The sequence below is a fragment of the Trichosurus vulpecula genome, chromosome 4 (assembly GCF_011100635.1).
Source record: "Trichosurus vulpecula isolate mTriVul1 chromosome 4, mTriVul1.pri, whole genome shotgun sequence".
Lineage (NCBI taxonomy): Eukaryota > Metazoa > Chordata > Mammalia > Diprotodontia > Phalangeridae > Trichosurus > Trichosurus vulpecula.
This window is the reverse complement of record NC_050576.1, coordinates 283,900,447-283,970,053: the sequence shown is the minus strand read 5'-3', so window position 1 is coordinate 283,970,053 and position 69,607 is coordinate 283,900,447. Positions and strand designations below refer to the sequence as shown.

Sequence of the window (69,607 nt, the reverse complement as noted above, 5' to 3'; positions counted from 1 at the left end):
GACCATGTGTCACTTGTCTGCTCAAGAAGCTTCAGTGCCCCCCCCCCCATTGCCTTTAGTTTAAAATACAAACTCTCCCATTTGACATCTAAAGGCCTTCACAGCTTGTCTCCAGCTTGTCTTTCTAGGCTGATTATATAAAGTTCTTCCTCTCAGCAAAAGAGCGCATGTAGAGGGGTCTTGTTTGGAGCTCGGTGTGGTCCAGGAAGTACTTAGCCTGCAGAGTGTTTTCTCCACCCTGGAGTCAAGTATCAAGTATATTCCTTGCACTGGGGTGATGCTTGCCAGCTAGGAAAACTAATGGCTTCTGGCCTGGACCTACTTCCATGACACATGAGTATATGTTAGCCTTCACACCTACAGCATGACCAGATCACTTACTTTCACAATTGTTAATAGTGCCACATAAATATTAATAAAGCATATATTAATATGAATGTGTGATATGAATATGTAATCTTCAAAGTTCAGGAATTAAGTATGTCTTAATTTAGGTCAAGCAATAGGATTTGAGGAACATGACTGATAAACCATAGACTGATAGTGTTGCCCTGTGTAAACCATTGGTAGGGTCTCTTCAACTTCAGCCACTATCCCTTAATAATTTCTCCTTTTTTGAACATGTGCTAGGTACTGGGGATACAAGAAAGATGAAAGATGGTTCCTACTCCCACAGTCTAATGGGGGAGAAAACAGGCAAAAGTCTATATTTAAACAAGCAATGGACATGATAAATTGGGGGTAATCAAAAGAGCGAAGGCACTAGAATTAAGGGGTATCAGGAAAGGCTTCTTGTAAGTTGTTGGGTCTTGAAGGAAGTTGGGGGAGCCAGGAAATGGAGGTGAGGAGGGGAAACATTTTAGGTATGGGGACAGCCGGTGAAAATGTCGGAGTGGGATGTGGAGTTTCTTATTGAAAGAACAGGAAGGAGGTCAGTGTTATTGAATGGGAGAGTAAATGGGGTGGGGGTGGGGGTGTAAGGTGTAAGAAAAATGGAGAGGTGAGGAGGGCAAGTGATGAAGGGGTTTGAACATTAGAGCATTTTTAATAGTTTAATAAATAATATTTTAATAAGTAGGGGGGTAACACAATCAGACCTGAAATTTAGGAAGATCACTTCAATAGTTGAGTGGAGGATATTAGGAGAGACTCAAGCATTTATTGCAATACTCCAGGTATGAGGCAATAAGGGCCTGTATCAAGGTGGTGACCGTGTCAGAGGAGAGAAAGGGGTATATGCAAGAGATGTTATAGAAGTAAAATCAATAAGCCTTAGCAACAGAATGGATATGGGGATTGAGAGAGATTGACGAGTTGAAGATGACACTTGGCTTGTAAGCCTGAGTGACAGGGAAGATGATGGTACAGTGTTAAGAAAGTTAGGAAGAGGTGAAGGTTTAGGGACTTCAGTTCTGAAGATGTCTGTGGTGCTCCAGTTCAAAATATCCAGTAAATGGTTGGAGATGAGAATATAGAGGTCAGCAGAGCTGTTATGTACAAGTAGATTTGATGGCTCATTTTGAGCATGGAGGCAGTAAGAAATCAGCTAGTAGACAGGGAGAGATTGAAATGAAAGAGTGGGGATGATGGACAGAGGAATTTGGTAGAGAAGTTGGGTTGTGCATTGTAGATGGGTTTGCCTTGGCAAGGAGAAAAACTACCTCTTCGTGTGAGATGGGGTGATGGTAGAGACAGAGGCAAAAGGCATCTGTGTGATGTGAAGTGAGCAGAAGGGAAGAAGGGGGAGCTTATGGCAAATGGCCTCAACTTTTTGTGCAAACTAAGAGGCAAGGTTCTCAACTGAAAGAATAGGGGGAGGGAGAACCACGGGAGGTTTGGTAAGGATGAAAAGGTTTGGAAGAGTAACCATGGTGAGGGGGAGAGTGAATTGATTTGGGAGGTACAAAGTGAGAACCCAGTTGAGTTATGCAGCATAAATTTGTAATGGGCCAAGTCAGCATGGTTTTGTGTTGTTTGGCGAGTTTCCTGTGTATTCATATCAATCTCTTCAGGTAGTGCCTATTTTTCCTCCTCCTCAGAACTGTCTCTCTTTGTGTTCTCAGAATTTCATTCTTTTTAAAAAATTTTTATTTGTTTTGTTCTGAACTTAAGAAATAAAGCAAGCATTTCCATACCATAGAATAGGAAAAAAGATGAAGCTGCAAATCTATGATATGTAACTTGCTATTCCTTTTAAAAATATAACATATTACATGAATTTATATTTATTAAAATTAAAATATTCATCATATTTACATTTATGTTAAATATATTTATATGATAAAGTTATCATATAACATAATTTTCCCCCTTTTTTCCTCTCCTCCCCTTCTTCCCCCAAGACATAGCTACGATTGACACAAATATATATGTATATATGTATGTATGTATATATATGTATATGTGAAATCATTCTATACCTACTTCTATTTATCAGTTCTTTCTCTGGGTGCAGATAGCATCTTCCTTCATTAGTCCTTTGTAGTTAATTTGGGTATTTATAATAGTCAAAATGACTCTGTTGCTCCAAGTCTTTGAAAAAAAAATTAGTGTTTTATTTTCCCCCAGTTACATGTAAAAACAATTTTTAACATTTGGTTTTAAAATATTGAGTTACAAATTCTCTCCCTTCCTCCCTCCCCACCCCCTGCCGAAGTCATTCTTAAAATAATATTGCTGTTACTGTATACAATGTTCTCTTGGTTCTGCTCATTTCGTTCCTTATTATTTCATGCAGGTCTATCCATGTTTTTGTAAGATCATTGAGCTCATCATTTCTTATTATGCACAAAGAATTTTATTCTTGAATGGCACCCGGGCTGATTTCTCCTTTAGAATGTTAGTCCTTAGGGTCCTACCTATCATTTCTCAGAATCATTTGAAATCTGCTCTCCCCAAATCGTCAGTCATGCTCTCTTTGATTTTCCTCTCCTCTACAGAAAGGCTTCAGCAAGGATAGCCTAGGAGTACAAAGCATGGATGGCCTGGGAATTATACTGATGGAGAGAATGTCTGAAATGAACATACTGGGTCTTCTCTAAAAAAAAGTAACTAACATTTACATGGTACCTCCTGTGTGCTAGCGCTTTACAAATACTATCTCATTTGATCCTCACAACAACCCTGAGGCAAGCACGAGTTAAATGACTTGCTTAAGATCACAAAGCTATAAGTATCTCAGTCTGAATTTGAATTCTGTCCTCCTTGATCTTGGGGATCTAGGGCTGTTTCCCCTGTGACAAATACCTTCCTCCATCGACACAGACCACAATCCCTCTGTGCTTTACTAGATGGTTTTTGAAGAATTAAAATATTAAATTATTATTAGTATAAAAGTTAAAATATTAAAAAGAGTCCAAATATCAATCTCTTCATGATTAATTGTGAGCCTCTAAGAGCTTAGCTAGGCTGATCTGCAGACCAAAGACACACAGTCCATGATTGGGTTTGTATGAAAACCCTTTCCAGCTTTATGGGATCTGCCAGGGAATGTGTTCTGTTCTTACAACTTTGCTCATTCATCATGATGCTTCCAAGTAGGATTTTAATGCAGAATAATTCTATACAAGATACCCAAGAGAGGGTTAAGTACCAAAGACATGAAGATAATTTGAATCGTGTCATCACAGTGGGGATATATCTTTGGCAAACATACATCTTACTGGCTTGGGCCTCACCCAGTGTTGTGTTGGAGAAGATCCAGGGCAAAGTCCAAGATTCCCTGTGCATAGAGATGTCCTCCAGATACTCCTGTTTATGCCTGACATTGTACAGGTTGCATCAAGCCTCAAGACACTGAAGAGTCTCCTGGACAAGATCTGTAATCCTTCAAAGGAACTTATCCTGTCCACCCACACAGGAAAGGTGAAGTATATGAAGGATGTCTATTGCTTGGATCTCAATAAGCATCTGAATAAACATCCCGGAAAGCTTTCCAACAGTATGTATATCTGGGACAGACAGTACATGTAAACAACGAGCTGGGTCCAGGAAGAGTAGAGGACGCTGGAATACTTTCAGGAAACCGTAAAACTCTTGATCTGACCCATGCTTTCCATGAAAGCCAAGGCCCATCTTCTCAACTCTAATATTTTACCACCATTGCTATATGACAGCAAGAAATAAAACATTACTGCCTTCAATGAAATAAAGATGAATATCAGACAGAGGGTGTAGAGAGGCATATGGTGGGTGTGAGCAGGCTACAGCCTATAACCAATGAGGAGAACAGGAGTCGAGGAATCATTGAGGAATTGTATAGCAGGAAGATAAGATGGGTTGATCACATGTTGACATTGAAAGATGACGTGAACTGCTAGGGTGTTACCATTAGTACACCTGAGATACTGTAAGAAGGCATCAGGTACATTGGGTAAACGCCTTGTGGCAAACTTTTGGAAGAATATGGATAAGCGTTTCAGACATGAGTCAGTTGCAATTTGCATGAATGGAGGGAACTTCTAAAATGAGGAGATCACAGATCTCTGCTGACTGCTTCAGGATAGAGTACTATTATCATCGTTACTATGGCAGAAAAGATATAAATACAATAACAAAACAGAGGAGGACCTAAAGATATGTGCCCAAAAGCTGCCTGTTGTATGTAGAATACTACCTCAGGGACATACAAAATATACATAAAGAGGGTACCTACCTTCAGGCACCTAGTAAATAGCTAAGTCAGTCAGTTAATAAACATTTATTAAGCACCTACTGTGTGCCAGGCATTGTGCTAAACTCTGGGGATTTAAAAAGAGGTAAAAGATAATCCCTGTATCACTCAAGGAGTTCCTACTCTGATAGGGGAGACAACAAGCCAACAAGTATACACTGATAAGTTATATACAGGATAAATAGGAAGTAATTAAGAGGGGGAAGACACTAGAATTAGGAGGGTTTGAGAAAGGGTCCCTGTAGAAGATGGGAATTTAGTTGAGAATTAAGGAAAGGCGAGGAAGTTAAGCAGGCAGAGATGAGGAGGCAGAGCAGCCAGAGAAAATGCCCAGAGCTGAGATGGAGTGTTTTGTTAAGGGAACAGCCAGGAGACTGGTGTCACTGGATCGAAGATTATGTGATGAGGAGTAAGGTGTAAGAAGACTGGAAATATAGGAGCAAGCTATAAGTGCATTAGAGTTACAGATGAAAATACTGTGTGAAAGTTGAGGGCAAAGGTTATTAATGAACTTGGGGATTTGGGGAAAATGAACCTTCAGGGAACAGATAGCATTTGAGTTGAGACTTAAAGGAAGCTTCTCCATAAGCAAAGGTAGGGTGAAGAGCAATCCAAAAACAGAAAATAGCACAAACGGGTGCTAAGATGGGTCAGTATTTGGATTATATGTTTGTTGAATGAATGAGTTGGGATGGATGAGCTTCCTCAAGGAGAAATGTGGAAAGACAAATGATTTTAAAGGCTATTTCTTGAAAGCTATGTGCAGGACATTGTGTTGAACACTAGAGGGTGATGCAAAACAGGAAAAAGAAAGAAACATGACTTCATGAATCTGCTTTTCCACCACAGAGCTCGATCTTAGGAATAACCAGAAATGCTCAAGTTGGCTTGCCAGGGCCTGATGGTTAATGTTTTGATTTAATAGAGGCCAATTCATTTCTCTTATTTAATATACATCTAGACAAGGTTGTTGGACCCATAGTCCTGGACAGGGGGAGGAAGATAAATGTTTCTGGAAAGAGGTCTGTTTCATCAGAAGAAAGATCCTAAGAACGGGAGATGAGGAGAGAAGAGACCAACTGAAGCCGGGGAAGCCGTATGAGTTGGAAGGGGCGGCCAGTTAGAATATTGAACTCTCTAGAGTAATGCATGACTTCTGGTCACCTTAAGTCAATAGTGTCATAAACAGAACTGGAGGGACCAATCCACTTTGCTAACAGAGCACGGCCCCCGGGGACGTGGGTGAGAGGGCCAATCGATTTTGGCGGGGTGCTATCTCAACGGCGCGATGACAACATCGATACCACTAGAAAGAGCCAATGAGAGAGAGTTGTCATCTCAGGTGAGTAGGTGGGTAAACTTTGGTCTAGCCAGTTATCCATGTATAGGGGCCCCCCAAACCACAGAGAGTCTTGGGTAAGCCCCCAGAGATAGAGACAGAGGATCAAGGGTCACCCGTATTTCATCTAACATGACAGGGATCTTTTACTCAAATCCAGAGGCTCTGTTAGGTCATTATTGAATTAGCAAGGGGACTTAGAAAGAATATATAGAAATGTATAACATATATATGACATATGTACACATATACTTACATACATTTATATATATATTATATGTGTATATATGATATATGTAGAAAGAGAGAAAGAGAGAGAGAAGGTATAAAAGGAATACTGATATTAGACTCACTGTAATTATGCAGGTATCTTTCACTTTTTGCAAACCTTTCCAATGAAAAGAAATGTCTGTATATGACAGATTTGTTTTGTAATCTCTTCGCAAATCTCTCCCCAGAGAGCTATAACTAAGCTGGTCATCAAGGGATGATTGATTTAGAGTTGCAAAGTGCCTTGAATATCTTTTACTTCAACCTTATTATTTAAGGAAATTGAGACCCAGAAATGACTCGTCCAAGATCGTATAGGTAGTTAGTAGATGAGTCAAAGTTCCCATGCCCTTCCTGCTTCATTGGATTAATTTGGGGTCTGAGGCTTCACACCAGTCCTTGGTAGCTATAAAACTTTGGGAAAGTTTTTTGCCCTCTCTGAACCGCAATCTCTTTATCTTTAAAATGGAGGTGATAATATTTGTACTATCTACTGTACTGGATTGCACTTTATAAATCTCAAAGCTGAGATCAATGTGGGCTCATTATTATTATAGCTAGTTAATATCAATACACACTACTTTCCATTTTTTCATGTTTCATGTTGAGTATTTTCTAATATGATTCTGTGGAAATCTAGAACAAATATCAATAAGCTTAGAGAGGAATAAACCATGTTTCGTACCTTTTCAATCTACAGATTTTCAACTATCATAGAATTATAATGAATTTGGGGGAAAACTGAAAAGTTAACATATGACTTGGTGAATTAACAGACTTCTGTACCTTGGAAGTTCCTAATATTTCTCTATTCATTGAATTAAAAATATTTGAAAGTTGAGGAATGGAGCATTCAAAACAATTAAAATTGTCGTGTGTTAGTTAACAAAACCAAACCTGCCTTTCTTCTTCTTCTAGGTTTATCCTAAAAGAAACTTTTTCAAAAATGCGGTGAGATTTAGTGGATTAGAAGCTTTTATTTTCTAGCTTTGCCCAAGGGTCAAACCAATTTAATATAAATTGAAAATTCATAATATCACTCAACAAATATTTATTCCAGACTTTGTACTAAGCTCCGGGGATACAAATTTAAGTACTGCCCCCAGGGAGCTTACTTTCTAATTCTGGAGACAAATCTCTTCCTCTCTCATCCCCTTCATCCGTTACTAGGTGTTGTTGATTCTACCTTCTTAGGATAGAGTGCTAGATTTGGAGCGAGTGAAACAAGTTCAAATCTTTCATCAGACACTTAATGGCTATGTGATCCTGAGTAAATCCCTAATTCTATGTCTCAGTTTCCCTATCTGGAAGGTGGACATAATAATAGCCACATACCTTATAGGGCTGCTGTAGCGATAGACTAGGGTCATATTTATGAAGCACTTTGCAAATCTCAAAGAAATGTTTGCTTTTCATTTTCGAAGAGGACCAACGATATCATAGGGTAGTCTTGACTTGTGGGTAAATTGGATTTAAGTAAGCCAGAGTGGCACAAAGGCTTCAGCCTCACTCTTCCAGAATCATTGAAGTCCAGTGGCAGGACAAAAGTAAGACGACCGGCTATGGCCCAGGATCCAGTGGATGACCTTGGTGTCTTCAACGTATGACCAAGCTCCAAGTGCCCCATAGCACCTGCTTCAGCAGCCTTCATGGCCATTGGAACAGATTGTTCTCATCCGCCCATGCCACCAAGGAAGTCTTCACATGCTTAGGGTAGACACCCCACTGGCTGACGGGTTTGAGGCCTATCGGTTACCCTCAACCTGGTTTAACCTGTCTGCCACCACTGTTTTTACCGAGGAGCAGCCGCTGTACATGCTACAGCTTCTTGGAGCCACAGGTGAAAAGTTGGGCGAAGGTAAGCACCAAAGTGGATGAGCAGCTCTGAAAGGGGCTCGGCAAGCCCTCATCCCAGAGCTATATAAACGCTAAGTATTTACTATATCTAACACATCCTCCATCACCTCATGCCTGAACTATCGGAGTGACCTGCTGGTTGGTCTCCTTGTCTGGAGTCTCTCCCTGCCCTAGTCCAGCCTTCATTCTTCTGCCAAATTGGTGTTCTGACAGGGTCGCTCTCTGTCTCCACACGTGCCCTTTACCCAAAAAACCTCCTTTCATTCTACAGAACTGGATATAAAATCCTATTTCACTTCTAAAGCCCGTCATAACCTATTCCTATACGTCTTTGCACTTACTTACAGGTTTCAGCTAAAATACTACTTTCTACAAGAAGTCTTTCCTGATCCCTCTCAAGGCTAGTGACTTCCTTCTGAGATTAACTCTTGTTTACCCTGTAGATATCTTTTACTTACATAGTTGTTTGCATACTGTCTCCCCCACATTAGAATGTGAATTCCTCGAGGGCAGGAACTGTTTTTCCCTTTCTTTGTATCCCCAGCCTTTAGCCTAGTACCTGGCACGTACTAATTGCTTATTAAATGCTTGATGACTGGACTTTTTAACATCTAAATATAACATAGGTTTGCTCTGTCTCTACTCTCTGAGTTCTTAGGCTCAGGTGGGTTACTTCACAGGCCTCTGGTACCCTTGGGGTATTGGCTAGAACTTTCACTGGCTGTGTTCCCATTCAATTTTAGGAATCCAGTGATTAGCACCCCAATTCTATTTAACCATTTAACAATGGATTAGCATTCACAAAGGAATATTTACTTCAAGGATATAGCAAGAATAAGCATTTAAACATTTTCCCCAATACCTTGGTAGTATAATCCCCTCTACCACCTGGGTCTTTGGTAGGGAAGGGGGATTAGGCTCAATTTAATTTCTACATAGCATTAATCCCACCAAGTTCAAGTTCAAAATTCCACTGGGCTAGCACCTATGGACTCTTCTGGTTTCTTAGCACTTCTAGGCTGGCTTCAACATCTAGTCTGGAATCCTTGCCTCCAAGTTCCCCATGGCTTCAGCTTCTGCGTCAGGAGCTCCACTCTGTGCACCTAGAACTGAAAAGGACAAACAAAGCAAGAACAAAACCTGAATCCTTTCTTAGGGGCCGCATTGCCTAAATTCAGATCCTTTCCTGCCTTCACCGCTACCGTGAGTGAATGAGTCCTTCCTCCTTTGATGGAAAAAATACTGATCCCAACCACACAGTAGGCCAACACAAAATGTTCATACATGCACACTAGTTATCCTGTCTCTCAGCAGCAGATCCCAGGCATCTCCATATGAGTGCCTCCATCTTAGGTGATTTGGGCATTCACTACCCTCCTCCGGTTAAATAAATAAATAAATAGGATGTATATATACAACTATATATATATATATATATATATATATATATATATATATATATATATATATATATATATAAAAAACTAGGTATTACATATATACACACATATGTATACACATATATGTGTATATATGTATGTACACACTTATATATGTATATAACCTCTCTCTTTTCTCTTTTTTTCTCTCTCTGTCTCTCTCCCTCTTGCTCTCTTATGCACACGCACAGACACCTTCTGCTACTCTCTTCTTCATCCCTGTCTCATATGATGATGTGGCCTTATCCCTTACCAAGGCTAACCCCTCTACTTGTTTAAGCCATCCAATTCCATCTCTTCTCCTCCCGCAGATTGCCTGCTCTGTCATCCCTATTTTCAATCTCGTCCTCTTTTCTGGCTCATTTCCTACTGCTTCCAAACATGTCCATGTCTCCCCCATCCTGAAAAAATCTTTACTTGATCCTTCCATCCCCACTAACTATCATCCTAGATCTCTTCATCCACGGTAGGCACCTCCACACTTTCTCTCCACTAGCTTTTTTCTTAATTCATTACTATCTTGCTTCCAGTGTTATCATTCCACCCAAATTGCTCTCTCCAAAGTTACTAATGATCTCTTAGTTGCCAAATCCAGTGGCTTTTTCTCAGTCTTCATTCCCCATGACCTCTCTGCCACCTTGATCACTCTCTCCTCCCTTCTCTTTAAATTTTCATGACACTACTCTCACCTGTGTTTTCTTCGATCTATCTGACTGCTCCTTCTCTGTCTCCTGGATCCTTCTCCACCCTCTAACCCTAGGTATCCCTCAGGATTCTATGCTGGACCCTCTTTCTTCTCCCTCTACACTACTTCACTTGTTTGGGGTGTTCAGGGAAAACTAGCATGCCTGGGGTGAAGGCTTTCCAAGACTTTTTCAGGGTTATATATCCACCTTTGGTGTCCACTTTCACCCAACCCTCACCTGGGATTCTGAGAAGCTGTTAGCATACTCAGCAGCCACGCTCCCGCAAATCATCTTGGCATATGGGCTAAACCAGGCTGAGAGTAGCTGACAGTCCTCAAGCCTGTTGGTGAGTTAGGAGGGTGTCTACCCCAAGTATGTGAAAAGGTGGCATCTTTTTCAAGGGCCATGAAAGCAGCTGAAACAGACACTGTGGAATGCTTGGAGCTTGGTCACATATCTGGAAGAGTGAGGCTGGTGACTTTGTGCAACTGTGCCTCCCTTAAATCCAATTCACCCACCAGTCAAGACATCCCCTGTGACATCACTGGTCCTCTTCGAAAACTAAGGATGAACAACAAACGACAACAATTACAACAGAACTCTCTGTTGCACATCAACATTTCCCACTGTCAACTGCAAAATGTCTCCTAGAGAATGGGACTTTTCTGCCTCTTGGCTTGGATTATTTCTTGCAGTCCACCAGCAATCTTTTATTTTCTCACAGATAACCATGAACCTCAGAGACAAGGAAGGTTGCTTCATTATGACAAAATTCCTACATGCTGCCACCATGCTATCTGGTGGAAGTCCTAAACTCTCATATGCATCTATAGCAGAGTTCCCTGCATATTCATTTAATAGCTTTCACTCCTTTCTTAGGAATTACCATAGCTTCAGTATCAAATGGCCTTTGGGACAGAACTTCTGTGTGCACATCAATGTTCCCTCCATGGTGGTGTAGGCAGAATTCACTGTTGACTAGTGCTGCCATCCATCTCTGGCAAGAGTATATAACTTGGCATTGGTAAAAATATATCAGTATATTGTTTTCAGGTCATGCTTGAAACTTCATTCATCCTTCTAGTCTTTGGACTCATTGACAATTTACTTCCAAGTCAAGAGCTACAGTTTGTGTATAAGGTGCCAGATCTCCCCATCGCCAATTCCTCTGTTGACCAACACCAACAGTTAAATGGTGGTCTTTACTCTCCTGATATGACTTCTTCCAGATCCTCCAGGCTAGCATCTACATATAGAAAAAAAGACTTATTTTCTTATAGGCCAACACTGGTATGTGTTACAAACAGCTGAGTTGTTTTTTTTTTTTTCTCTCACATTTATCCATCCACTGATGTCCATTTGTTTTCATAGAGTTTAGAGCGACTTAATTATTCTGCCCTCCAGTTTTGTTTCTCTTTAATTATATATCTATGAGTAAAGTCATCAAGTGGTTTAGTAGCAGCAGTGTAGTTCTTAACATATTTGCCATATTGATTACAAATTCTACAAAAGATTGCAAGGCTGAAGTTTCTTTAGATGTGGCCAATTCAGGAGCACTTTTGCCTTCTCTGGGCCATCATTCATACCTTACCATATCACATAAGTCAAATACTTTTCAATGAAAAGTTTCAGACCAGCTTCTACTAATTGGCTCAACAGTTTTATTGGCCTTTTTCTAATGGTCTTCTACTGCCTTTCCAAAGACAATTAGTTGAAATTTGCCAGCACTTCCTGGAAAATCATGGCTGTGACTATTTTCTCTGTCAGTCATTGGAAAATGGCAAGTACTCCAGAAATATTCTGGGTCATGTGTTCAAATTGATAACAAAAATTCAAATGGAGGCCACCTTTTTATTTTATACTCCCAGAGGAATATGATAATCTCTACTGCTTAAATTTAATACTGAGAACTCCTGGCTGCCAAACAGGCAGTCTATCTTGAATATCAGTTTAAGGTATCAAACTCTTGGCATGGTATATTGGTCCATTTTAGATGTTTTGTTCATAGTGTAGTCATCTGGACACCTATCTTTCCATTTTTGTTCCGAACCCCCATTATATGCAATGCATATAGGCTGCTGGAGTCTGTGAAGACACCATTGACCAATAATTCTGTTGCATGGCTTCTAAGGTCTTCCATTGGAAATGAAGGAATCTTCTTAGATCTTTCCCTGAATGCTCGGCGGTCAATCGTGTGGGTTCTGTGAGTTGCTCCTTAGGCACATCCAACATGCAACTCATGAAATGAGAACAAACGTCCTCCTGTTGATCTCAAGGGATCTTTCCATTCTTCCAATCCTGGAAAGCCAGCAAAGTAAAACTCCAAATTGACTTCTGAGTTTGACAAGTCACCGCTCTCATGATGTTTGCTGCTACCAGCCCCTCTATCCTTCTGCCGGTTTCTACGTAGGCTGCATAGATAGTCCAAGTGTGCATGTATTAGGTCCCAGCTTGTTGCTTGCAGTATCTACCAGTGCTTTAAATAGGCTGGAACTGTTTCCGTTCACTGCTGACATTCCAGTGAGAGTTGGTGGACCTAGAAATAACAAAGCATGGTGCCCACTTTCCTGTTGACACCAACTTAGGAAACTTCAAGCTTGCTCTGATGTATCTCAAATGTGGGCAGCTTGTTTGTTTTTTGGCCCCTTGGCCCAATAAATTCCTAGTCTTTTCAGTGCCTATAGAGGTATATTTCTCAACTGTCTCTCATAGAATTTCTGGAATATAATGGGCACTTGACAGCCACTGTCCAATATAGTATATTCCACATTCTCAACCTTCACTATCACCTCTAATGCAATGTCCTATAAGCCCAATAGGGATGGACCCATAGGGAATTAATGATGAGGTCCTTCTTACTGTTTTTCAGGTCTGGGGGGACTTCTTTCCTGGGACCCATCTTTTTTTTTCCTGATGCTTGGTCCTTGGAATCTAGTCTCTCACATACCAGTTCTATATCCTCTGACTGCATATAGGTATCATGCATGTTTAACAACCAGCTCTCCAGAAGAAGGTAAGGAATGTGTGCAGGACACACTTTTAAATTAAATCTACATTGTCAAGATTTTCTCCATCACTTTCTTGATTTTAGAAAATCAACAAAACAATAAATCACACCTTGATTTGTAGAATTTGCTGATTTCTGAGGTACAATACTTACATTGAAAATTTAATAGCCAATTCTTTTGAGACAGTTAGAAATGGCTCCAGGACCCTCTTGACTATATGCAAGGAGCTGTTCCTGTGCTGGCCAGGGTTGGGCTGTCCTAAATTAAATCCTCTTAATATAGGCACCTGTATGCCTACCTTCCATCTTAATTACTGTGTCCAGCAACTGGTCATACACAGAAATTAACTTGTGGCTTCTGTTGAGCATCAAGCCAATGAATGGCAGTTGTCAGTTATGCCTGTGAATCATTTCTCTATGCAATTTTCCCAGTGTAATCGCACCTGCAGCCTCAGGATTTACTGTTACTTTATCAGTCTCTTAGTTGAACATTCACTCAATTTAAAAAGCCAAAGGGCTTTTCTCTTTTGACTAGAGAGCAGAACAAGTCAAGGTAGCACCAACTTTCTGTGAAATCCTACCACAACCACCACCACCACCACCACCACCACCATCACGGCCGTATTGCCTTTTTAGGTTTTGGAGATGTGTTTGCCATGTGATTCCAGGCTCTGCAACTTTCAAGACCTGCTCAGATCTCCAAGCTGTTCCTTTAATGTTTTCCATAAGTCTATTCCTCATTTCTTTTTTTTTTCTTTTTTTAAAAAATTTCTTTTTCAAATTTTCTTTTGTGTTTCTGCTCCTCTTTTCTAATTCAGGTACTTGCCAGTGCTTTAGCAAATCTGTCAAACGACTGATCCAAATTTCCCTTTTCTATCCTGATAATTTCTTTCTGGACAAGATTTCTTATTTGAACCTAAAATAATCCCCTTGACATGGGGGATGTAGAGTTGGTCTTATTAGGGATGGGGAACCTACTGCCTCAAGGCCACATGTGGACTTCTAGGTCCTCAGGTGTAGCCCTTTGACTGAATCCAAACTTCACAGAACAAATCCCTTTAATAAAAGGATTTGTTCTATAAAACTTGGACTCAGTCAAAAGGCTGCACCCAAGGACCTAGAAAGGCTACATGTGGTCTCAAGGCTACAGGTTCCCCACCCCTGGACTTTTACCTATAGGAAAAGTTTCTTTTTTGACTTAAGAAAACACCTGTTTGGTTTTTTGTTGTTGTTGTTGTTGGCAAGCCTTTTCTTCTCACGAAGGCTTCTGGTGTTTTAGGCAAATTTTTCCCAGAGGAGAAGGAAATTGAGATGAGTTTCTAGGTTCTCTTTTCTACTATCAGTTTCTCTGGGAAATTGTGGAATGATTAGGTGGGTCTGGTAATTCACAGAATGCCCACTGACCTGGGGGGATCTGGTGCCTACGGAAAGAAACCTGGGACAGCATAGCTCCTCCATGTGCAAAAGGTAAAATGTTTACTTCTGGAAAAGTCTGTAATGTGGACTAGAAATACATTGGAGAGACTGACACATGCATAGACATTCAGTTATCTGTTCTGTTCTATTAACCCATCATTAGGAGGAGCCATTTCTATATAACTGCATAGTCTGAACTGGAGTAATCTTCAAAAAGGTTGAATCAATCTCAGCTTAATCTCTTTGGGCATATTGTCTTTGGCTGCATTTGTGGTTGTAATCTTTTTTCTCTCAGAGTCCAAGGAGAAGCAGTGCTGTAAAGGGAGGGGCCTTCTCCCCATCAAGGCCATGTGTATCTAAAAATGGAGTTTTAGTCCTTGGCTTCTGCATTTATTCTTTTCCATTCTAGAGGAAAGGATTGGATCCTAAGCTCTTGTGCATTTTGAAAGGTCAGGAAGGTGAGTGTCTGGGCTTTTCAGTGTCTGGGTTTTCAGCATTGTTGCTGAGAGGAGCAAGAAACAACCTTTGGGAGTGACCTATGGGACTCAGCCCAGTAGTAGTTGAGACCAGGACTCATCTGACAATAAGGCTGTATTTGAATATGAACTTGGTGGGGCCAATGCTATGTAGGAACTGAGCCAAGAGTGAACCACTCTCCCCAAAGACTGATGTGAATTAAAGGGAGAATGTGTCCCTGATGTGCTAGGGTGGGGGGTGGCAAGCTTGTATACTTTTGTTATGCCTTTATCTTTGAAATATACATTCCTTTGTAAGAGCTAATTGATATTAAATAGTTAAATGGAACTGAGACTCTACTTACCAGTGCTTGACAGTGGAGAGAACATAGCTAAGTGAGGGTTCAAGCCCACTGCAGTGGAGAAGAAACAAACCACAAACTCTCAGGGTACCCCAGAACCTGGATGAACAGATATCTGGTCTGGCTTGGGGAGAGCTGGCCAGAGCATATGCACTATATTGCTCTGACTTATTTTATAATTCTCTAAATAATTTATAATTCTTGGTGATTTTTAGAATGTTATTATCAAGAGACTCCTGTCTGTTTCTCTGCCCATTATATGACAACACATTGCAATCAAGTCGGCTTCAGATTGATCCAAAATAATACACAAGATACTAAATTAAGCATTAGAAATTCAGTAGTATACGATAATAACACGATGAATCAATGGCCATGTGTGATTAACACACAGCAAATCAAAAATCAGGAAGGCTAATTAGTGACAACACAAAATGACATGCACAGAATAATGGGGAGGCAGTTATGATAACTACACTTATATACCAACAATTAGTATATAACTAGGCACTAAATACGTACCACTTACGTATGCACATAATCTCATGAAAATACCTACTTAGTGCATTAATCAGCAGCATCAACAAGAAACACTCTTCATTACAATCATACTATGAATACAATAGCAGAATTTCGAAAGTGGAAGACTAAAGCAACTACAACACAACTAAAATCAGATTTAAGGAAATCAGAACTGAAAAAATATAATTTCAGTGAATTAAAAAAAAAAACTAAGCAAATAAAAATAGGAAAGGTAAAAAGAAATAAAACTCTCTCCAAATCTGCAAGAAAACCTGGGTTAAAATTTAGTTCAAAATCCAAATGCACCAAGGAAAAAGAAATCTTTCACAATGAGAGTGTTTCCAGTGTCTCTGAAGCAAATCTGTTTAAAAGGCAAACAACAGTAACAAAAAAGAACGTAAAATATAATTTTAAAATTCCCAGACCATGAGAATCTTTTTCAAAAATTCTAAGCATATATTCATACGTAAAAGTCCCTGGTAATGGGAAAGGTGTGCCGCCCATGAGAAACAGGGGCCCTGAGGGGTTGGCTCCTCAATATTAAGCAATGTTAGCTGCAAGCTCATTGACTTTGGTGCCAAGGGACTTTCAGGCAAAAATTTCACCAATCTTTTACCTTGTGGGGCTCTTAACTGGTTTTCTTAAAATCTCTTTATCTCACTGGGTTCAAAAGAAAAAAAAATCTGGAGTATGACCTGAATATACACACACATACATACATACCAGATATACTTTCATTCAGACTCTGCTAAAGGAAAAACAAGACAAAACAAAGCAAAAGAAAACTTCTTTTCAGAGAGTTTGGCTTCTCTCTCAGTCTTGCTTTGAATATTCATAGTCACCCAAATTTACGTTACATAGCCATCTAGGTTTCTTAATAACAGTTTCAAACAGATTAGAAGGAAGCTTGAGCAGTTAAGGGAATAATGTTTTCAAATAACTAAGCTGTTTTGGCTTCCATTGAGAGGAGAAAAATATCCTCCCCCATACCCCTTTTCACGTTGGGTAAGAGGGGAAATGGTAGACTAGGTAGAGAGAGAGCAGTTTCCCTGATTCAAGAATGCAGTGAAGGAAGAAACCAATGCTTTGGAGGTTTAGGTGTCTTACCAAACCTACCGTCTGTTGGTCTGTCCATTTTGACTTGTTCCCACTTTGGGTTCCTACTTTGCCTCGGTTTTGCTCTGTTCCCCATCTTGCCTGGTCAGCACCTCAGGTCCAGTCCAGTCCAGTCCTCCTCATTCCCACTCTCCTCTTCCCTTCCCTGCTCCCACATCCTGGCAAGCAAGGAGAAATCCTGGCCAACATGGATGCCAGCCAATATGGAATCTTTCTCCATTCTCAATCTTCCTCTCTGACTGCCCAATGGAAATCCTTTTAAGGTGAAAAACCACAGAAACATGCCTGTCCAATAACAGGTAGAAACTTTTGACCCACCAAGTCCCCATGGTGAAGGTTGAGGGGTGATCTGTGCCTAGACAGGGGCTGTTATGTCTAGCATTTTAAACAAATGGAATGGATGAGTTCAGAGGAATGCATTTTTCTCCTAGTGACTGGGCTAGTGAGAATAGGCCTGATCTAGTCAGTACTATTTAAAACTACTTTTCTCCTCTTAATATGTATCCCTTCAATTTTATTAAATAATAATTCAATCAACATTTATTAAATGTCTATTATATGCCAGGCACTGTGCTAAGCTCTGGAAATACAAAAAGAGGCAAAACACAGCCCCTGCCCTCAAGGAGCATGCTATCTAATGGAGAGACAACATGCAAACAAGTAGATACAAAGCAAGTTATATAACAGGGTAAATAGGAAATAATTAACTGAGAGAAGGTACTGGAATTAAGAGGGGTGGGGGCTTCCTGTAAGAGGTGGGATTTTAGTTGAGACTTAAAGAAAGCCAGAGAGGTCAGTAGACAGAGTAGAGGAGGGAGTGTTCCAGGCATAGGGGAGCGGGGCAGCCAGGAGGCCAGTGTCCTTGGCTCAAAGGGTACATATTGGGGACCTTCCACCAAAGAGGATGGAGGGAGAGAGTAGCTGATGTCTGAACTAAATCAGAGGCCTCATGAGAAAAGCTTGCCAGCGTCAGTGGCCCAAAGATTCCCTGAGGATGAACACTCTGCTCAATCTTCCACATCCAAAGTCAGGGCCCACGTCATAGGTGCGTGTGAAAAGCAAAGTGTAGCTCATCTCTAATTAGAAAGCTGATGATCACATCGTGGGCACACTGCCCAGACAGGTGGAGTGGGTTTTCATCACTGAGAAGATCAACGTGAGCCTTGTCAAAAGTTTCTATTTCCCTTCATCTCAGTGTTGTGCCAACGCTAAATCTACACCGAAGCGGGGCCCTGACAATCAATGATTCAAACATTCATGCCTGTGCAAAGTCAGAGCAGACCCAAAGAAGGAGCAGATAGGTTCTTGGAAAGTTTCTATTAAGCTCCCAGGGCTGAGTGTAGACAAAATGGAAAGAGAGGAGCATACTGAATGAGAATCACACTGACCACTCTTTCTGCTAGTTAGTTACTGGCTCAAAATTATCAAAACTTATTTCCAGAAGGTGAAAATTCCTGCAAGAATGGAGGAACTCTGAAAGGACAGTCTATTTAGTTAGTTTCATCTTCAGCAACATGGTAGGGAGGGTGGTTCTCTTTTCTACTCATGCTTACTTAGCACAGTGCTTGGCACATGGTAAGCACTGTGTAAATACTAGCTATTATCATCATATCTGTGTTAGGGACCAGGGATCTGTCACATTGTGTTAGACCCCTGACTTCTCAGTGTTAAGAGTAGTCCTAGAAATAATAAAATAAAAAAAATTAAATTTGATCTGTGAGTTCCTTGGTATGGGGAACTGGGTGAGGGGGTGGGTTCTCTCAACCAAGGCCAATGGGCACCTGCTCTGAAGTTTCCAGTCTTAGTTGTCTAGGGTGTTGAGCTGTTAAGTGACTTGTCCAGTCTCCTGCAGCCAGTCTCATGTGTCCAAGACAGGTCTTGAAGTCAGGTCTTCCTGATTCCAAGGCCAGCTTTTTAATCCATACTATACCACTGCTGCCTCTCAAAAGAAGATTTAATTTTAAAAAAAGACAAAAAGGACTGTGTGAAATAAAAACCTTTCCATAAAGAACCAATGGCTAGCACCCTGGGAATAAAAGATTTTCATTTCTAGGAAAAGAAAGGAGCTGACAAAGATTTTGAGAACTTCATTTAGCAGGGGACCTCAGCCACAGACAGATCCAAGACAAGGATTTTGTTAGCATGAGAAAATGAATGTGAGACTACAAAACAGAAGACATCGAGAAGAGCCCAGATGAAGACAGAAGGAAAGACGTGGAAGGATGTGTACAAAAGGCTGTGCCAGGAATTCAGGGTAGGCCTGTGTAAAGACTGCAAAGAATTCAGAAGATTTTGTTTCAAAGAGGCAGAAAGTTGGCACCCAGGCTTCACTGAGACACATAGAGGCTTCCCTTGTGTCAGCAGAAGCCCCAATGTCTGACTCTGTTGCCCGGGTATCAGAAATGCCTCTTGTTGCTGGGAGGGTTTGGAATCAGGAAGGGAGTTGAGGGCAGCATTTGCCCATTTGGGTATGAGATCATTTGGGACTTGCCAGATTAGTAGTGGACAGTGGTAGGAGAATCAGTGCCAGATTATGAGGCGTTGGGTCCCCAACATATACTCTTTGAGCCAGGGACACTGGCCTCCTGGCTTCCCTGCTCCCCCATGCCTGGATTATGAGGAGGGGGTGGAACAGCAACAGAAGGCAGTTATCTGCTTTTTGCCTAATGTCGAGAGTAGAGAATGACACAGGATGCTAGGTGGTGAGCAGGGCAAAGGTGGCATCTAAAATGATTTCTGATGACTTCGGAATGATCTTACTGAGGAGCATGGGAATTCAGCGAGCGGCTCCATGTAAATCCCAAAGTGCAAAGAGGGCAGCTACATTGGGTAATAGAAAGAATACTGCCTTTGGGTTTGGAAGCTCTAATTTGAAATCCCATCTCTGCCATTTGCTGCCTTCCATCTGTAAAACGAAAGAGTTGGATAAGAATCTCTAGTGGAGATAGTGTAGTTCCCTGGAGAGAACACCGGCTTTGGGGTCAAAAGACCTGGGTCTGGATCCTGGCTCTCCTAGTTACTGCTACAGTGACCTTGGGTAAGTCATTTAGCCTCTTCTGGGCTTCAGTTTCCTCACCTGTAAAATGAGGTGGGAGCTGGATTTGGTGGTCTTATTCTTACTTTCCTATTACATCTAGCTTGGGAAAGAAGGAAGGTAACAAGTATTTATTATGTACCCACAATGTGCCAAGCACGATGCTATTAGCTTTACAAATACTCTCTCATCTGACCTTCACAGTAACCCTGGGACGTAGGTTCTATTATTATCCTCACTTTACAGTTAAAGAAACTGAGGCAGAGAGAAGTTAAGTAATCATGATATGCTAACATTTATGACATGCTTACTATGTGCCAGGCGCTGTGCTAAGCACGTTACAAATATCACCTCATTCAATCCTCACAACGACCCTGAGAGGTAGGGGCGATTATTAACTCATTTTACAGTTGAGGAAGGTGAGGTAGATTTCAGAAGTTAAGTCACTTGGCCAGGGTCACACAGTGAGTATCCAAGGTCACATTTGAACTCAGGTCTTCCTGACTCTCTGCCCACTGCTCTATCCACTGTACTGCCTACCTTTGCCTATACCAGAGGTGGGGAACCTGTGGCCTCGAGGCCACATGTGGCCCTCTAGATCCTCAAGTGTGGCCCTTTGACTGAATCCCAACTTCCCAGAACAAATCCCCTTAAGGAAAGGATTTGTTCTGTAAAACTTAGACTCAGTCAAAGGGCCGTACTTGAGGATCTAGAAGGCCACATGTGGCCTTGAAGCCGCAGGCTCCCCACCCCAGGCACATACATATCTTTAGATTCCCCATTGTCTATTATGGTGCATTGTTCTTATTGGACTCAATATATGTTTGTTGACGGAGAAGACAATGGGCAATCTGGAATCTGTCGTACATCCAGTGGTCATTTCTGCAAATGAGAAAAGAAGTGTTGGTTTGGGACCACCAGAGGGAGCACTTGATGTTAAGATTTCCATTGGTAGACAAGGCTACTATTAAGTAGGTTCTTCCTCTGGGGCTCCCAAAGGTACTCAGTCCCTTCAGGCTGGGCCTTGAGTCCCCAAGATCCCACCTTTGAGGCATTCATTCACCTGGGGACTTTCCTTCCAGATAATTTTATGTTCCATACTCTGTCTGACCCTCTTCTACTAACAATGCGTCCCATTTCCCAAGGGGAATCTTTACTTATGTGGTAACTCCACGAATGGGTCAAAATTTTATCAATGCCTCTATAACATGTTTCTATTTTAATTGGATAAGTGCCCTCCAGTCTTTCTGTTTTCTAATCCATCCTTCACACAAGCTGCCCGACTAATCTTAATGCATAGATTTGTTCTAATATTTGTCCCAGCCTCCAAACCTCCAGTGGTCTGGGGATTAGCGGAAGTATCATGGTATAGTGGGAAAAGCAGTAGGTTTACAATCATAAGACCAGGGACCTGGGTTCAAATCCCAGCTCTGCCACTTTAGCCCAGAAGAGGTGAAATGAAGTGTTAATTAGGGTTAGACATGGAGTCAGGAAATTGTTGTATTGTTTCAGTCATGTCCAACTTTCCATGACCTCATCTGGGGTCTTCTTGGCAAAGATACAGGAGTGGTTTGCCATTTTCTCCTCCAGCTCATTTTACAGATAAGGAAACTAAGGCAAATAGGGTTAAGTGACTTGCCCAGGGTCACACAGCTAGTAGGTGTCTGAGGCTGGATTTGAACTCAGGAAGATGAGTCTTCCTAACTCTAGGCCTGGCACTCTATCCACTGTGCCACCTAGCTAAATTTTAATCCTGTCCCAGATACTTGGCTGTGTGAGCCTGGGTGAGTCACTTAAGCCTCTTTGTGACTCAGTTTCTTCATCTGTCAATACAACAGGGTATGGAACATAAAATTCTCTGGAAGGAAAGGCCCCAGGTGAATGAATGCCTCAAAGGTGGGGTCTTGGGGACTCAAGGCCCAGCCTGAAGGGACTTGATAACCTTCCAGCTCTAAATCTGTATTTCCTCATTAGAAAAATGAAAGAGGTCATCTATGATCCCAAGAATCAAGTCCAAACTACTTAAAGTGGCCTGCCATCCCAATGTGTTGCCACTCCTGACATTACCCATCCTCAGAATGGACTCCTCAGCCTGCTACCGTTAAAATTCTCTCTGCTTTAAGGTCCAGACGTGGTTGATTTCTCTGGCCTTCACTAGGTCCTCCACTCCCACTTCTGACAGCAGGCCAGTGGCTGTCTGCCAGGGAAGGGGCTGCTTTTCCTAAGTGTCAATCCAAGGTCCAACTAGAAAGTCGCCCCCCTTCTCAGCCTGAAGCTCAGGTGGGGGCTGTGAGGAAAAGGGTACAATGTTACTGGGGGTTGTCAAGGCCAGATGAAAGAAGCTAGGGCTTTGGAGTCTGAGTTCCAAACAAACATTGCTCGCAACACGCTCCAGCCACAGCTGGGATACTTGTAGGGGAAAAAAAGGTTCTTCCCATATTGTCCTTGCAAAGGGACCCCCAAAGGCATTCCACTGGTCCTGCCTTTCTTGGGCTCTTGCAGGTTTGAGGGGCCAAAATATAGCCAATTGTTTTCTCCTCATCCAAAGAGAGGACAGGGAGGGTGTGGACCGATGAAATCCACAGGTAAGCCCCAAGGTTTCTTTCAATTATATTCAGTATTTAACCTCCAGTTCCTAACAAGAAGCAAAATGAAGGAGTTTACATTTGACATCCTCCCATTGCCGGTGCCTCATCCTTGCCTGAAGACGCCAGACGGAAAGCTTTCCCCTCCTGCACCCACCCTTTGCCCCCTGCTTCCTTCCCTGGGGGCCGTGCAGTTGGCAAGTTTTAATATGTTAAGATGAATGAAATTCCTTGGGATGTGGGGCTGAAAAGGGCCACACAGAGCAACCTCGTAACCTTGGCCTCCCAGGTCCGAGGGGGACGGCAGGGGGTCTCTGTCCCCCTGACCACTGGCTCTTTGCTGAGCTCTCTTAATCCAAATACAAAAATCTGTTGGCAAGAACTCAGGAAGCTTTCTGCTTTAGCGGCACATTTCTCACCCAGCGAGAGACAGCAGTCTTTAAGTAATGAAGCTGGAGCTCACTTCAAGGACCTGGGGGTGGGGAGGGAGGAAGGGGGGAGGTGGGGAGCAGGATGGTCTCGGTTAAATTGTGCTAATTTAGCCTCTCTCTTTTCACTCAGGGAGGAAAGCTCTTCTTAAAACAAAGTGTACCATACATGCCAGTTATTATCACTATATAGAACACGTCAACAATTTTTAAAACAACATCTGTTTCTAAGGCCCCGGGGACAAAAAGTTAAACTCAAACAATCTCTGCCCTCAATGAACTCAGAGTCTGCTGTGTTAATGCACCGCAGCCCTGGGGAAAGGGCACTGGGTCTAGACGTCAGAAGAGCCATGGGCAAAGCTCACCTCAGACCCTCAGCACTTGGGTCATTTGGCCAAGCCATTTAATTTCCTTGGGTCTCAGTTTCCTGAACTGTACAAATGGAGAGGATGGATCCTGAGGTACTGTCCTATTTTAAGAGGGAGAATGCTAACAGCCAAAGGACACTCTGGGAAGGCTTTGTATAGGGAAGCACTTATTAAGCTCCTACTATGTGCCAGGTACTATGCTAAGCACCTCGCAAATATCATCTCAAATGACATAATCAAAACCATAATTTGAATAATGGTGTGTGTAAACCTGAGTTGAGACATAAATACATGAAAGGTTAAACAATTAATGGAGTTGGATGACAATGTGGACTACACGAGACTGTAAAATTAGTTGTGTGATGAGTATGTAGATCATTGGTTTTCAGATTTCTCCCTATCAATAAAAAATATTTGCTCTCACTGCCCTAATATATATGTACATATAAATGTATATATTGTATATATGTATGTGTATATACATATGCATATGTGTATATGTAAATATATATGTACATACACATATAAAATATAAACATACATATAAATTACATACATGTAATCCTAAATATATACATTATAAAACATACAAAAAGAGGGGGAAGGCAGGGCAATTGGGATTAAGTGAAAAAAAAAAGATATTTTAAAAGGATGAGTTTTGTTGTTCAGTTGTTTCAGACTCTTTATGACCCCATGTGGTGTTTTCTTGGCAAAGATGCTGGAGTGATTTACTATTTCCTTCCCCAGCTCATTTTACAGATGAGGAAACTGAGGCAAACAGGGTAAAGTGACTTGCTCAGGGTCACATAGCTAGTAAGTGTCTGTCTGAATCTAGATTTGAACTCAGGAAAATGAGCCTTCCTGACTCCAGGCCTGGTACTCTATGCACTATGGCTCCACCTAGTGGCTGTAAAAGGATTTGATAATGTTTGATCCTAGAATCGATAAGGAGCCCAAGGACTTTACTGAGTAAGGAGAATGACTTTAGGAGAAGCACTTTGGCAGCCATGCAGAAGATGGAGTGGAGCAGGGAGAGACTTGGGGCAGTGAGGAGCCCATTGCAGTAATTCAACAGAGAAGCAATGAGGCTTGATGAGGGAAAGATGGCTGATCACCAGAGGTTGTTAGAATGATGCTAAGGGGATAGAGAAGAGAACTGTGGAGGCAACACCAACAAGATTCGACATGTGATTGAACATGTGGATGTGGGGAAGGGAAAGAGAGGAGCTGAAGATGACCATCAGCGTGTGAAGACTGGAAGATGAGAATCACAAGGAATTCTGGAAGCAGGGTGGGCTAGGGGAAGCGGAGGATGTTTAATGATGTCCTTGATTCAGATCACTCACACCTCATCCTAGACAAATCACTCTGTCCCACCCAAAAGGAGAAGGGGGGCGGTGGTCCCTTCCCTGCAGCCCAGAGTCCAACTCTCAGAGGAGCCATGGAGTGATCTGGGTGGCAGAAAGTAGGGGTGGAATTTTCCCGATGGCACCTGAAAAGTTGAGGCTATAACCGCCTTGGGGGACTCACAAGGGGGTGGGCCTGTGGGTAGGTTTGGTCGTGTTGGACACAAGCCCCACAATTGGCTACTGAAGCCAAGGTCGAGGTGTCATCTGTTTTCCCACCCTCTGATGAGGTGACCTCTTAGGTCTCCTTTGTAGGTGAAGTCTTGACTTCAGCCCGAATTGGGCAGGTCACTAGTACACACAACAATGCTATGAGTTTAGAAGAGGGAACTGTGGGTTGAGCTTTCATGGAAGAGAGAGAGAGAATTCAGGCTGTTTCAAAATGATAGCTGATTTTGATAATTCACTCTACATGCTCTACAATAAGTACCTAGTTGGTGTAGTGGCTTAGAATGCCAGACTTGGAGTCAGGCAGACCTGAATTCAAATCCTGCTTCAGACATTTACTAGTTGTATGACTCTAGGCAAGTCACATCATCTATAAAATGTGGATGATAATAGCACTTATCTCAAAGGGTTATTGTAAGGATTAAATGAAATAAAATGTATCAAGCATTTTGTAAACTTTAAAGCTGTATATAAATATGAAATATAATTATACAAATAGCATATTTAAACAAATATAAAATTATAGAAATATAGCATTCATATAAATGCTAATTTATTATTGTTATTACTATTAGTTGTTGTTGTTTAATTGTATTCAGTCATGTCCGACTCTTCATGACCCCTTTTGGGTGTTTTCTTGGCAAAGATACTGGAGTGGTTTGCCATTTCCTTCTCCAGCTTGATTTACAGATGAGGAAACTAAGGCAAACAGAATTAAGTGACTTGCCCAAGGTCACACAGGTAGGAAGTATCTGAGGCAACATTTGAACTCAGGTCTTCTGATCCCAGGCCTGGCATGCTATCCACTGCACCACCTAGGCTATCTTCTTCTTCTCCTTCTCCTCCTTTTCCTACTTCGATTTACTTGATCTCCATAACAACCCCATGAGGTGAGTACTACAGGTATTATCATATACATTTTACGGATGAGGAGAGAGGTTAAGTAAGTGATTTACTCAAGTTCACGTAGCTCAGAAAGTCAGAATTCCATCCTAGGTTTGCCTCTTCCCTCGGGACCCATCATGATTTCTGTGCTGTTTTTCTCTTTCATTTGATGGCTAGAATTGTTTCCATGGTTATGCAAGAGAGGAAGACCATGGGCAGAGACAGAAAAAGAAGGGGCAAAGTGTCTGTCGGAAGTAGTTTTGCAATGGTGATGATGATGATGGTGATGATAAGTAATAATAATGATAGCCAAGAACAGAATGAAGACTCTGAACCAATAGGGAAATTGATAGTAAAAAATATTTACACACCTTTTGTATGTGTCAAAGGCCAAAATGCTTTTGTAATGGGGTACAAAGGTTAGACAATATTTGCCTCTCTTCCCTAAGGTTTTTTTTTTTTAATTAGACCTGTTTCTAAAAGCCTGATCTCCTGGTTGCTTAGCACCAGAATATTTCCACTCCAAGCTTCCTTATCCAAGCTACCTTTCATTAGTCCTTCAAAGAAACACAGTGCAATGGCAGAAGTTGCTCTGCAAAAGTCAGTGAGGGAGACCTGAGACTAAACCCAGCAAGCAGCACCCGAGCTTCTCAGATTCAGGCCCGACACATTGGTTAAACATAATGGAATTTCTGTGATCATAGAATCATAGATTTGGAGCTAAAAGGGAACTTAAAGTCCATTGAGTCCAAGCTCTTCATTTTCCAGATGAGTAAATGGAAGCCCAGAGAGGTTAAATGACTTTTCCATGGGAACTTTGAGTCTTTCATTTCCAGAACAAAAGGAGTTAGATAATAATATTATCAAATAATATTATTAAGAATATTATTAATTCACATTAACACCACCACTATTATAATGAAATAATATTTTATATTGATTTGATATTGATACATATTAAGCATCACTTTAATTTTGATAGCACTTTTAAAATTTATAAAGCCCTTTCCTCATAGCTACCCTATGAAATAGGACATATATGTATTATTGCCTGCATTTTACAAAAGAGGGCATTACTTCCTGTCTCTGTGCTTCATTTTCCTTATCTGTAAAATTAAAGGAGATGTGCTAGACGGCCTCTGAACCTCCAGTGCCAACATTCTTAAATTCACTATGGTCAAACTGGTCTTCTTTCTGCTCCTCATATACAACAATCCATCTTTAGTCTTTTCAGGGGTGGTCCCCAGTGCTTGGATGTACTCCTTCCTCACCTCTGACTCTCAAAATTCCTAGTGTCCTTCAAGGCTCCGATGAAACGCCATCTCTGTAAAGGCTTTCCGGATGTCCCCGCCTCTTCCCACCCAGATGCCAGTGCTTTCATCTCTAAATCACCTGATATCCATTGTGTATCTATGTGTATGTGTCTATGTTGTTTCCCTTGGCTAGGCTGTGAGCTCCTCAAGGTCAAAAACTATTTCACGTGTGTTTTGGTATCTCCAAGGCCTGGCACAGTGCCTGGTACATAATATTAGGTAAATAAAAGCTCAATGATTTGATTAATTGATTAATTCTGTGATTCTGCCTCCTTCAAGGCACTCTTGAGCCCAATTCTCACCACTGGGTCACACAGTAGAGTACTATAATCTCTGAATACTACAGAAAAAAAAGTCTTCATATCTCTATCAGAGGTGCCCAGGAAGGTGGATCCCAGTTCATGGATACCCTGAGAGAAGGAAGAGGAGAAGAAGCTCAGGGACACAGAATCTAAAGCTCAGAGACCACCTACCCCAAGGATTCTTGACCTTTGTTGTGTTATGGACCCTTTGGACAATTTGGTGAAGCCTATGGACCCCTTCTCAGAATAATGTTTTTAAATGCACAAAACAAAATGCACAAGGTTTCAAAAGAAACCTATTATATTGAAAAGCAGTTAATGACATTTTTAAATTCATAAATCCTAGAATAAGAATCCCTTATCTGGTTGTTGCTGCTGCTCAGGTTGTATCCAACTCTGTGACCCCATTTGGGGTTTTCTTGGCAGAGGTATGGAATAGTTTGCCATTTTACAGATGAGGAAACTGAGGCAAACAGGGATAAGTGACTTGCCCAGGGCTACACAGTTCTTAAGTGTCTGAGGCAAGATTTGAACTCACTTCTTCTGATTCTAGACCTGGCATGCTATTCACTGCACCACCTAGCTATCTCCTCCTCCTCTTTTTTCTCCTTCTCCTCCTCCTTTGTTGCTTCACTTTACCTGATCCCCATAACAACCCCATGAGGTGAGTACTACAGGTATTTTCATGCACATTTTACAGATGAGGAGAGAGATCAAGTAAGTGATTTACTCATGTTCACATAGCTAGAAAGTTATAAAGTCAGGATTTGATCCTAGGTTTGCCCCCTCCCTCTGAACCCATCATGCCTTCTATGCTGTTTTTCTCTTTCATTTGATGGCTAAGAATTGTAAGTGTCTGAAGCCAATTTTGACCTCAAGAAGATGAGTCTTCCTGACTCCAGGCCTGGCACTTTATCCACTGCCACTAGCTGCCCAAACAGAGCATTCTTGGATGAGATCCTGACTCCAGGCTCCTCACCTGGTGCAACCCTTTTATTTCACTGCTATCCAAAGGAAACAGGGCCCAAAGAGCTAAAGTGATTTTTTTCCAAAGTCACATGGGTATTTGGTAAGCAGCTAAGACAGATAGATGGAGGGGAAGAGAACCTTGGAATTAGGAATCTCACCTCAAGAGACTTGCTTAGCTGTGTGACCCTGGGCAAGTTACTTAACCTCTCTGACTCAGTTTACCATAGGGAATAATAACATGTACCTGAGAGAGTTGTTTTGATGATTAGATGAGATAACATCTAAAATGTTTTGTGGATCTTAAAAGCAATATACAGACATTATTATCAATATTCTGAATTATAGCTGATAATGCTATTACTATAACAGAATAGAATGTTATAGTAATAGCATTATTCATTTAATAATACTGATTATAATGTGATAATTAATACTATAATAGTATCAATAAAAATAAATCCAGGTCCATTTATTCCAACCCTGGTGTTCTTTCTACTGCATCATGGAAGTCCAGTCTTGGACTACTGTTGGGTTGAGGCAGGACCAACTGTGGGTAAAATTCTAAGATCATATAGTGTATACTGGGCAATGCTCTTTCAGGATCCATCAAGTTCCTCCTGCTATCACTGGGGAACAGATCTGATAAGTTAATTCACATGAAGACTTTATAGACTCAATGTGTTACCCTCTAATTGGCATTTAAGCTTTAAAAGAAGACTCCCAAACCAGAGCTATCCTTACCTCACTGGTCACCACTGTTGAAAGTTTATGTATCCCATGATACTTGTCGATGTTATTTAATCACCCCCAATTTTTCGTGACTCTGTGGACCATACTGTTTTCTTGGCAAAGATACTGGAATGGTTTGCCATTTCTTTCTTCAGAGATTAAGTGACTTGCCCAAGGTCACACAGCTAGTAAGTGTCTGAGGTTGTATCTGGACTCAGGTCTTCCTGATTCCAGGCCCGGTGCTCTCTCCATTGAGCCATCTAGATATCCCTCTCATGATAGATGTACATATTACATACATTTATATAGTATATATACAATATGATAATCAATAATATATACCAATAGAAAAACTAGGGCAGTCTCATGAATAAGTGAAATTTTATGGAGGGTCCCTCTGTGTCAGATTATCTCCTGGTACATGATATATGTATGTATACATGTGTATATGTATACACACACCTATACACATATATACATACATACATATATGGAGATTTTTTGTATCAGGAGATAATTTGAGACAAAGGGACCCTCAACAAAATTTCACTTACTTATAAGACTGCCTTAGTATGCTCTGCTGGGTTTTGATGGTGACTGATACAGATGAATACAGTCTATACAGATGAATAATATTTCATCTTTAAGCCCATAACAGTTGAAGAAAAAAAAGCTTATGAAGCAGTTTCTACACAACCACTCTGTGAGGCTGGTTGTACGAGTCTCATTTTTTCTCACTTTATGGATCAGTGAACAAAGTCTCTGAAAAGGCTTGGCCAAGGCCACACACTTATTAATTAAGAAAAGTAGGAACCCAGTTCTAGTAGCTTCCAGTCCAGTGCCCCTGTACCACCAACCTAGGTTTGGAATAGAAAACGGAACCTCCTAAGGCATCATCTTATCTACTGGGGAGTTTGTTGTGGCCCAGGCAAGTGGTTCACTCATATTTCTGGACCAACCTGTGCCTGAGAAATGCCAGGCTTTCTCTTCCCCACCCCCCCACCCCAAGAACAACAAACGACAGCCCAACAGCTGCCCACAGTATGGTTTGCTCAATAATTCCACCCAAAAGCTTTTAAGCAGGCCTTATCTGTGTATGACATTGTGCAGAGTCAGCCCTGCAGATGTAAGCCAAGACCGATAACATTGGCAGGGACAGGCATAAAAGGACCTAGAAACAACAGGACACACATTGAACAAGTACATGAATTAATTAAATGGATAAATAAATGAATGATGTCTTGACACCATGTGCAGTCCAAGGGGGTGTCTGGCTAATTAAACTGCTCCACATCTCCTGGGCTCACTAAGACACATGACCTTTAAGGTGGGAGGCTGACACTCGGCTTCCTATAGCTTCACATCCTGTGGAATAGCAGAATCAGACCTTTTGTCTTGCTTTTCTATGTTTCCCTTGGGCCTCTAAAAAATGGCCTCTGTAGCTCTGTTGTCTTTTAACTAGCCATCTGGCTGCAAACAGCTTTGACTTATGTTCACATATACTTGTGGTTCCCTGAATCTGTTCTTTTCCCTTCTCTTCCCTTCCCCTCTACTCTGCTGTCCTTATCAACCGTTGAATGAAAATGATAGCTAAATGAAGCCCTGTGCTCTTTTGTTAAAGACAAAGTCCTCTTGGGCAACCCCTTGGAGCCTCCATCACCCCAGCTCACCCTGTCTATTTCCTTCAATCTATGCCTGAAGGACTTTTGAAGAATCACTCCCTATCTCTTTGGCTTAATCTAGGAGTCATTGGGCAGCCATGGAAGGCAGTTTTGTGCTAAATCTTGGCTTTCATCTTACATAAGGCTGATTCGAGGCACTGAAGGATGGAAGGAGGGGCAGCCACTTTCATAATTGGGGGCATGTTATTTCTGGGCTTCAGGACTTAGCCAAAGATCAGCAACTCCCCTATCTAGTATCACTTCTCTGTTTAGATTCACCAGCCAACTCCAGCAGAGGTGATGGAACGTCAATATTGGTGGCTCCAATGGGAGCTAAAGCCTACACATCTTCCCCCAACCTCTATAACTGCTGTCAGTCAAAATCTCTCCAGCCAATATATGTACCATTGACTCTGAACCTAAATGTAGAAATAAAAACCAAACCCTGTTTAATTTCTTCTTCTAGGTTTCCACCCAGCATTCTAAGCCCTGTCAAGATCCTAATTCTGACATAAGCCATGTTAGATGTCCCTCCCAGCTCTGTGTCACCTGTAGATTTGATAAGCTTTACTTTCTTGTTCTTTCCAGGTAACTGATAAAAATGTCCCTGAACAGGTTTGGGGATGGAGGGTTAAGGATAGAGACTTTCAGTATACTATAAGAGACATTTCTCTTAACTGCCCCAAAGCTATTGATTCTATCCTGAAATCTGTTTACTTCCTCTTTGAGGAATTGATTCATTTGCTTAGCCAGCCAGTTTCCTGAGGTAGAAAAGAGCTGTGGAAGTCAGGGTCCCTTGGACCCATTTCCTGTGGGTACTCTTGTTTGATGCTCTTTGAAGTTAGTTCCCCAGGGACTTATTTCTTGCTCTTCACTGTCACAAAGTTTTGATTAAGAATGTGTTTGAATTGCTTCATTAGGCTCAGAGCACACAGAAACATTCAAAGTTATCCCAAGAAGAAAAAAGATAGATAGACAAGCTTGGTGCCCTTTGCTAACCTTTTGGCTAGCTGTCCTTGCTTCGGGACAAATGAGCCCACATGTCTCCAGGGAATTTGAGTATAATCCATGTAAATCTTTTGGGGGTTAGGAAAATTGAGAACTTGTGTGATGCTTTGCAAAATTCACTGTGATGCAAAGAATAGATTTAAAGAAGGTTATGAAAGAAAGAGGGGGAGAGAGAAATACAAAAAGTGAGGACGAGAGGGAGGGGGAGAGAGAGAGAGAGAGAGAGAGAGAGAGAGAGAGAGAGAGAGAGAGAGAGAGAGAGGAAGAGGAAGAGGAGGAGGAGGAGAAGAAGAAGAAGAAGAAGAAGAAGAAGAAGAAGAAGAAGAAGAAGAAGAAGAAGAAGAAGAAGAAGAAGGAGGAGGAGGAGGAGGAGGAGGAGGAGGAGGAGGAGGAGGAGGAGGAGGAGGAAGAGGAGGAGGAGGAGGAAGAAGCAGCAGAAGAAGATGAAGAGGAACAAAAACAACAACAAGAAGAAATAAAATCCCATTAAACACAAACTCAACAGGATAAGGAAAGGAATAGAGAATTTAGTGAATTTTTTTTCATCCTTATGCCTGTTTTCTCTTTTGTATTTGATTGCTTAGTAGTTTGCTGTCTGAGATCATTGGTTATTCCCTAATTTTTTTTTCATATGGGGGAACATTTATTTCCATGGTTAGTATCTGATTCAGTGCCAGCTTTGATTCTCAGAATCTGGATCTGATGGCCCAAATGGTATGGATGTGATGTTGGAATCAGCATGTTGGGGAAATGTTAGCTATAATATATTCTTTATAAGACATTGGGAAAAGTTTTATCTACAGGGTCCCCCAAATTCCACCCTTCTCTGTTCCCTTACTTTGCTTTCATCCAGTGCTACATAGATACATTAAGCACTTGCCTATTGGCTGTCTTAAGATCATTCTCTTGTTGCATCATGCATATATGTGTGTCTATGGATATGGATACCAATATAGATGTTAACATCTATATTGATATTTATATCTATCTTTTCTCCCCAAATATATTATTGGCACCTTAAGATCAGGGTCTTTGGCCCTTGGCATCTTTTGTATTTTCATACATCCAAGTAAAATGTCATGCACAAAGTTGCTCCTCAGCAGAAGCTGATTGAATGAGTAATGAAATGAAATTATGAATTAATAATTTGCAAAGGAAAGCTTACTGGTTGTTTTAAACCCATTCATCTTTTAGACAGATAAAGGCCAAAAAGTACATTTTTTGAAGAGCTCCTACCAGCTCAAGGGAAAAGGCTAGCCTCACTATTCCTAGAGCACATTGGTCAAACAAAGGGATCTGATGGGCAAACAGCCCCTTTCCTCTTTTCAGCTTTGCTCTTCCTTGACTGCAAAACCGCTTCAACATGTTTCCCAGCACTCCCTGCCCTGGGAGCCCCTGGCGGTTTCAGAACTGAACATGATAAGGCAAAAAACACACGAACTGACTGAACCTGCTAATGAAGCTGAAGTGACTTTGTCTAAATCCCTTTCCGTAAACCTCCTGCTGATCTCTCTGGACTTGCTATGGCTTGTCTGCCTTCTGTTCCATTTTGTCTTTGTTGTCAGCATCAGCCCTTGGCGGCTTTGTCTTTGGAATTCCACTGGAAATCCAGAAGTCCAAGGAGCACTGGAGGCTGGGAAGGTTAACTCCCAGAAGCCGTCACTGCTGCCAAACTCAGATTGGAAAACCCAAACTCAGTGGTCAGAACTGTATTGTTGAAGGAGATGGTTGCAGTTTTTTCCTTTAAAAGAGTATCTACATTTAAGATTAAGAAATAAACTTTTTCTTTCACTGGTGTAGCTTCACTTTTCTCTATTCGAATGACAAGAGGACAGGGCTCATGGTATGTGATCCAAAAGTTTAGCTTTTCCCTTCTCACAGCATCTTGAGCAGCCTGTTAAGGATAATGACTTTCAAAAGCTTTCTGTACTGATAGTTCCCTGGCTCTGACCTTCAAATGACTTCAACTCTCTTTTTCTTTTCTTTTTTGGATTTTTTGGGAAGCAATCAGGGTTAAGCAACTTGCCCTGAGTCCCACAGCTAGTAAGTGTATGAGGCTGGATTTGAACACAGGTCCTCCTGACTTCAGGGCCAGTGCTCTACCTTCTGTGCTACCTAGTTACCCCCCTTTTTTTTTCTAAAATGTGGTCCAGAAGAAGTCACATGCAATTGTGGAAAGAACAAGGGATCTGAAATCAGAGGATGTGGGTTTGATTCTTCACTATGTTACTTAGTAGCTGAGTGACCTTGGAGAAGTAACTAAACTCTCTGAGCCCAAACCAAAAAGACTTCAAGTATTGGCCAGGTGAGGGATTCTGGGCTCACCACTTCAAAACCATTGATGACAAATTCTGAGTGGCTCCTTACCTGAGGCTGACAGCCAGGTGGTGAATTTTGTTCATGACACCATCTACTAAAGGCATGAAAAGGTTTCAATTTACAGTCTGCTGGAGTAACAGCACTGGAAAAGCCACAAATGTTGGAATATTGAAGGGAGTATGAAGCTAGGTCAGGGCTTCTTAACGGTGTGTGTGTGTGTGTGTGTGTGTGTGTGTGTGTGTGTGTGTGTATGTGTGTGATAGACCCCTTTGGTAGTCTGGTGAAACCCTACTCAAAATAATGAATTTAAAAATGCATAAAATAAAATGAATAGAATTATGTAGGAAACAAATTATATTGAAATTGTTATAATTTTTTTTTAAGTTCTTGCACTCTCAGGTTAAGAACCCTTGAGCTACGTCCTACAGGAAGATTACAGTGCTCACCTTGCCCTCATGCAGTTTACAATTCAGTAGAGGCACATAACATATACATTTACAACTGTAAATAAATAATACCTTGTAGGCCCCCCAAAGTAGACAGGTGGGAACTTGAAGGGAGAGGAAAAGGTGAGAACCTTCGCTTTGGGGAATGAGATAGGAAATTAATAAGAAACAGACTAGAATTGTCAAGCAACAGAGAAGGTCCACTTGAGATTTTGAAGGATGAATTTATAGTGAATGAAATCAGTGAGATTTCATGACTTCCTCTAGTGAGGGGTTCCCCAGAATTGCAAGATGATTAGGTCAGGGATAGTAAGCATTGCTAGCATGGTACCAGAGAATTATAAAAATGAGATCATGAGGTTTTCAGGAACCGGAGATTACAATGAAAATGTGGCCATATGCCCCAGAGACTCATGATGTAAGGGCACCAGAAACTTGGAAAAGATTCAGGCAAGCCTTTTCTAGCTTGGTGATTCTAGGCTTCAAGACTAAGAGCTGTACCTTCAAGGTAGAGCTGCCATGAGAAGTTTGAAGGAGGCCGAAGGATGTGACCAGGCTGCCATACCAACACTAAGAAGTTCCAGGGTCAAACCGGGAGCTATGGGAGTCATGGCATCTGGTGGTGCCAGGCCCTGTAGGATTGTGCTGAGAAAAGATGATGAAGATTAGGAGAGGAGTGGAGGCAAAAGAGTGTGTAGATTGCAAAGGAGGAGGACAGAGCTTGCCGAAAGGGCCTTGGGACCAGTGAGAACTGGACAGAGGGCAGAGGCTTCATTGAATTTTCAGGCACTGAATCTCCTGAGGGAAGGGACATGTGACTCAATGGAAGGTAGTAGTGGGAAAACTGTTGTTTTATTGAAAGGATCAGACAAGATGGCCTTTCTTTGTTCCTCACACGCCTTCAAGAAAACTGCTTTGTGCTTGATATTTCTGTGGTTTGAATGCTTTTAGAGGGGTTGGAGCCCTTTGAAAGATGAATCAACTTCTAATGTTCCCCAGGGAGGCTTCTGGTTGGGTACAAAACAACCTAGAGAAATTATTATTTGAGAGATGCTTCCAAGAATGAGACTGAAGTCAGGATCTGAGTACTGTGGTTACAAGAATAAAGATCAGGTTTAGTGTGAATGAGGAATAGAGATAGGTGTAAATATAGATAGGCCAGTTAGGTCACTGATGAGGGCAATTTCAAGGTTTGGTATCTTGGAGGTGGGGCAGATCCATGAGATGATGAGGCTTAAGATATGAACTATGTGTGGCTCTGCATATGAAATAGGCCGGAAAAGAATATTGGAGGTGAGGAAGCTGAGGAATTATGTGGCCAAGGTATTAGGAAGGTCATTAACATGAATACAGAAGTACCTGTAGATGAAGGTCGGTGATGAGGTGAAAGGGGAAACCTTGAGTCAGATGTCAAGATTGGGAAGTGGGGAACTTGGTTAGAGTAACAAGGATAAGAGAGAGGTGGTATAAACTGATTGCCTTGAAGAAAAGGGATTATGGATGAATAATAGCAAAGGGACAGGGGTGGGGTTCAGGAAAATGCCAACTCTCCTCCTGACAGGTGTGACTTAGGTGTTCTGGAGAAGGAGAGGCCTCCATCAGAAAGGTTTGAAAGGAATATGGTGCCCATAGATTCAAGATAGATTTCTTTTTAATTAACGAAAGCAGAAAGTATGTGGATGGAGAAGGTCAAGGAAAAAGCAGAGTTTGTTGGAAATTGGCAGGGCATGGGCCCCAAAAACATAAATAGAGGGGTAGAGAAGGGGTAGACAGGGCTGGAGAAGGTCTGAGGTGAGGATGGCATTGGTCTTGACTAGACAAGAGTGCAGGAAGATGTAGAAGGAACAAGTAGGCCATTTACTACTTGTACATCCTTGGGGAAATCATTTAAGCTCTCTAGACCTGTTTCTTCACCTACAAAATGAGACTGTTAGATTGGAATACTTCTACTCCTTACCGATCTAAATTTATAATAGAAAGTTAAATTACTGGATGACCAAGACTGGTTTACCAGAACAATAGTCAATGGCCTGGAGTGACATTTTACCTTTGGGGTGGGGGTGGGGTTGCTCAGTAGGGAGAAAGTGCTCTAGTTTTATTTTATAAAGTGGGGAAACTGAGGCATAGGGAGGTGAAGCAATTTGCTGTATTTTGCAAAACTGAGTAAGTTATGACCTTGAGATGAGGACTTCCTGCCTCCAAGTTAGTCTGCTCCTTAATCTGCCTCACCTCTCCTTGAATCTCACAATGACATATAGACTTTTCCTGGAGAAGGCAGAGGCCAAGACAGAAAAGCAAAGATGAAAGAATGGAAAGAGTTAGTTAGGCAAATCACACTGCCTGCCTTTAGCATCCATCTTACGCCCAGCTGATGCATCTTATTTTCCTCCTTTAAAATGCTTTCTCTGTGCAGAGAATGCCGCCATGTTTCACTTTGCACTGAACGTCCTTGTCTGCCCCTGGTAATTGTTTGCTATGATATAGGAGAAATGCCATTTAGAAGCAAGGCAGGGAAGCTTGGTAAGGTAGGAAAATGAACATTTTACAGTTGGTCTTAGGGCTGCCCCTCCATCTGATTGAGCAAGGAAAATTTGCCGTTTGAAAGCAATCTCGCCTTTAATATTAATGTAAGTGAAGATGCATGTGTCTCCACCGGTATCCCAGGTGTAGCATGTTGACTTATGGCATTGTAATGTAATTTCCTCTTGGTTTTTATTTCCTCTGACTAACATTTTGCAGATGGTACACTCTGTTTATTGGAAAAAAGGTACGGAAACAATAAAAAAACGAAATACAAGTTTGGGTATCAGCTGCATTGAAATCCTATACTTAAAATCTGATGGGAAAAGCAGGCTGCTTAATTTGTTACAGCCAGCCCTCATTCTATGTTCATGGCAAAGCTATCTTCTCAGCTCCCGGTCTTCCCAGTCAGTGCTTCCTGAATTCCCCTCTCTCCAAAGCATGGTGCCTTGCAGCACCCACACCACTGCTCTCTCCTTTCATCATTGGTCATTGCCTGTGAGACTGGAAAAATCATTTCCTTCTCCTCCTCCCTGTCCCCCTCCCCCATTCATTGAGTCTTCAAAGGCTCTTCACCCGCCCCCTGGCCCAACACTTGGCGTGATTCAGTCTTTATTTCTTGTCTCTGTTTTGCCTGCGCCCTCTGTTCTAGCCAGTCCACTGAGACCTCTCTGGCCGCCCTTTCCAGCAGGCAAAACAACCCTGCTTTCCTATTCAGTGGGGTCCATGTTTCTTCTCTTATGTGTCCTAGGATCCATACTTACCACCTCTAGTAATAAGAGCTTCACATAGGCTGCTAGATGGTATGGTGGATAGAGTGTTAGAAGACCTGAGTTCAAATCTAGACTTAGACACACTAGCGGTGGACTCTGGGCAAGTCACTTAACTTCTTCCCAACTCAGTTTCTTCATCTGTAAAATGGGGATGATAATAACACCTATTTCCCAAGGTTGTTGTGTGGATCAAATGAGATGATAACTGTAAAGTGGTTAGCACAGGGCCCAACACATAGGGAATATACATGTCATTATTATTAATTATCATTATTATCATCACCTACTTCTCAGCATTGTTGTAAGGACCAAATGAGATTATGTTTGTAAAGTGCTTTGCAAGCCTTAATGTTATGGTAGCCATTATTATTACTAATAATAACCCACATTTACTAAATGCAGTGCTTTACACACACACACACACACACACACACACACGCCTTCCTTAACACTTGTAAATAGTACAAATATTGGGATAGGAAGTGGACCTAGGAAATTTCATTGATATAGAGAGCTCTTGAGTTGCAGAATGTCCTTTTGACTGCAGCATTTCAGAATCTTTTCAGTAGCCTCAAAAATGCTGCCCAGAGCATAGGGAACTTTACCCAGGGGGACATAGCTCCTAGGTGTCAGAGGCTACATTTGAACCCAAGATTTCCTGGTTTCTGGGAGTTTAGATCTTCCAACCCTAAGATCAAGACTTTTCCTCACTAAATTAGCTGGGATTTTTGAAGGTAAGATCTAGTATTTTCCAAATTCTAGAACCCACTATCCTAGGTTCTCAAATCGTAACTCTTTATGATTAATCACAGATGGTTCTGAGGCAAAACAAAGAGAATCCTCACTCCCGACATAAATTAGAAATGATGAAGCTTTTTCTGTCCAAACCCTTTGAACAATCCACTTAATCTGACCCAACCAAGTGTCTTCCCCCACCCCCTTCTTTTGCCAATGATTAACTCCCTTGGACTCCTTAGACAGCTGGGATCCCTAAGGCGCCCAAGAGCCTAGAAGGGAGTGATTGACCTGGTTACTGACCCATCATAATGCTTTGTATCATCAGAGGTTCCTCCTCAGGGCTCAGCTTCATTTCATGTGAAAAAGTGAATTCCTCTGGCTGTCACTGTTGACTCTCAAGCCAGGTGGAAAAATCGGTTTGGACACTGATAGCTCCTTTTACAGGGGCTTGGAGTAGAAATACCCTATGGACCGGAAAAGATTCTGATCATGGTGGGTTTTTGTTTGTTTTCATAAAAAATTCTTGCTGGTGATCTTCTTTCATAGCCATGAGCCCTTTGGGGCAGAGCTTCAGGGAAGTCTGGGGCTCCCATCGTTGGGGGAGGTGGGGTGTCAGAATTCTAACTCTCTAGGCAGGCTGCTCATCAGTCTGTGGGACTTGGCTTAAGTGTCCCAGAGAAACTGGGAGGATTTCAAAGAATCCCACTCATGGTGTGTGCCCCATTATACAAGGCACCATTCCTTTCCAAATCACACACACAGATGATGTCTTTCCTATTCTCCCTTCCCCCCAAATGAAAAAATTATTGATCTCTGCTATATTGATTGAGGATTTATTAGGCATCTGTTGTGTGTGGCTAGGTAGCTAGGGCAGCTAGGTAGATAGAATGCCAAGGCTGGAGTCAGGAAGACCTGAGAACAACACTGTGTGACCCTGGATAAGTCACTTAACCATTTTTGCCTCAGTTTCCTCATCTGTAAAATGAGTTGGAGACAGAAATGGCAAACTACCTTTGCCAATAAAACTCCAAAAAGGGTCACAAAGAATCAGGCTACTGAAATGACTGAACAATAACAACGAGTCAAATACTATACCAGGCCCTGGAGGTACAAAGGCAAAATGAGACAATACTTGCACTCAGGCAACTTATGTTCTACGCTCTTACTTTGTAGGGGGAAAGAAGGCAGAGACCGTAGGAGAACAAGCAGACTAATGCACCTTGAATTGGTTCAGCTGTTCTGGAAAGCGGTTTGGAACTATCCCCCTGCCCCAATTGTGAAATTGTACCTGTCCTTTGAGCCAGTGTTACCACTGCTGGACTTACACACCAAGGGGACCAATAAGAGGAAAAGAATCCGTAGGTTATAAAGGCATTTAAAGCAGCTCTTTTTTGTAGCAGTAAAAACCTGGAAAGTAACAATGTGTCCATCAAAGGTGGAATGGCTAAATTGATTGTGAGATAGATGAATGGTTTCGTGCCCTAAGAAATGACAGAAGGGACAGTTTCAGAGAAATTTGGGGAGACTCGTATGAACTGATACAGAGTGATGTGAGTAGAACCAGGAGAACAATTTATACAATAAACAATAGTATAATAAAGAAAACAAAATTCGAAAGACTTGAGGACCCTGATTAATGCAATAACCAATTACCGTTCCTGAGCATGGATGAAAAAGCATGAGAGGAGAGATGTAGAACAAGATATACATTTTTGGACATGGTCAATGTGGGCATTTGTTTTTGCTTTACTATGCATTTGTTACAAAGGGACATAAGACTAGGATATGCAAACTGGGGTGGCAGGAGAGGAAGAGAAGAAAGGAAAGAAAGCAAGAAAAGGGAGTTATTGAAGCATCTTTTTTTCTCCTTTTGCAAAGAAGAGACGTTCAGAAAGGCTTGCAAATGAGCAGGGCAGCTTCAAAAGCTACAGTCTGAATTTAATGTAAAAAGGCTGTGTGTGCAATGGTGAATGTGTTTTGCCCATATCAGTTATAAGCGTTGCATGGGTATGACTGGATGTGTCTCACAAGGAGGCACAGAAAAATAACTCTAGAGTCTCCTTCCTTCACCCTTCTCCAAGGGAGATTTATTCTTGCCAGAAGGGAAGCAGAAGGTTTAGGCCAGAGGCTGGCAACTTTGCTCTCCTTAAAGAGAGCACTGGACTAGAACTATCTGTTCCTTTAAATATCTTTCATCTAAGGGAAGTAACTTTTAGGTTCAAACTGAGCTCTTGATCATTATCCCTTAACAGGGAAATAAAGCTGTGTATCCAAAGCTCCTTTCCCCTCAAATACCAGTTCCACAAAGAATACCTGTAGTAAATAGCAAATAAACCTATTTATGCAAGTCGATAGCAAAATAGAAATCAGAAAGTAGACCTATGAGAATATATACTAGACAATGCACAAGGGGGAACGAATCATCCTTTGGCAGTTAGATTATTTCAGAGAAAGACAGAGAGAGAGAGAAGCTCAGTTTTCCTCCTCCTATGTCTCTGTAAATGTTATAGATAGAGAATGTTATAGAATTATCTTCCCTCAGTTTCCCTCCTTCACTGTGAAATCACAAAGTCTCAGAGTTGGAAAGGAAATTAGTGGCCATCTAGTCCAATCCATAGTTCAACAAGACTCCCCTCTCTCCTCTTCCCCATAGGCCCTCTGCCTGGAGAGAGAGAGAGAGAGAGAGAGGGAGAGAGGGAGAGAGAGAGAGAGAGAGAGAGAGAGAGAGAGAGAGAGACAGAGACAGAGAGAGAGAGAGACAGAGAGACAGAGACAGAGAGACTCCCAGATCTTACCAAGAATGAGACATATATTTTCAGATATGACCAACTGTTGATTTATTTTACTTGACCATACTTAATTCTTCCAAGGGAAGGCTCCTAATTTTTTGGTGGGGGTGGGGAGGAAAGGAAGTAGATAGTGATATTTAATAAATAAATAAATAAAACATTAAAAACAGGATCAAAAAATAAAATTAGAATGAAACACAACCAAGGTAATTTTTATTACTACTGTGCTAAATTTAATATGGACTTAAAATTCCAAACTGAACATAACAAATTCATGGTTTCATATCTACTCCTCTGCTTTGTTCTTCTTTGTATATTGAAAGGTTCATGCTTGTTGATTATAGCTAAATTAATAATAAAAAAGAAAATTTAAAAATCAGTGCAAAGCTGACTAGTTTGGCAGTAGTGGAGCAGTGGAGTAGTATAATCAGATCTGTATTTTAGGAATATTAATTCGATGGCTGTGTGAAGGCTAGGCTTAAAAGACAAGAGGCTGGATCTAGGAAGAAGCCATCACCTCTCTTCTCCAGCTTCTACAAAAACACAAATCTTATTCTTAAGACATTCATCATACCACATTCCCCTAAATCTGGAATAATATGCAGCTCAAATTATGTGATATTTTAGATTTTACCCTTTTCTTAGCAACCTTGTAAAGTAAGTGGTTCAAAAATCACTCCCATTTTATAGATGAAGACAGGCTGAGAGGAGCAAACTGGCTTGATCATAGTAAGCAGTGGGATTAGCCCTTGAGCTCAGGTCTTCTCCCCAATGGTCCCACCTTATAATATATTCCTACTTTCTTCACTTTTCCCTGCCTATATCACAGTTCCTCTTCATTGACCTTCCATTAGCCCAGAGTGACTTTTCACATCTCACTTCCATCTGTCCTGTTACAGGTCAAGATCATTTTTACATCTTGGGAAGACATGGAGTCATCCCAAATTACAAAGCAGAGAGAAGGAGAATGGATTCAACAGTAAGAGCTGAGCTCAAGAAGCCAGGAACTCAGTTATCATCCTTCTATGTCTCTGCAAATGTTATCGAATTCCCTTCCCTCAGTTTCCCCCCTTCAGTATGAAATCACAAAGTCTCGGGTTGGAAAGGACCTTAGTGGCCCTCTAGTCCAACCCATAGCTCAACAAGACTCCCCTCTGCCCTCTTCCCTACAGGTGCCTCTGCCTGAGGATCTCTAGTGATGAAAAACTCACTGCTTCTTGATTCAGAGAAAGTAATGGGGAGTGATCAAGTCTTCAGAGTGCTGTGACTGAAAAATGATGCTTGGATGATTGGAGGATGGGGCATTTCTTGATTGTTCTTAGGCTATACGCTCATCTTTCCTTGACTTGGGATTTCCTCCATACTGAGTTATAGAGTGTGTCCCACATTTGCTCATAGGTTGCCTTAGAATGATTTCGAGTCATCTTCTATGTCTGGGGTTCTTACCCTGGGGTCCATGAACATATGTAAAGATCTTTGTGCTAAACAAATGCCAGTTATCATTATTATGTTTTGATAACTATATTTCAATCTAATTGATTTTCTTCGCAATCTGATTATTTGATTTTATGCATTCGAAAGCATCGTCATGTAACTGCGCCATGGGCTTCGACAGACTGCCAAGGGAATCTGTGACACACAAAAGAGATGAGAACCTGGTAGCTTTGTTTCTCTTTTGAGTTCTTTGACAGCAGGCATTGTGCTTTTTTCTTCTATCTCTCTCTTCCTAGTCCTAACGTAAGGTAGGACATTCAATAGACACTGAAGAAAAACTTGTTGATTTCAATTTACCCTGTGAAAATATTTCCTTGTTATGGGCCATTCTGGCTTACCTGGCCAAATGAGGGGGAAGAATTAACTTTGATAAAGGAAACCTTTCTGAGAATGAAATATGGAGCCATAGTTTCAGCCATCTTCCTGGGCGACTTTTCTTAGGAACTGTACACACACACACACACACACACACACACACACACACACACACCCTTTGGATAGATTTGAATTCATTCTTCTTCACGCTTGGACACCTCTATTCTTTATTGCCCCTTTATAAAGTTGCGAAGAGGTTGAAATTTATCTTTAGCTCATTTGCATTAACTTTCTCCTCTGTGTTTTCTCTTTTGCATAGGAAAGGGTGGTGAGGAGACTCTCTTCTGAATCTCCTCCTGCTTTCATGATAGTCTAAGCCTTCCAGCTTCAGAGGAAATCTACCCGATAAGGCAAATTCTCATCAAGATGTTAGGGACTCTGGATTTCAATCAGACTTTCTGAGAACGAATGTTTAAACCAAAGGAGCGAACAGCTAATGATAGAATCAAAGACATTCATGATAGGCCAATGAGTTAGGAAGATACATTGGACAGGGAAATTTTCTTGCCTCTTGTCATACTCCCAAATGATCTAAATCAGTTTTGCTTTCCTTCCTCAAGCCTCCTTGGATAAGGCATGATGAGTAGAGAAATGGGCAAGAGAATCAGGAAGGAAAAGCAGAAGTAAAGGAGCATGAATGATCCATGAAGTTGAGATTGGAAGATTCAATGGGGCTTGATAGCTGACTTGAGGTGTTTGGAGGACTATCTTGGAGTTTGAGGACCTGGGTTGATATCTGGTCTTTCTCACTACTTGTGTGACCTTGAGTAATCACTTATCCTCTCTGAGCTTCAGATGGTTCATCCGTAAAACGGGTAGATTAGACTAAATGGCCTCTACAGACCTTCTGGTTCTAAATTTGCAATCCTAAGAAACTTGCTTTGTTTAGACTGAGGCACAACTGGACCAATGGGTGGAAGTTGAAGATGAAGCAGATTTTTACTCCATTTAAGGAAATTTTTTTCTAGCAATAGGGAAAGTAGAATGGACTTCCTTGAGAGTTAATGAGCTCCCTGTCACTTGAAGTCTTCATCAGGTAGTAATCAAGACCACTTGTTATAGGGATAACTAACACAGGGATAATTACCAGTTGTGTCCCATGACAGCAGTCATGATGATGGCTTGTCAGGGATATGCCAATTGCTTGGGTATAGGTTGGACTTCAGGGGTCTCTTCCAATCCTTTGAATCTTTGATTCCATAATTCTTTCCCTGGCTCATAGAACTAGAAAGTAACTTAGAGACCGTTCTAGCTGAACCCTATCAGTTTTTATAGTTTTTTCAATTATATATATAAAGGCAATTTTAAACATTTATTTTGACAAAATTTTGAGTCCCAAATTTTTCCCTCTCCCCTCCTCTCTTCCTAAAACAGTGAGCAATTTGATATGTTTTATATGTACAATTATCTAAAACATATGTCCATATTAGTCTGAACTGTATCATTTTAAGGACAAGGAAACTAAGTCCTGGAGAGGGAAAGTAATTTGGTAAGATCACACGGGTTGTGAATGGTAAAATGTGGTCTCAAACTCAGGTTCTCTGACTCTAAAGGCAGGACTATATTCCATTGTATCACTCTACCTCCTAAGAACTGAATGGTGATTGCAGAAACAAAAATTCTTGGGTCTTTTCCCACAATCAAACTGCCTTCCATTATTACTCAGTGTTAGTTTATTTAGCATCCGGTAATCATTCTACTCATGTTATTACCCTTACCCCTTACCCCTGATAATGACTTCTTAGCCATCAGGCTGCTAGACCAAAGATTCTCCCTACAAAGACCTTTACCAGAGGGATTCAAATGACTCACTTCTCTTGTCTCTTCTAGTCCATAAGATGACCTATCAATTCCTCTTGGACTTCCTTGCTCATTCCTTGTTCATCCTGTTACCCGATGGTAACCTCAGAACCTTCTTTTAATGCCCTCAATCCCTACAGTCTATCAAGATTGCTTTTTTCCTATAGTTCAAATAACCAGTGGAATCTTGCATCCTCTGGAGGGACAGAGGGGAGGTGTTACATTGGGGCAAGGATTCTTAACCTCTTTTGTGTTCTGGACCCTTTTGTCAGTCTGTTGAAGCCCATGGTACAAAATATATGGGACTGCAAAAATTCATGAAAATAAAAATGGATTTTTTTTACTGTCCAAGTTCATGGACCCCCTGAAATCTAATCTGTTCACAGACTCCAGGTTAGGAACTTCCCTTCTATGGGCATGATGCTACCAATGGTCTCTTCTCTGCCTCCTAGCTTCAGATCCTATCTTCATCACATAGCCTTTCTGGGTCCACCATAATCTTAGTGTATTTCTCTGTTGATTATCTGCATTTTAGCCTGTCTATAGCTTGTTTGTACAGAATTGTTTGCATGTTGTCTCTGCCATTAGACTATGATTTTCATGAGGGCAGGGACTGTCTTTAGCCTTTCTTTGTATCCCTATCCCCTTAGCCCAGCAGCTAGCACATTGTAGGCACTTAAATGCTTATTGATGGACTGACAAAGTGTAAAAGTTCTTGACAATTTACTATAATGCTTGCTGATTGATGCAGCTTTTAAATTCTACTTACATAGCTTTGGCAGGTCTGTGTTGGCTTTTTTTTTAAGTTTTGTTTTAAACTTTATGGCTAATTCGTGCCATACCACACCCAGCTCAGTTGTACACACAGATAGATGCTTCATAGAGGTTCTTGATATTGACAGTGATGAATGCTATTAGTGGGGTGTTTTCCATTTGGCTTCACCTTCTCATTTGCCTAGAGTTTAGCTCAGTCTCTTCCAGGCCCCGGCCCTGAGAGCCTGTACTTGCTCACTCACTCAGATTTATGATTGCTTTAAATATTTTGGACTGTCGGCATGCCAACACGGGGACCCACGCTAAGGAAAGAAAGAGAGGAATTCTCCAACGCTCAGGGTCCTGCCCAAATGCCTGGAATGTGCCAGGGGCAGGGGAGGTGCTGAGAAAGTGCCAGCATGGGTTATTCTAAAAGGCTTTTTTACCTGGCTCTGGAAGCAAGAAATGTTGGCAGGAGTCAAGAAAATGAATGGATATGGAGTCCCTGGGGCCTGGGGCAGGGGTGTTCTGGGAAATATTGGAGGAAACCCAGATGGAAGTGAGTGGGTAGAGGTTACAGGAGTTCTGAGTGGCACTGACTATGACCTAAAATGGTGAAAAGCCCCCTTTTCTCAGGAGAATGGCTAGAAACAGAATGCCCCAAGAGCCACGTTGGAAAACCAAGTAAAAGGAAAGACATACCATAAGCTCTATCCAGACTGATTGAGAAAGTCAGTGGAGTCAGAGAACTGGAAGGGACCCTTGAGATCCAAACCAATCATTTCATATAGAAAGAAACTGAAGCCCAGAGAGGGAAAGTAACCAGATTAAGGTTGCACAGACAGTTAGCAGAACTCAGGCTAGATCCCAGGTCTCCCAGACCTCTCGTCTTTTTGGCTCTTTCCACTATACTGAAGCTGCCTCTGAAATCTGAGGGTATGATCCAGTTACAGTTTTCAAGAGAAGGGTAGCAAGCTGCTTACTCTTCAGGGAAACTGAAGACAAGACAAAGGAGAATTGCTGTCCCAGAACACCAATATATCTCATTATTCAGAGGTATTCTAGTGCAGAATAGATCTACCCATCTGGGCTAGGTGAAGGATGGGTGACCCTAGACCAGGAGTTCTTAACTTGGGGTTCACAGACCTCCTGAGGGATTCATGGATGGATGTTAAGGGGTCTGTTAACTTAGATGGGAAAAATGCCATCTGTATTTTCACCAATCTTTGGTTTCCTTTATAGTGGTATGTATTTTATTGTATACATTTAAAGCATTATTCCATGAAAAGATCTCTGGGCTTCACTAGACTGCCAAAGGGGTTCATGATACAAAAAGTTAAAAACCCCTGACCTAGAGAGTCATTGGTCTAAGGGTGGTTTCTGAGGGCAGATAGTGCAAGGCAGGAGAGTTGTCAGCAGGGGCAGAAAGGGGACCAAAATTCCTGACACTCCCCTTCCTGACCAACTGGATTCATCCATCTGTTGTAGAAAATCAGCCACGTGTGGTATAACTTGCAAAAGACAAGGGATGGGTGTGTCCAGGGGGAGAATGCAGTCAATACAGATGGTGCTACAAACTATGCTGGCAATAGGACAGGTCAGGCTGCCCCTTGGGAAGAGCCATTCTCTCCCCTTTTGGTCTCCTCCAGGCTTTTTGGCATAGGGTACCATGTTTCACAAACCTCTTCCCATGCAATCCAGGAACAGTAAGGGATTAGGTCATTTCACCCTCTTTACTCACAGAAAAACACCAGATCTAGGGCCCAATGGGTTCTGCCCACAAGTAGGGAAGACAAGATTTTAATCTGTCCTACTGTCCAGATGGCAGCTCATGTTGGCAGTAGACATTGTTCGTTGTGGACGGTAGCTCCATTTTAGACTTATAAGTTACTAAGGCATCATAAGGGCACATTGGGAGAGACTTCAGAAGCTAGGCAGTGTAGAGTAATCTTAACTGGTGGAGGACTTTTCTCATGAGGTTATCCACTAGCAATGAATCGAATCAGATCAAATCAACATATGTTTGTTGAACAGTTACTACTAGCAAGGTTTTGAGCTGGGTTATGGGGTAGTAAGGCTGTGTGTGAAGGAAGGTCAGTGACAGGACTAGAAGAAGTATCAGATTCTCCATTTAGGAGACAGGTATAAGAAAAGTTAAATTACAATACTCTTCAAACCAATAGTGTAAGAAATAAGATGATTATTTGCTAAATGGCAGGACATGAATATTTGTCAGATGTACACTATTGAAATTAAATTAGAGGAGGGACAGACCAGAGCAAGAAAGACTTCAGAGAGGTGGAAAGACTTGAATCAATTTTTGAAGGATGGGGATGGTTTGAGTAGAAAGAGAGGAAGTAAGAAAGCATTGCAGACTGGGAGAAAGGGATGAATAAAAGCATGAATAGTAGTGGGAAAGAACAAAGCCTGTTTAGAGGCCAAGTAGTTGGAACAATCTGACTGGAGCAGTGGGTTTGGGTAGAGACAGGCAGTAGGAAATAAAGGAGAGCTACCTTGGGGCCAAAATCAAGGGCCTTGGGTGCCAACTGAAGGAGTTGGGAGTTTACCTGTAGGTCCTGGGGAAGCCTTTGAAGGTTTTTAAAAAGGGGAGAGAAATGAGGAGAACAGGGTTTAGAAGGCAAAAGCTGGCTTTGAGTGCAGATTAGAGAGTGAAAAAGACTAGAGGCAGAGAAATCAGGCAATTGTAGCAGTCTGGACAAGAAATAAGGGCTTCAATGAACAGCTGGTGTTGAAATTAGGACCATAATTGTGATAGTAGAAAGGAAACAAGCATCTACATCTATTAAGCGCCTACTATGTGCCAGGCACTGCACTAAGTGCTTTACAAATATCATCTCAGTAGAGCCTCACAACAACTTTGGGGGCTATCATTGTTTCCATTTTGCAGATGAGGAAATTTAGGCAGATAGAGAGGCTAAGCCACTTTCTCCAGAGTCACAGAGTTAAATTTCTAAGGTCTAATTTGAAGTTAGGTCTTCCCGATTCCAGGCCTGGCACTCTACCTGCTGTACCACCAAGCTACTTCTAAGCAAAGTGTTAGTGACACATTGAATACAGACAATTGTTAGAATTTTGTCAGCTGATTAGTTGGGGAAGGTCAGGTGGAGAGGGAAGAGTTGAAAAGGTCTCAAAGATATCTAAGTCTGAGTGATGGGTGCCATTAATACAAGTAGGGAAGTGAGGAGAGGTAACCACTTTGGGAGGAAAGTGGGAAGACAGCAAATTTTGTTTCAGAGATGTTGAGTTTGAATTAACAGTGGAACCTTAGGGTAGGGATGCTCAGTAGGGAGCAGCAAATAGAAGACTGAGTGGTCCTTGGATCATAGACTTACAGGATCACAGAACTAGAGCTGGAGGGACCTCATCTAGTCCAACCTTCTATGCAGGTAGGAATTATCTGCCTAGAGATGATGTGGAAGTTTTGGGAGTGGATGAGGTATCTGAGGAAGAGGGTGTGGAGAGAAAACAGAGCACCAGAGAGTCAACCTTGGAGAATGTTCACAATTGGGAGACTGAGGCAAGAAGAGGAGATTGTAATATAGCTAGAGGAGGAGAGGAGGGAAAAATATTAGTATGGTATCATGGAAGTTAAGAGAAGTGAAAGCTTCAAGAGAGTATATCAGGGAGAGATGTTCTTGGGACCTCTTTGCAAACACTTCTCTGAATTCTCATGTATTCATTCTCATCCTAACTACCCAGAAATTTCTATTAAGGGGTCTGGATTTAGAGTCCAGCTAGGTGGAGTAGTGGATAGAATACTGGGTCTGGAGTCAGGAAGACTCATCTTCCTGAGTTCAAATTTGACCACAGACACTTACTAGCTATGTGTCTGTGGGCAAGTCATTTAACCCTGTTTGCTTCAGTTTTCTTATCTGTAAAGTGAGCTGGAGAAGGAAATGGAAAACTTGCCAAGAAAACACCCCAGGAGGTCACAAAGAGTGAATCAGACATGACTGGAAAACAACTAAACAACGAATTTAGTGTTTAGGGAACTGGGTTTGAATTTTGCCTTTGTCATTTACTCTCCATGGGACATTGGGCAAGTCATTTTAATCTTTCTGGGCCTTAGTTTCCTCATCTGTAAAATAAAAGGTTTGAATCAGATGGTTACCCCTATCCCTTCCAACTCTCTTCCTACAGTGTGATCCCATGAGCTGACTTGCTCACAGTTTTATTGGGTATGGTATAGAGCGATTCACATAACCAGGCTTTCTGCTCTCTAGTTCATGCATAAAACAAACGTTGACTGATGTGGGGCCATAGTAAAAGACATGCTTAGACCCAATAATAAGTACTTTTAAGCAGAGGGATGAGGATAGAGTTTTGACTGCTCTGCAATTTTAAGAATGTATATTTTGATGAATAGTGGTATCGAATCCATTTAAGTCCAAGATGGGTCCCTAATCTGGTCTAGGAAAACTCCTCACCAACACTATGCTTATGGCCAAAGGTTGGAAATGCACTCTGATGTACTGATATGTGACATGGGCATGCATTGTTAGATACACTTACCAGAATTGTATGCAAACATGTCTGGGTTTTTTGTACAGTCCTATCACTGCTTATTACCTTTTATCCCAGGGCCTTAGACCATATTGGGCCAAGAGGTCAGCTTTTCCAGGCACCAGATCCTCCTTGGAGTCAATCCAGATCTCAAATCCTGGATGTCTTTGCATTTGGCCCAGGGGCTTTCACCTTTCATCACTTTCTTAACCTTCCTGATTGATCGATCCCAGCTGGAGGCTCTGTGCCTTCCTGAATTTCCTTGGCTCCTGAGTCTGCTTGGCTCCATGGCTTCAGGGATCAGTTGCAGCTGGTCACTAATTATCCCCCCTCCTTCTAGCACTACCACTGTAACTACATGCTTGATTTGGCGATCAACTCCTTTCTTCTCTTCTTACCTTGGCTCCATATGAACCAGACCAAAAGAATGAATTTTCTAGGACAGATCTCCAAGGGAAAAGTAGATATGCAAATTTAGATGTAGCTCTGGCTAAGATAATTGCAAGTATGAAAGAAAGCTCCCTAGCCTCATAGTAGACTTAATTATGAAACTATTCTTCTAACGGTAATTCCTCAGGCCTAGGTTGGCCATCATTACTGTCTAGATTTTTATAACTAGATGAGAATGACTTCTCTTGGTTTGGAACATGCTCTGCTGAAATGAGATTTGCTCATCTGGGTGCTCTGACCCATGCTCACTGATGTGTTCCGAAATCCCAGGTTCACTCTATCACCTAATAGAATGGTAGAATTTAGGGCTTCACTTCACATTTCTATAGAATCCCCAGATAACTAGACAACCTCTCTCCCTCTGCCCAAAGTGGGAGAAAGAACAAAACATAATTAATTATGAATTAATGAATTAATATGAATCATTAACTAATACGTCCTCATCATTGTCGTCGTCATCATCATCATCACCATCATCACCATCATCATCATCACCATCATCACCATCATCATCATCACCATCACCACCACCATCATCATCATCAACATCATCATTTGTATAGTACCTCCTATATGCGAGGCACTGGGTTACGTTCTTTGCAAATTATTATTTTATGTTCACAACAGCTAAGGGAGGTAGGTACTATTGTGTCTCCATTTTACAAGTGAGGAAACTGAGGCAGACAGAGGTAGAGTGGCTTGCTAAAATCAGCATACTCCAAGCTCACATAGGAGTCACCCCTAAAGCTCACAAATGACAGTATCCTTTCCAGTGTCTTCATCTCTTCTCCTCCTTCCCTACGTGATCTACCCACCCCAGCCCCACCCCTTGTACTGAATAGGTCTCAGTTCCTGGGTGTTAAGCATTTCCAATGTGCTCAACCAAGTAATAAGGGGTGAAGACTGGAAAAGAAAAGGCATGAGAATTCCATGCCCAGAAAGGATGGGACTGACGTAAGCCCTCACCTTTGCTCCCATAAATCTGAGAAGGTTTGGTGGAGTAGAGCTTTTTCATACAAGTCATTCAATTGGTGGAAATGAGACTGATAGGCAGGCATTGTAGACAGGGCTTTCCAGAAGTAGCTTAGTGTGGGGGGGAGAATAGACAAACCAGGGAAAAGGGATACACAAAATTTGCCTCTGAGGAGCAAGAGAGGACAAGGATACCATTCCTTTCAGTACTAGACTATGGGAGTCCTCCATCCCACCCTTCCTTGGTCATTCTTCTTGAGGCTACCAGCTTCATGTCCATGCAGTGGGACTCTGGGCTGGATACCCTGGCTCAGAATCCTCTTGGTTTTCTACCTTCCGCTGCTTCACCCTACCTCCATGCCAGTGTGCAGACAAAAACTCCAAAACAACTGCTTAGAAAATATTCAATTGAAATTCCTCCTACGGTGTCTATTTCTGTCTCGATAAGGCCTTGGCATGCCATGGGTGGCTAAATATATTTGTTGCTTCCACTCTAATGCCAATCTAGATCTTTAAATATTTCCAAATACATTGTTCCAGCTTTCTCTGCAAAGGGAATCTTTGCAACTCAAGACCTCCCATTACTTAGAGGGAAAAATGGAAGGAAAGGGAATTCATTTCTTTAGAGTGAAATATGCTGTACAGGGAAGCTTTCTCACACAGAGATTTAAAAAAAAATAACAAAACCCAACAACCCAACTTTATAATGCAGTGAGATTAGCACTGACTTTGAGGTCCAGCATACAAAAGAGTATTTTCTAGATTGGGACATCTAAGGCATAAGAGGTAGGTAGGTGGTATATTAGATAGAGTTTTGGATTTGGACTCAGAAAGACCTGAGTTTGAATCTAGCCATGGACACTTATGAGCAGCTAGGTGGTGCAGTGAATAGAGCACTGGACTTGGAATCAGGAAGACTCCTCTTCATGAGTCCAAATCTGGTCTCAGACACTTACTAGTGCGACCCTGGACAAGTCATTTAACCCTGTTTGCCTCAGTTTCTCATCTGTAAAATGAGCTAGAGAAGGAAATGGCAAACCCCACTCTAGTGTCCTTGCCAAGAAAACCCCAAATGGGGTCTTGAAGAGTCAGAGATGACCGAACAGAAGCTGAATAGCCGTGTGACTCTGGACAAGTCACTTAACCTTTCTCAGCCTCAGTTTTCCAATCTGATAAATTAGCATAATAATGACACCCATCTCTCAGAGTTGCTATGGAATAATATGAAAGAATATTTGTAAATATATTGTAAACATTAAAGTACTATCTTAATGCTGGTTAACTATCTCTACTAACCTCAGAAGTTTCTGGGAATAGTCTATATGAGGAAGGAGGGGTGTGGGCTGGAGAAGAGGGAAAGATAAAGACATCAGAGGTGAGAGATTTATGTGTATTTGACATGAGCATGAGATGATGATTATACCTGAAGTCTGGTGAGGGTGAATCTAGAATCTTTGAGTCCATAGCTTGATCATCTCCCCCCATGCCCGTATAATTTTTTATGCTGGATTTGGTACCTGACTCTATCTAATTCAATAAACATTTATTAAGTACTTACTATGTGCCAGGCACTGTGCTAAGTGCCGGGGATACAAAAAGAGGCAAAAGACAGACCCCGCCCTTACGGAGCTGACAGTCTAATGGGGGAGGGGAGGCCACATTCAAACACACAAGTGCAAAGCAAGCTCTGTACAGGTTAAATAGGAAATAATTAAGAGGGAAGGCAATGGAATTAAGAGGAGTTGGGAAAAACCTAAGGAATTCACTTTTCTGGGTTTTTTCTCCTGACTTATTAAGTGGACAAATGTTCTGTCCATGGCTTCAGATGGATGCTTAGCTTACTAGGGAGCACACAATGTTCCTGAAATGGAAGGAAGGAAGATGGTAAAGAGCACTAGGGGAAAATAAAATTATCAGTCACCGTTACTAAAGATGAATTCATTTAAAATAGATATATATGAGATATGGTTGGTAGATACCATAGAATGTTAGATTTAGAGTTAGAAGACACCCAAGAGCCCAGCTGGTCCAGCCCCTTCATTTTGGCAAGTGACTTACCCACGGACATATAGGTCATATGTAAGAGGGCTGAAATTTGAATCTAGATCCTTTAGTTCCTTCCTTCCTTCCTTCCTTCCTTCCTTCCTTCCTTCCTTCCTTCCTTCCTTCCTTCCTTCCTCCTTCTCCCTCTCTCTCTCCCTCCCTTCCTTCCTTCCTTTCTCTTTTTTGGGAAGCAATGCGGGGTCAAGTGACTTGCCCAGGGTTACACAGCTAGTAAGTTTCTGAGGCCGGATTTGAACCTGGGTCCTCCTGATCCTAGGGATGATATTTTATCCACTGTATCACCTGGCTGCTCCAGATCATTAGCTTTCAAACCAAATGGTTGCCCCCCCCCCCACATACATACAATATATCACACAGCTGCCCAGAAAAGAAGCAAAAATAAAGAAATGGAATGCTTACAGGTGATCCTGGTCCTATTTAACTCAGGCTAGTCCTCCATATTGGAGAAAGATGAGGGTTTCCAATTCCCTTGACCTTTTGGAACTCTAGTTAGTCTTTTTTTGGAGGGGGGAAGGCAGGACAATTGGGGTTCAGTTACTTGCCCAAGGTCACACAGCTAGTAAGTGTGTCAAGTGTCTAAGACTGGATTTGAACTCAGGTCCTCCTGACTCCAGGGCCAGTGCTCTACTTACTGTGCCACCTAGCTGCCCCCCTTTGACCTTTGAAGTTAGCTATCTTCATGTAATCTCTATAGACCTTCCTTTCAACATCTTTAATATCTCAACCGTAGCCTTGTATCTACAAAAATACTTTATGTCCTAACATCTCCATCAGGTTGGTGGCGAATATTCTCCTCATATCACACATAGGGACACTGAGGCCAAGAAGAATTAAATGCCTTGCCCAAGATCACAATGAATCAATTCCATGACTAGAACCCAGATCCCACAGCCTCCCCCTCAGATTTCTCACTAATTAGCAGTACTTCCAGATTTCTACCTTCCATCTCTTTTGTTAGAGTAAGGCCATTTCCATAATTTTAAATTGATTAGAGCTCCTTGAGCTAGCAGTTTATGTAGGTTAGATTGGTTAGGAATTCAGATCTCATATCCTTATTTGGTGTAGGTGTAGACCAGACTGTGGGAAATGCATCTTCCTCAGCAGTGAAGCAAGGAATGGATGATCAAAAGTGTGTGTGGGTCTTAAATGTATGGTCGTCCTTATAGACTCTTCAGATCTTAGGGATCATGTGACAAGCTCTTATGCTGGGTGTTATCCATCTAGTCAGTTGTCAGTCATGAAGCAAGGCATAAGAGTATGACGGCTTTTGGGGGTGTCTTGTCTGCTGTGGGGAGTCCATTTACCTCAAAACTTCAATGAATCTGTGCTCTCATCAATGGGCACCTCAGTTCCTTGGAGGCAGAGACTTGTTTTTTTTTTTGCCTTTCTTTGTATTCCCACTGTTTAGCACAGTACCTGGCACATGGTAGGTACTTAATAAATACTAGTTGAAGGACTGACTTGTGTTCTTCTTTCAGTGGTGCTCATGGGAAACTATCCATAGTTTCTTATCCTGTGCAACTCCTGTCCAGGCCTTCACATGAATCCACATAGATGATTTCCACCTAATATGCTAATGGTCTTCCTCCACATTTCCTGACGTTGTATGGGTGCCATCAAATGCCTATTTATTATTTTTTGCACTTACTACATGACTATGCTACCTTTTCCTGGCCAGAAACTTCTCCACCATCTTTTCTACTGTTTCTTGTGATCAGGCTAAGGCTGACAACATGCTGTAGCTCCTTTCCAACCGCCATATGCCTCTCCACTTTTCTTTGAACAACTCACAATTTTGATCCTTAAGAGATGGTTTTGTTCTATGTTCCTCGGCCCTGGAGTGTGACTAGAAGGATATTGGTGTGAAAAAGATGGATTTTTGTTACAGGGATAAACTTGGGGTTATTGAAAATGCTACTCGCTTCCCAGAGACAATCCAGCCACCTCTCTTCTTAATTTAATTAATTTAGTTAAATGTAATTAATTAAATTAATTCAGAGTTCTCGTTGTCCATTTGAGTTGTTCAAGGTAAATGTGATGGTGAACCATCTCTCCATCCATCTACAGTGTCATTGTCTGGAAAGCAGGTATGCTTCACCCACTTGGTTGTTAGGCTAAATTCTTTTTAGTGGTTGGAGAGGAGATCCCATAATTCCATTAAAAAGAAGTCTCATGCAAGGGGAGCTAAATAAATGAAGATTTTTTTTTGGTTTCTCTGAAGTAGCTCTTGGCTTTTCCTACTGTCTCTTCTAATGAGCTGGGACCTTTCAATTCATTTTATGCTCCTGCCTTTCCCTCCCACCCCTTCCCATTCCCCCCACCCCCCCAACCAGTGCTGGCCCACAATCAAGCATTTTCACACTCTGCGGCTTCCATCTGGAACTCCCTTCCTCAATTCCTGATGCTGGCTGCCTCCAGGGCCTATTTGCTATTTCGGTGCCCAGAAACTCACTCAGCTCTGCCAGCCCAAGTCTTCATCTGCTAAGGATGGATTGATAATAGCTTGCTGAGATCAGGGGATAGAGGGGATGACCTCTCAAAGTTCCCTTGGATTACAAAATTTCTGGGTTTCTGTGGTGCTGGAGGTTTCTCAGCTTGGACAGAGGAGGTGGGGGAGGGAGAGAGAGAGACAGAGAGAGAGAGAGAGAGAGAGAGAGAGAGAGAGAGAGAGAGACAGAGAGAGAGACAGAGAGAGAGACAGAGAGAGGGACAGAGAGACAGAGAGACAGAGACAGACAGAGAGAGAGAGAGAAACAGAGAAAGAGAGAGACAGAGGGACAGAGACAGAAAGAGACAAAGACAGAAACAAAGAAAGAGAGACAGAGACAGAGAGGGAGACACACAGAGACAGAAAGAGGGAGAGACAGAGAAAGAGAGAAAGAGAGAGACAGAGACAGAGACAGATAGAGGCAGACAGACAGACACACACAAACGCACACACAGAAACAGAGAGATGGAGACAGAGAGAGAGACACTCACACACACACAGACACAGACACACACATACCCACAAAGAGAGAGACACACAGAGAGAGACAGAGACAGAGAGACATAGAGGGAGAGGGGGAGAGAGAGAGAGAGAGAGAACAATTCTTCCTATGGCAGAGTAAAATTACCATCTAGAAGTTTTGTCTTGACTTCTACAGAAATATGAGCTACTAGTGATTATCACTATCTTCCCCTAAATCTCTCTGGAAAGTAAATTCCTGGTTCTTTCAGCTGAATTCCAAGTAACAATGGTATAGTCCAGGGGGTTTGCCTCCCCACTTCTCCTGGGAAACTTGTTCAGACCTTTGTCTCTATGCATGGTATATTAAAAATGTAATTTGAACTTCAACCAAACATTTGATTGAATGCTATTACAAGACCTGAGAGAACAATAAATTCATTTGAGACATACAGAATTGAAATATATCCAGATCCTTTCCCCAAGTCTCTGCAATTTGCTTTCTACTTGGAACAAGACATTTCTTCTCGGAGGTCCATCAGTCACCTCAAATTCAATATACCCCAAACTGAGTTCATTAGCTTTTCTCCTAAGTTAGCTCAGCTTCCTAATTTGCCTGTATCTATGTGTTTTACCTCCATTCTTGCAGTCAACCAGACTCAAATCCTAGGATCCTTCTTTTATTCTTTCTTATCTTTTACCGTCACATATAATATATCATCAAATTTTCTCAATTTTTGAAACTTTTTTATTCTGAATTTAAAAAAAAACAAAATAAAAGGAACATCATATAAAAAGTAAAACAAAAAAGTACTGTGCATGAAACTGAGAATCTCTATTATGTACAGCTGGCTTTTCCTTTTAAAGTATCTAATAGATTCAACATACCACTTTCAAAGATGTCCTGCTTACATGTGTTTTCTTCAGGCCTTCCTTCTGTTTTCTTTGCGAATTAAAAAAATTCTTCAATAACCTTCTTGGGAGAGGAGAGGTAATGCTCTTACTGATCCCCTTTCCTATTCCCACTCCCCAAGTGAAAAAAGAAAAAAAACCCTCTTGCAATAAACATGTATTATCAAGCAAAGAAAATGTCTACATTAGCCATGTCTAAAAATGTTAGTCTCATGCACCTTAACTCCATCTTCTCCACTCAGGAGGTGGCTAGTATGCTTTATCATTAGTCATGTGGAGTTGTTGTTGGGCATTGCATTCACCACAGTTAAATCTTTCAAAGTCATTTTTCTTTGCAATCTTGTTGTCCATATACAAACTGTAATCCTGTTTTGCTCACTTCACTCTGTACCAGTTCATACAAGCCTTCCCAAATTTCTCTGAAACCCTCCCTTTTGTCATATCTTATGGCATAATAACATTATATTACAATCATATACCACAAATTGTCCAGCTCTTTCCCAGTTAATGGGAAATGCTTTATTTTTAATTGTTTGCTATAACAAAGAATGCTACTATAGGTATTTTTGTATATATGGCTTCTTTTCCTCTTTCATCTCTTTAGCGTATAGACCTAACAGCATTACTGGGTCAGAGGGAAAGCACAGCCTAGGGACTTTGGGGAGCATAATTTCAAATTGCTTTCCAGAATGGCAAGAATTCCTTACTTGAGGAATTGGGAGTTTAGGGTTTATGAAACACTAGCTTACTAGATTCTCTTGCTTCTTATGTGTGGTGTGCCTAATCTATTCAACCAATGGACCTCTCTATTACTTAACAATAGAACAGCTCAGTGGTGTAGCAGATAGAGCACTGGGCTTGGAGTCATGAAGATATCTCCCTGAGTTCAAATCCAACCTCAGATACTTACTAGCTGTATGACCCTGGGCAACTCATTTAACCCTGTCTGCCTTAGTTTCTGTAGCAAACATGTGGCTTGCTGCTACTGTGGCTGTGTAAGACCAACAACAGCAGCACATGGAAGAGCTGCCAGCACAGGTTCTTTGATCTGATTTTCTAAGGAAAGCAACTTTAAGGGGTTAACAATCTCACTTTAATCAAACATACATATATCATTTGCTTAGTTCGGGGGGAAAAGCCAGCACCCTGAACTTTAGAGCAAATACAAACAGAAATTACAAACAGAGACAATATAAATAGAGCAAATAACACAATTCAACAGACAGGCTTTGTCTGATCAAGACATCACATACATAGTTACCAGAAAGAGAAGCACCAACATCTGGTTTTCAAGGCGGGGGGGGGGGGGGCGGGGGCTCCAGCAGCTACCCAGAGTCTTGTCTGGTCAAATCACATGACACTCTTCCAGTGAGTGAGAGCCCCAAACAAAATGCTAACCTCTGAGTTTCTATACCCTTCTTAGAGCCCAAAGGCTTCACACCTAATCAGCAAAAGGGTGTGGGCCTAGGCCTTAATCAAAAGTACTTGATTACTTTAGTATTTTAAAAGAGAAAACAGTAAAAAAAAAAAGTCCCACCTTAATTAATATTACAGTTTCCTCATCTGTAAAATGAGCAGGAGAAGGCCATGGTAAGCCTCTTTAGTATTCTTGCCAAGAAAACCCCAAATGGGGTCATGAAGAGTAGGATAGAACTGAACAGCAACAAAATTGCTTAAGCACTACCAGATTGCTTTGGTGATTACTGCTTTGTAGTATAGTTTGAGATCTGATACTCCTTGGTCTCTACCCTCCTACTTCTTTTTTTTTTTTCATTATTTCTCTTGAGAATCTTGATGTTTTGCTTTTCCACATGAATTTTGTTACTATTTTTTTCTAGTTCTATAAAGAAACACTCTAGTAGTTTAATTAATAAGGCACTGCACAAGTAAATTAATTTGAACAGCCTTTATTATATTGCCATTGCCTAACTATGAACAATTAATACTTCCCCAATTATTTAGTTTTGTCTTAGTTTCTGTAAAGAGTTTTTTGTAGTTTATTCATATAGTTCCTGTTCATTCCAAATGGTTTATGTATTCTGTATTTTGAATGGAATTTTTCTTTCCATCTCTTTCTGCTGTGTTTTGTTGGTAATATATAGAAATGATTTTGGCTGTTTTATTTTATTCCCTATAATGGTGCTGATTATTAATTGTGTTTTTTCACTTTGTACTTTACTCTTTAGCATTCTCTAGCTAGAACATCATATCTTATACAAAAACTGAGTTTTATTTTCTTTTTGCCTATGATCAATCCCTCAGTTTCTTGTCTTGTCTTATTGCTATTGCTAAAGTTTCCAGAGCCGTGTAAAATAATAGTGGAAATGTAAATCCTTGATTTATCCTGACCCTAAAGGCCTCTAGCCTTTCTTTGTTACATATATAATACTGATTCTTGGTTTTAGATATATACTTTCCATATTAGGGAAAAGTCCATTTAGTCCTATGTTTTTCAGTGTTTTAAACAGAATAGGCATTGAGTTTTATTGAAAGCTTTTTTTTTTTGGAGGGGGGAAGGCAGGGCAATTGGGGTTAAGTGACTTGCCTAAGGTCACACTGCTAATAAGCATGTCAAGTTTCTGAGGCCAGATTTGAACTTAGGTCCTTGTGACTCCAGGGCTGGTGCTCTACTCACTGCGCCACCTACCTGCACTGAAAGCTTTTTAAAGTACCTATTGTTATAATAGATGTAGGGATAAAGAACTAGTTTAGCTATTAGAACCATATTTGTATCATAGAAAGAATTTGGTAAGATCTCTCCTTTTTCTGTTTTTGCATGTTCTTTGAATTTTAATATTATTCCCTTCAAGTACATTTGGTCTTGAGGTGTTTTCTTAGGAGTTTATGTATTCTTTGTTCAATTTTCTCTTTTGACAGATTGTTTACATAATCTAGTTCTTTTCCTTCTTATCTGCGCTTTTTATGTTTATATATATATATATACATACATACAAACATATATATATATACATACATATTCATCTATTGCATCTAATTTCAGTGTGGTTAACATGAAAATGGGTAGTTTCTTTTGGTTTCCTTTATTTCATTTTAAATTGTTATGATTTTTACTTTTTGATACTAACAATGTGGTTTCTATCTCATTTCTTTTTAATCCCACTAGCTGTTTGTTTATTATTTATTTTTTAAAAATAACTCCAGCTTCCTAATATGGAAGTTTTTAGTTTTGCTTATTAATCCAATGGCCTTTGCATTTGATTTTGTTAAGTTTTTCTTTGATTTTCAGAATTTTAAATTTGTTAAGTTGAGAATCTTTCATTTGTTGCTTTTCAAGTATTTTTATTTGCAGGTCCAATTTGTTGATCTGTTCTTTCTATTTTGTGCATTTAGAGATATAATTTTTTCATTGAGAAATGCTTCAGCTTATTCGAAAAGTTTTGGTATGTTGTCTCTTTGTTTTTACTGTTTCTGTGATTGTTCTTTAGCCCACCAATGTATTAACATTAAGTTATTTAGTCTCTAATTCATTTTTAGTATTTTCTTAAAGGTCTTTTATTTAATGCAATTTTATTGCTCTGTGGTCAGTAAGGTTTTGTTTAATATTTCTGTTTTTGTTTGTCAGGTTTTTAGTACATGGCCAATTCTTGTAAATATGCTGTGCAATGATCATTGGTAATCTATTCAGGGTGCGCTGGTAAATGTTTAACAACTATATTTCTTAGGAAAACATAATATACATTTAAGTTAAATCTGCATTATTAACATTTTCCCCCTTACTGTAGACAATCAATAAAACAATAAATCAATCCCTGATTTATAGTGTTTGCTGATTTGGGGGGTACAAATACTCACATTGAAAATTTAACAATCATTTTTTGTGAGCTGGTTCAACCTGGCTCCAGCACACATCTGGATCTATGTACTAAGATTCTATGCAGGTTCTTAACTTCCTTTTTATTATCTTTGTGTTAGATTTGTCTAGATCTGGGGGTTACATTGACATCCTCCCACTATGTATAGTTTTATTGTGTATTTTTCCTTGCAATTTGTGTAATTTACTTTAAGTATACAGATGCTATTCCATTTGGTACATACATATTAAGTATTGATATTGATTTGCTATTTGTGATAACTTTAAGTATAGTGTAGTTTTCTCATTTATCTCTTTTAACTATGTCTGTTTTTATTATCGCTTTGTCTCAGATCATAGTTGTTACTGCTACTTCTTTGAGTTCATTGGAAATATAATAGATTTTGCTCTAGTTCCTTATTTTAATACTGGGTGAATATTTGTTTCAAGTGTATTTTTGATAAACAAAATATTATTGGATTGTGACTTCTGTTCTGCTGTCTTCTGTTTTATCACTGAGTTAATACCAATCATATTCATTTATGTTTGTTAATTGTTCATTTCTCTGCACCCCATCTTCTTTTTGTTCCTTTACCTCCCTCCTTACAAAGAAAAAGATGGTGAAAGAGGAGTGTGTTTACTACTGGTGATTGGCAACTGAAGGGATTTGTTTCTGTTCCACTATGCCTCTCCTCTTCCTCTCACCTTGCCCCTAATCACAAGGTTTTGCTCTTTCTTTTCTTTTAATCTCCCCTTCACACTCCACCCTTCAATGTTTGAGTTTGTTTTGCTTATGACTAATTTCTCACCAATCCTACCTACCTCTGTTCTGTCTCTTCATTTATTTCTCTGCTGAGTTTAATGTATTTCTTTACTTAACTCCTTGTGTGGTTGTGTGTAGGTGTGCCTGTGTGACTTTCCTTGTCCAGTTTAGATGAAAGTGAGGTTCATATGATTCCTATTCTCTACACCCCTTCTTCCATGTTTATATGTTCATTTTGTTCACTTGTATTATGTGAGATAGTAAGTTCTATCTCAATTCCTCTTCTATTCTTCCCTACTTTTAAAAATTTCTTCTTTTAAGGACAAAACCACACCTTAGATACTACTTTTCTCTTATGTAGCTCCCTTTATGATTCTTGGGGCAGCTAGGTGGCATTGAGGTGGATAAAACACCAGCCCAAGAGTCAGGAAGATTCATCTTCCTAATTTCAAATCCAACCACAGACACCCACTAGCTGGGTGACCCTGGGCAAGTCACTTAACCATGTCTGCTTCATATATAAAATGAACTGGAGAAAGAAATGGCCAACGACTCCAGTCTCTGCCAAGAAAACTGCCAAATGGGGTCATGAATAGTCAGACTTGATTGAAAAACCAACTGAATAACAACATAATTCTTGAAGACATTTAGAGTTCTGAAAGGACAATGTTTTTTCCTGCCCTTATGCAAATGTAAGAATTTAATCATTATGTAATCCCTTCCAAATGCTCAAATGTATTTACTTTTCTAATTTTCAATGATCTCCTGCATTTGCATATTTGTATTTCAAAGCTTCTCCTCAGTTCATCTTTCTTGAAGAATTTTTGAAAGTCTTTTATCTCATTAAAAGTCCTTTCCAGACTGCCCCACCTCTCCCCCCCCCCCACCTGTCTCCCACCCAGTACTGAATTTTGTAGGGTAGGTTATTCTTGTGTGTAAACTGTTATCTTTCAACTTTTGGAACACTGTATCATTCCAAGAGCACCATTCTTTTTGCTACTAGTTACCAAGTCTTGTGGGATCCTGAACATAGTTTTTGCTAATTAAACTCTTTCTTTCTTGCTCTTCACAGTATTTTTTTCTTTGACCTGGAAGCTCTAGATTTTGACTATGCTGTTTCTGAAAATCTTAATTTAGGGGTTTCTTTCAGGTGATGAGTGGTGGATTCTTTGTACTTTCACTTTGTTCTCTGATTCTAATAGATCTGGATAGTTTAATTGAGTAATTCCTTGAAACATATTATTTATGACTTTTTTTTGATCATGATTTTCAGGAAGTCCAATAATTCTTATATTATCTCTTTTTGACCAGTTTTCCAAGTAAATTCTTTTTGATAGCATATACTTTATATTTTCTTTTTCCCCCCAATCTTTTTATTTTGTTTTTATATTTCCTATTGTCCCATGGAATTACTGCTTTCTATTAATTTTCTGGGAGTCCAACTATAGGGTAAAGTTTATCACCTTTTCTTCTAAGCTCTTAATTTTCCCTCCCATCCTTTTCTCCCTGGCTGTTATTTCATTTACCATTACATTTCATTTCTTTTCCTCCATTTTTTTTTTCCTGGGCATTCTTGTAGAACTTGTGGACAGTTCATTCTTTTCTCTGAGACTCTACTTAAACTTGCTATAGAGTTACTCTCTTCTAGGTTTACCACTTGGGGTCCTCTCAATCCATAATAATTCTTTATTATATTTGGCATTTTCTTTCATTTATTCACATATGCAGCCTCAGTTTTTGGTTGGGGCTTTGTATTTAGTTTGGACTCTTATCCTCCTATACATTTATATAGTGCGGGCAGGCCTTTCTTGTCACTGGATATAGTTGCTAAAACTCAGCTCTGCCATAGGTATGAATTCCTGGATTTGCACCCAGTCTTCTGGTGCCTCAATTAAAATTTTTCTTTTGTCTCCTTCTTTGTCTCCTTCTCTGTCTCCTTCTCCTTGCATAATCTTGAAGTTTCGAGGCTGGTGTTGCTTTTATCCCATACTGTGATGTTGTCAATCGCCCTGACAGCAAGGCTCCTGTAATACTCTGCTTTGCTTGCAAGGTACATGGACAGCCTGAGCAGCCTTGTCACTGAACCTCTTCTTTATCCTGCTGTAATTTAAATGTGGTCTTCCCTGGCTCTGGATTGGGCATGGCCTGCCTAGTTCTTGGTTAGTCATGCATAGGTTTCCTGGGCCCTATACTTGGTCTTGCTTTATTTCTTTCCATGGGTCTGGAGTGCTTGCATACTCTGCCATCTGCCTGTTCTAGCTTGTCTCTGTTCAGAGCCTTCATAGGTGTTTAATGGTCTTCTTGTGTAGTCCTGTACTTCATGAGTATTTCTATTTGGTTTTCTTTATTGTTATTCTTTATGGCATATTTTTAGACCTTTACTGGTGTATTTGTGTGTGAATGTAGGTATGTATGTGTGTATAGATATAGATATAGATATAGATATAGATATAGATATAGATATATGTATGCATGTATGTATGTATGTATGTATTTGGTGTAGGGCAGAGGGGGATCTGGGCTACTCTAAGTCCTGAAATACTGCCATCTTAGTTAGGTTTCACTCCCCCTAAGTTGTCTTGTTTAGTCATTTCAGTCATGTCTGACTCTTCACGACCCCATTTTGGTTTTCCTGGCTAAAATACTGGAGTGATTTGCCATTTTCCTCTCCAGATCGTTATACATGAGGAAATTGAGTCAAGCAACATTAAGTGACTTGCCCAGGGTCACACAACTAGTAAATGTCTGAGGCTGGATTTGAACTCAGGTAGGGTAGGTTAATCTTGTTTGTAAACTTTCCTGATTCCTGATTCCACTGCACCATCTAGACTCACACCGCCCCCCCTCCAACTGAGAGCCTACTATGAATCCCTATTTCCTTCCATATACTGCTTAAACTCCTCTACTTAGCTTTCAAAGACATATTATTGTAGGATCAAGAGCTGGGAGGGATGATAGAAATAACATGTCAACCCTTCTCTATTACTTTTGAAGGAAGAAAGAAAAACCCAGAGAAACCAAGTTAGTTGCCCAAATTCACAAGGCAGTAAACAGAAGAGCTAGGGTTTGAACATGGTGACTTTTGACTCCAAATCCTTTGCTCTTTCTACTAAGCCGTAGAATATTACTGACCGAAAAATATTTCATTCAAAATTTAAATCAAAGTCTTTATTCTTCTTCAAGGATAGCAGTGATTTGGATATAAAATGCAAGAATGCAGAGCAATGATTATTAGCTCTATACCATTTTTCCATTGTGGTTAAGTGAAGCTCCAAGTTATGGTAACACACATGCACATATGGTCCTGGTGCTATTAACCATGGGAAAAATCTGAATTGAAAGGAATTTATTCACCTCAACCTAAGTTTTAAGCAAGCCTGAAAAGTTTTTTTTTTCTGAGGGGTAATCACACACTAGTAAAATATGTGTGTATATATAAATACACACACACACACACACACACACACACACACGCACATATATTTAACCTAAAGGGCTCTTTACTGGCTGACTGGGTGAGGATATAGGGCTGATTCACAAAAGAGCTATAAAGATCATTCTCTGGGAAAGAAATAGTCTAGAAGCTATTCAATGGAGAAGCAACAAGTGGCCTAGCATCTCAACAGTGAAGCAGCAGGTGGCAGCTTGGTGATAAAAGCAGCCCAGCAGATGACATCAGCAGCTCATTACTCTGTAAAGAAAGCATACTTGTAGACAACATCAACAGCTAAGTAACAATCAGCATCACTGGAGGCAGAGAGGTGTTCCAGTTGGGAAGTAACCCTACAAATATGAGTTACTTAGGCTACAAATGTTCCCTCTCCCACCAGTGGCATGGATTACTTGCTTTGCTTTCTATGTTATGTTAAATACATTTGATTTGAATTTAAGTGTTCTCTGCTTAGGTCTAGTAAAAGGGAAATATAGGATAGAGGTTCACATGCTGTGGTTTTGAATAGATGCTGACCAAAGAATAGTTTGGACCTAGGTATAGTTTTAAACCTAATGTAGCTACACTGAGGAAGGCCTATGCAATACTTCGTGAGATCTCTTTTTACCAAACATCTACAATGTGTTTTTAGCCTACTTATTCAACTTATCTTCCACTATTTATGGACAAAAGTTATCTACTCTAGTAAGGTAGGTCTCCTCACTTTTCCCCATCTCCTCACCTTTATTCATGCTGTTCTCTCTCTTTTTTAAATTAATATTTTTTCCTAATTGAATGTAAAACAGTTTTTAATATTCATTTTTTAAAATTTTAAGTTCCAAATTTTCTCTGTCTCTCTCTCCTCCTCCCCCTCCTCCTCCTCCTCCTCTTCCTCCTTCTCCTTTTCCTCTTCCTTGTCCTCCCATAACTCTCTCCTCCCCTTCCACGACATGGCAAGCAATTTGATGTAGGTTATACATGGGCAATCATGAAAAACATATTTCCATATTAGTCATGTTGTAGAAGAAAACACAGACAAGCAAAAAACCCACCCCACAAAAAAAGAAATTGAAAAATAATAGTATGTTTCAACCTATATTCAGACTCCATCAGTTCTTTCTCCGGAGGTGGATAGCATTTTTCATCATGAGTCCTTTGGTATTGTCTTGGATTATTGTGTTGCTGATAATAGCTGAGTCATTCACAGGGGATCATCATATAATATTGCTATTACTATGCACAATATTCTCCTGGCTCTGTTCACTTCACTTTGCTTCAGTTCATGTAAGTCTTTTGAAAGCATCCTGCTCATCATTTCTTATAGCACAATGGTATTCCATTACAATCATATACCGCAACTTATTCAACCATTCCACAATTGATGGGCATCCCCTCAAATTCCAATTCTTTGCCACCACAAAAAGAGCTATGACAAATATTTTTGTACAAATCAGTTGCATTGCCTTTGTTTGTGCAAAGCCTTTTAAATTTAATATAATCAAAATCATTCATTTTATATCTTATTTTTAAAATTCTATTCATTATAGAATTATTATTTATTTATTTAATATTTTTAGTTTGCAGCATTGATTTTCACAAGAGTTTGAATTACAAATTTTCTTCCCATTTCTACCCTCCCCCCACTCCAAGATGGCATATATTGTGATTGCCCCATTCCCCAGTCAGCCTTCCCTTCTATCACCCCACTCTTCCCCATCCCCTTTTGCCTTACTTTCTTGTAGGGCAAGATAGATTTCTATGCCCCATTGCCTGTATATCTTATTTCCTAGCTGCATGCAAAATTTTTTTTGAACATCTGTTTTTAAAACTTTGAGTTCCAAATTCTCTCCCCTCTTCCTTCCCCACCCACCTCCCTAAGAAGGCTTGCAATTCAACATCGGCCACTTGTGTATCATTATGCAAAACCTTCCACAATATTCATGTTGTGAAAGACTAACTATATTTTGCTCCTTCTTATCCTATCCCCCTTTATTCAATTTTCTCCCTTGACCCTGTCCCTTTTTGAAAGTGTTTGCTTTTGATTACCTCCTCCCCTTATCTGCCCTCCCTTCTATTGTCCCCCTTTTTATCTCATTCCTCCTTCTTTAGTGTGGGGTAAGATAACCAATTAAGTGTGTATGGTATTCCCTCCTCAGGTCAAATCCGATAAGAGCAAGATTCACTCATTCCCCCTCACCTGCCCCCTCTTCCCTCCTGACAGAACTGCTTTTTCTTGCCACTTTTATGTGAGATAATTTATCCCATTCTATCTTTCCCTTTTCCCTCTCTCAATATATTCCTCTGTCATCCCTTAATTTGATTTTTTTTTTTAGATATCATCCCTTCATATTCAACTCACCCTGTGCCCTCTGTCTATATATATATATATATGTATATATGTATACACATATATATGTATGTATATATACATATATATATATATATATATATATGTATGTATGTATATTCCCTTCAGCTACCCTAATACTGAGGTCTCATGAATTATATACATCATCTTTCCATGTAGGAATGTAAACAAAACAGTTCGACTTTAGTAAATCCCTTGTGATTTTTCTTTCTTGTTTGCGTTTTCATGCTTCTCTTGATAGTTGTGTTCAAAAGTCAAATTTTCTATTCAGCTCTGGTCTTTTCACTGAGAAAGCTCGAAAGGCCTCTACTTTATTGAAAATCCATATTTTTGCCTTGGAGCATGATACTCAGTTTTGCTGGGTAGGTGATTCTAGGTTTTAATCCTAGCTCCATTGACCTCTGGAATATCATATTCCAAGCCCTTTGATCCCTTGATGTAGAAGCTGCTAGATCTTGTATTATCCTGATTATGTTTCCACAATACTCAAATTGTTTCTTTCTGGCTGCTTGCAGTATTTTCTCCTTGATCTGGGAGCTCTGGAATTTGGCAACAATATTTCTAGTTTTCTTTTTTGGATCTTTTTGAGGAGGTGATCGGTGGATTCTTTCAATTTCTATTTTACCCTCTGGCTCTAGAATATCAGGGCAGTTCTCCTTGATAATTTCTTGAAAGATGATATCTAGGCTCTTTTTTAGATCATGGCTTTCAGGTAGTCCAATAATTTTTAAATTCTCTCTCCTGGATCTATTTTCCAGGTCAGTGATTTTTCCAATGAGATATTTCACATTGTCTTCCATTTTTTCATTCCTTTCGTTCTGTTTTATAATATCCTGATTTCTCATAAAATCACTAGCTTCCACTTGCTCCAATCTAATTCTTAAGGTAGTATTTTCTTGAGTGGTTTTTTGGACCTTGTTTTCCATTTGGCTAATTCTGCCTTTCAGGGCATTCTTCTCCTCATTGGCTTTTTGGAGCTTTTTTGCCATTTGAGTTAGTCTATTTTTTGAGCTGTTATTTTCTTCAGTATTTTTGGGGTCTCCCTTAGCAAGTCATTGACTTGTTTTTCATGGTTTTCTAGCATCACTCTCATTTCTTTTCCCAATTTTTCCTCTACTTCTCTAAGTTGCTTTTTCAAATCTTTTTTGAGCTCTTCCATGGCCTGAGGCCAGTTCATGTTTTTCTTGGAGGCTTTTGATGTAGGCTCTTTGACTTTGTTGACTTCTTCTGGCTGTGTGTTTTGGTCTTCTTTGTCACCAAAGAAAGATTCCGAGGTCTGAGCTTGAGTCTGAGTCCTTTTGTGCTGCCTGGGCATGTTCCCAGCCAACTACTTGATGCTTGAGTTTTTCATCGGGCTGTGAC

At 40.7% G+C, this 69,607-nt stretch overlaps 1 long non-coding RNA gene across 1 annotated transcript; it reads right to left on the bottom strand.

Annotated features, from left to right (window-relative positions):
* Positions 1–8,935: 8,935 nt before the first annotated feature.
* On the bottom strand, positions 8,936–17,251 carry LOC118845642. Its single transcript, XR_005010133.1, has 2 exons — positions 17,142–17,251; positions 8,936–9,247 (listed from the first exon to the last, which is right to left on the bottom strand). It is a non-coding gene; the product is annotated as an uncharacterized LOC118845642 (long non-coding RNA).
* Positions 17,252–69,607: the final 52,356 nt, after the last annotated feature.